The following is a 72089-nucleotide window of genomic DNA, read 5'->3' as shown; positions in this document are numbered from 1 at the left end:
GGAGGTGCCTTTGTAATCTGTCATCGTTCTGAGGCCCTGCCACATAGCTCTAGAGTCAGCCTGTTCATATTGGAGTTCAATTTTATCCCTTTGCTTCTATCACTGCCCTCCTCACGTTGCATCTCGCCACCTTGTGGTCATTGATGTTGCCTGCCACAAGCCCGGCATTGTAGGCTGAGGTGCGCGCTTTCAGAGCCTCACGGACGGATTTGTCTACCCAAGGCTTTTGGTTTGGGTAAACTCTAATTGTGGTAGTAGGGATTGTTTCTTCCACCAAAGTACAAACAAAGTCCAGCACTGTCTCCGTGTAGTCATTAATGTTATCTGTGTTATCGCGGAACACCCCCCAGTCTGTACATTCAAGTGCAGCCTGTAGCGTTTCCTCTGATCCCACAGACCATTTCTGCACCTCTCGCGATACTACCGGCGCACGCTTGAGACTTTGTTTATATTTTGGAAGAAGGAAGATGGGCGGCGTTATGATCAGATTTGCCGAATCCGCTGGCAGCCTGAGATTTGTAACCACATATAAATTGCGAGTAACAATGGTCTAAAATATTACCGCCTCTGGTGTTACAAGTCACATGCTGGTAGAAGTCCGGCAATACTCTTCTCAGGTTGGCGCTATTGAAATCACCCACAACTAGGGATGTCCGATATTATCGGCCTACCAATATTATCGGCCGATATTGGCATAAAAATTTGATATCGGAAAATATCTGTATCGTTTTTTCTTTTTTACATTTATTTAACCTTAAGCAAGTAAGAACTAATTATTATTTTGTTTATTGTCAAAGTATGCATAATGTTGTGTTAATTACACGACAAGAGATATGTAATGTTAATTACCTGAAATTATTCAGTTTTTTGGGGGGGGAAACCCTACATATATCGGTATCGGTTGATATCGGTTGATATCGCTATCGGAAATTAAGAGTTGGACAATATCGGTATATCGGTATCGGTAAAAAAGCCAATATCGAGCATCCCTACCCACAACCACAATAGCAGCATCAACGTTAGCTGCTTGGAGCTTATTTACCTCGTCGTGGAGTTTGGACAGCGCGTCGCCTGTGTTTGCTTGTGGTGGGATGTACACTCCGATCAGGATGATCGACGTTAACTCTCTCGGGAGAAAGAAAGGCCGGCACTTGATGGATATATACTCCAGGTTTGGAGAGCAGTGGTTCGAAAGCTCCTTCACGTTGCCTGGATCACTCCAATTGTTGTGAAACATGAAGGCTATCCCACCTCCCCGCTGTTTTCCGGATTCTGCTGTTCGATCCTTGCGGTGGATGAAGAAGTGATCGGCCGGTTGAATGGCGTGGTCTGGGACGTCCGGCGTCAACCACGTTTCGATGAAGCAGAGAACGTTACAGTCTCTAACGTCTCTTTGGAATTGAATCCTTGCTCTGATGTCGTCCAGTTTATTGTCTATTGATTGTACATTGGCCAGCAATATGCTGGGCAGTGACATTCTGTGTCCCCTGGATCTCAGTCTATTTCGGACGCCGGCTCTCCTTCCTCGTCGCCTGGTTCCTTTGTTGCCGATGAGGTCTGGTCCCATTGTCCTCAAGATCTCAGCAGGCCATTGTTGTTGTTCGGCGAGCTGATCCAGAGAGTAATCCAGTTGGTAAATTTCCCATAATCCAATGTCTATGAGTGACTGACGGTCATACACATTAAATGGACCAACCGTTGGTACAAACAAAACTCTTAAAACTATAAATATTAACAAAAGTAAGCACAGTCTCGACGGAGCGCACAGAGAAGCAGCCGGTCTTAGCAGCGCCATCTTGATAATCAAAGGTAACATTATGTGAGCGTATACGTTCTAGGTCGGACATGGAAAGAGACAAATATCTTGACATCTGGCTTGATGAAAAATTTACATTTAAGTACCATAAAGACAATCTTGCCAGTAAATTACAGCTAAAAATGGGCTTCTTGTACAGGAACAGAACCAGCTTCTTGATGATTAGCAGAAAGAGGGTCGTTGAAGCTGTCTTGGATTATGGATGTGATTTATAGAAGTGCTGCTCCTTCCACCCTGAAGCCTCTAGACACGGTCTATATTTCTTCTCTCAGGTTTATTACTGGTGATACTGTAGATATGGTACTAACCACAGTATCCTGTATAATGAAGTAGGTTGGTCTTCTCTGGCAGAGAGGTGAAATTAACATTGGTATCTTTGCTATGAGCGGCTCAGGAGGTAGAGCGGTCGTCTGGTAATCGGAAGGTTCCCGGTTAGATTCCCGCTCCTCCCGGGCAGCGCGTCCAGGTCAAGGTTGGGCATGGAGGTCAAGGTTGGGCATGGAGGTCAAGGTTGGGCATGGAGGTCACGGTTGGGCATGGAGGTCACGGTTAGGCAACAGGAAAGAGGAGGTTGTTTCAGTTTAGTGAATGTCTAGTCGGAGAAAAGACCTGTGCTTAAGTTGTGTTTGTTTGTGTGTATATTTTGTGTTCAATAAACGACTGGTGTGGTCATTTAAAGCTTCCTTTGCCTCTGCTATTAATAATAATAATAATAAATTAAATAATAAACTTCATAAATGGACATAAAATAAACAAGAATAAAACCAATGCAGAGAGTAAGAAAAGAGTAAATGTAATGCAGGTAATAACAATACATCTGGATAATGAATTAACAGAATAGCATCACGCCTGTAGACTAGATTAGCTGCTTCTTCACACCCAATAGGGTTTGATGTTGACATTTCAGACTTCATGTGCTCTAATAGTCAACTCACAAGATCTCCGGCCGACCAAGTGGTAAATGCTAGTTGTAAACTCTAGCAAGTTGTGATGTATCAGTGACTTTTCACCTTTTGTGGCGCAAACATACTTTATTATGAACATGGAGCATCATGAGAGAATATGACGTTGACATTCTGGGATCTCTACAAGTTGATTAAACCACCTGCATCAAGGAGGAAAGGTTGAATCATCTGACTGAACCTTCTGTCTTGGATCTGATTATTCCTGACTTTCTGACCTAACCAGTGCACTCGCTATCACCTCGTATATACGACTTGGTTACATGATAAAGTCACCCCTTTACGAGTTGACAGGACCTGCAGAAGGTAAGCCTGGCCTCTCTCTGTTTCTCCTTCAGCTGGCCATGCCCACCTCCTATGATTTCATTTCATACCGTTATTTAAACTCGAAAGGCAATGGAGGTTTCCCTCATTTACAGTCACGTCGAGTGCACATACAGAGTTAAGCAAAACATAGAGTTAAGCAAAAATTAAATAAAAAAATCACACAGCATATAAAATTATAATAATAAGACAAGTAAGGAGAACAATCAATTAAAACATGTACAACTTGATTGACAAAGGTTGGAGATCAAGGTTTTAAACTCTGCAACAGAGGGGAGAATCTCAAACTTTAAGGACTAGTTCATTCCATGAGCTAGAGGGGCATCATAGTGAAATTCAGATTCACCCTGTTCAGAGCAAACTCGGAATGATGCTTCCTGACACAAACTGATGAGGAGGGGTTAGAGGTCACCAGCACAGAGGCAAACCCCATAGATCTCACAATGAAAACCCTGTATCCTTGTCCTACTATGAGAAAACAAAAGAAACAAAGAAAAACATACTATAATATCCTATATACTATAAACTATACTATACTATAAACGAGGGCTGACCTCGACTAAGGATTTGTATAATCGACTTTGATTGGCCGAAATGTGCAGATAGTTGACTTTTTTTTAATCATTCCATTTGGGCTGTGTGGGGGCTGCTTAATGACTGAAGGAGTCGACTGAAGGCTTCTTGTCCTCTGCGAAAGCATGCAATTGGTCCACTGATGGATACATCTTGATATTTGTCTAGTCTAGTGTGTTCATTAGATGGGTGAAATCCTCTTTCAGTGCCTCTGTGCCCATTTTCTTAGGCAGTTAGCCTCTCTGATATGCGCGCTATTAGCGTTAGCCACGCTTCTAGGCCTCTTTGCTTTTGGAAAGAATAATACAATAAAAAAATATATATATATTATTTTATAAATTTTTTGGCATTCGACTAAGAGGTTGGCAGTCAACTACTGCTCCTTTCGATCGATTAGTCGACTAATCGGGGTCAGCCCTACTATAAACTATACTATACTATGCTATCGTACTTTTCTTTCTAACGCAGTGGGCGGTCGGCTGGAAGCCTTCTCAGGAAGTACCAATCTCAGCTTCCTCTTGGGGGAGGAGCCTCCTTCTTCTGACAGGTACTCCTGTTGAAGCACCCCAGCAGTAGCAGACACGCCCCCTGATACAGACACGCCCCCTGCTACAGACATGCCCCCTGGAGTAGACACACCCCCTGTCATATACATGCCCCCTGGAGTGGACACACCCCCTGCCATAGACATGCCCCCAGGAGTAGACACACCCCCTGTCATAGACACGCCCCCTGGAGTGAACACACACCCTGCCATAGACACGCCCCCTGGAGTAGACACACCCCCTGCCATAGACATGCCCCCTGGAGTGGACACATCCCCTGCCATAGACATGCCCCCAGGAGTAGGCACGCCCCCTACTATAGACACGCCCCCTGGAGTGGACACACACCCTGCCATAGACACGCCCCCTGGAGTAGACACACCCCCTGCCATAGACATGCCCCCTGGAGTGGACACATCCCCTGCCATAGACATGCCCCCAGGAGTAGGCACGCCCCCTACTATAGACACCCCCCCTTGAATAGACATGCCCCCTTGTGTAGACACACCCCCTGGTATAGACACCTCTCCTGGTATAGACATGCCCTCTACACACCCTGATGTAGACACACCCCTTGATGTAGACACACCCCCTGCAAAAGACATATTGTCTATAGATCCTCCAGCTGTAGTCACACCCCCTGATGTATACACACCCCCTGATGTAGACCCAGTCTGTGCCAGACTATTATTGTTGGACAGATTCTCTCCGATCACAGAGCCTGGAGCCTGAGGGGCCTGTGAAGAGAGACTGTCTCCGCCTGGAGGGCCCAGAGCATGGGGAGCAAGAAAGGGGCCGCCCCCACCCTGGAGCACCGCCGGAGGTTGAGGTGCCGGCTGCTGCTGCCCTTCCCCACTTTGGAGGCTTGGTGTCTGGGTTGGATCAGAGGTGAGCCTGGGTCCCTGGCTGGTGGTGTCTGGAGGTGGTTGGGTCTGGGAGAGAGGCTGGATGGATGTAGCATTGATAGCTGAATTTACGGCTAAACCACCGGGCTGTGTACTATATGCAGGAGAGGGCTGTGTACTATATGCAGGAGAGGGCTGTGTACTATATGCAGGAGAGGGCTGTGTACTATATGCAGGAGAGGGCTGTGTACTATATGCAGGAGAGGGCTGTGTGAAACTTGTTGTGGTGCTCCCTAACAGAGAGGCTGGGTTGAGGTGTCCACCGTACGTCATGCTCGGTGCTATAGTGTTAGCCGTGTTGGGTCCACCGTACATCATGCTTGGTGCTATAGTGTTAGCCGTGTTGGGTCCACCGTACGTCATGTTCGCTGCTATAGTGTTAGCCATGTTGGGTCCACCGTACATCATGCTCGGTGCTATAGTGTTAGCCGTGTTGGGTCCACCGTACATCATGCTTGGTGCTATAGTGTTAGCCGTGTTGGGTCCACTGTACGTCATGCTAGTGTTAGCCGTGTTGCTGGGGAATAGGTTAGAGGTCATAGTGTTACCTATGTTAGGGGCAATGCTGCCAAGTAAACCCTGAAGGGAGAGGCTACTGCCAGTTAGGTGTGAAGCAGACGCCCCTAGCAAAGAGAGGTTGGTAGTGTGATTCCTGTCATTGCCTAAAAGGGAGAAGGGAATCTGGGAGGTCAGCTGGTTATTATGTGGAACCGAGCCGTTTCCGTGGTGATATGGAAAGTTAGGGACTTGAACATTGCGACCCGGCCCGTCGGTCGGGGCCTCCGCCTGCTGTCCGACTGTGGAGCCCCCAGCAGCACTGCCGACGTCTGATTGGTTGGTTGCCTGTTGTGAGGAGGAGCTCTGTCCCTGCTGTCCAACGGCAGAGTCCCCAGCGGAACCGCTGACGTCTGATTGGTCGGTTGCCTGTTGTGAGGAGGAGCTCTGTCCCTGCTGTCCTGGTCGTGTTTTGGAGGTCGTCCTTTTCTGTTTAGACGACGTTTGACCTTTCTTCCCTCCCTCTGCCCCCCCCTGCTCCCCCTGCTCCCCCTGCTCCTCCTGCTCCTCAGTGCCCCGTTTGTGTTTATGACCGGCGCTCCCTCTGCTTCTCCTCCCGTCCTTCCCTCTCAGAGGCTTTCCTCTCTTGGCACCGTGTCTGTCCCCGTCCGGGTGCACCTGGCTCCTCCTGAGCGGGTTCAGGTTCAGTTTCACCTTCAGCAGTCGGCTGGACTGAACTCTGGCTGTTTTCTGCTTCCTCTCTCCGTCGCCGCCGCCTCTCCCTCTCTCCTTCCCTCCCGCCGCTCTCTCGCCCAGCGTCCTGGGACTCTCTGGGTCGAAGGTGACGTTCCTCATCTCTCTCCTCACTCCGACGCTCTGCGCCGAGTCTGGCTGCTTGTGATTCTGGCTGTTCGCTCTGTGCTGAGAAGAGAAGCCGTGAGACAAACCAGAGTCTCTATACTTTCCCTGCCTGTCTGTCTGTCTTAATTCCTGCCTGTCTGTTTGTCCTGGTAGTGTATTCTCGTAGGGTCTATGGCAGCTTTCACAGGTAAATACCTGGGAAGCTAATTTGTCTTTACCGTTCATACCAGTTCTATAGGTGTCCAACTGTCTGTGTGTAAGGGAGTAATAGGAGGAGCTGCTTTCTGGTGGTGGCTTGTTGCCAGTGGCGATGGAGTCCCTGTTAAAAACACCCTGTTGATTCTGGTACCTCCTCCTCTCCTCTTCCTCCACCATCCTCCTCCTCTTCTCTCTCTCCTCCTCCGCCACCATCCCTCCATCCATTCTACTGTCTCGTCCGAGGGCATGCAGATCCACCCCTCTGTGTCTCTCAATGCAGTCAGGACACCTAAAATGGCTGTCACCCTCTCCTACTGTGGATTTAAAATGGCTGCTGTGGTTCTCCATTCTGGGGTCCAATATGTCTCCCTCCCTGTCCCATGGGTGGCTGCTATTGGTCAGCATAATCTTGTTATCCAATCCCTGTAGGTCCTTCCTCTCCCCGCCCCCATCCTGGTGACTGACAGTATGGTTGGCTACTGTGCCACCTGCCTCCTCCTCTCTTTTCTTGTCCTTCTTCTCCTTCCTGCAGGACACTTGATGGTAGATCAAGACCACCAGCAGAGTCAAGCTAACACCACCTAAAACACAGCAACACAGTAGGTTATGTAAGCTAACATCACCTAAAACACAACACAGTAGTTATTTTACAGCAAGTCATTTCTTCATACTCACATTGTTGACACTGTTGACTACTAGGAGCTGCCCAGTACAACCACAGTCTGACACTGTTGACCACTAGGAGCCCAGTATAACCACAGTCTGACACTGTTGACCACTAGGAGCCCAGTAGAACCACAGTCTGACACTGTTGACCACTAGGAGCCCAGTAGAACCACAGTCTGACACTGTTGACCACTAGGAGCTGCCCAGTACAACCACAGTCTGACACCGTTGACCACTAGGAGCTGCCCAGTACAACCACAGTCTGACACTGTTGACCACTAGGAGCCCAGTAGAACCACAGTCTGACACTGTTGACCACTAGGAGCTGCCCAGTACAACCACAGTCTGACACTGTTGACCACTAGGAGCTGCCCAGTACAACCACGGTTTCACACTGTTGACCACTAGGAGCTGCCCAGTACAACCACAGTCTGATGCTGTTGACCACTAGGAGCTGCCCAGTACAACCAGTCTGACACTGTTGGCCACTAGGAGCTGCCCAGTACAACCAGTCTGACACTGTTGACTACTAGGAGCTGCCCAGTACAATCACAGTCTGACATTGTTGGCCACTAGGAGCTGCCCAGTACAACTACAGTCTGACACTGTTGACCACTAGGAGCTGTCCAGTACAACCACAGTCTGACACTATTTGATCAGATAGTGATAAATACTATGTATTTATTTTATTCCACCATGTTTTATTCTGCTCTGTTTTATTGTGTTCCATTTAATTCCCCTCACCAGTAAAGCAGACAGCAGCGGCGATAGCCAGGTCTCGCGTGTAGCGTTGAGGCGTCACACTATGCCCCGCCTGTATCTGCAGTGTGATGTTCTGATTGGCTGGGACACAGTTGGCCTCAGTTAGCTCTAGAACAGTTGTCACAGCAGGGTTATCAGCACTCACACACACCATCCTCCGCCCATTATACAGAACCTACAACACAACAATATTATATTATATTATACAGAACCTACAACACAACAATATTATATTATATGATACAGAACCTACAACACAACAATATTATAATAGATTCTATTATACAGAACCTATAACACAACAATATTATATTACCACTAGGACTACATTAATAGAACAGCTAGTACTACATTAACGTCACCACTAGTACTACAGTACATGGCCTACTGTACCTTGTCAGGCTGCTCTAGGTAGTTGGACAGGAAGTCAGTGAGGTGGAGGAGCTGACAGGAGCAGTTCCAGGTGTTGAGCTGCAGGTTGAGGCTCGTTAACCAGCTCAGGTAGGAGAAGGTCTCAGCAGGAACAGAACTCAGACGGTTTCTAGAAAGATCCAGACTCCTCAAACCCACCAGACCACGCAAACTACAGCAAGACAATACACTGTCACAATACAACAATACAACTTACACCATACCACACAAACCACAGCAAGACAATACACTGTCACAATACAATAATACAACTTACACCATACCACACAAACCACAGCAAGACAATACACTGTCACAATACAATAATACAACTTACACCATACCACACAAACCACAGCAAGACAATACACTGTCACAATACAATAATACAACTTACACCAGACCACACAAACCACAGCAAGACAATACACTGTCACAATACAATAATACAACTTACACCATACCAATCAAACTACAACCACTCTCCTTCACTCCCACCAGTCTCTCCTCCCTCCCTCCCTCCCTCCCTCCCTCCCTCCCTCCCTCCCTCCCTCCCTCCCTCCCTCCCTCCCTCCCTCCCTCCCTCCCTCCCTGTCTCCTTCTCCTCTCCCCCCTCTATCTCTTACCAGTCTTCATCGAGGTGTTCCAGCAGGTTATCAGACAGGTCCAGTGTCTCCAGCTTTGACAGGTCATTCTGAGGAAAGGAGTCCGAGGCCAGCCTGCTTAACAGGTTGCCCCCCAGTTGCAGGATCCTCAGGGTCCTAGTGCCCTCCAGCCAGCCGGCGGTTATCTGGAGAGAGAGAGAGAGGGAGAGACAGACAGAGAGAGAGAGAGAGAGAGAGAGAGAGAGAGAGAGAGAGAGAGAGAGAGAGAGAGAGAGAGAGAGAGAGAGAGAGAGAGAGAGAGACAGACAGAGAAAGGGAGACACAGCGAGAGAGACAGAGATGGAGAGAGAGACAGAGAAAGGTAGACACAGAGAAAGAGAGCGGGAGACAGACAGAGAGGGAGAGACAGAGATGGAGAGACAGACAGAGAGAGAGACAGAGAGGGAGAGAGAGAGAGAGAGAGAGAGAGAGAGAGAGAGAGAGAGAGAGAGAGAGAGAGAGAGAGAGGAGAGACAGACAGAGAGAAAGAGAGAGGGAGAGCCAGAGAGATAGGGGGCACAGGGTGAGAGAGACAGAGATAGAGGAGAGAGAGAAATACAGAAAGAGAGAGAGAAAGTGAGAGAGAGAAAGTGAGAGAGAGAGACAGACAGACATGGGTTAATCGCAGATACGCATTGTATGCATGGTTCGCATGTGTGCCAAATGGTGACCTCGGAGCAGGTCCTAAATTATATTATTACATGGGAATTAATGTAACAATACACTGCTGCCAGTTGAAGCCTTGTATCTCCCAAAGCTAACCATCTAGCCATCATCTTCTTCTGATTGTTCCCCAGGAGAAGAAACCTCTAGTGGGCTAGGGGTTAGTCAGAGCTCCCCCTGACCCCACAGGCCTGAATCTATCATAACACTCCTCCTGGTGGTCCCCAGGTCCAGGCTGAAAACAAGGGGTGATCGAGCCTTCGAGGTGACAGCACCAAGGCTCTGGAACGCTCTCCCCCTGGACCTGCGAACTGCCCCCTCTGAAAACTCTTTTAAAAAACAACTAAAAACACATTTGTTCAGACAGGCCTTTGGTCATACAAAGGCACTTTTTCTTGTCCTCACTGTTCTATAGTTTTGTTTTAATTAGTGACTCATGATTTTATCCAAATTCTTTTATTCTACTTTTTCTATCTGGTTTCACTGTTTTTTAACTGCTGTTTGTTGTTGTTGTCATTTATTTCTGATTTTGTTTTATTGTGTTTTTATATTAAGCTGTAGTGTAAAGCACCCTGTGCATTCGTGCTGTGAAGGGTGCTATATAAATAAAGGTCATTCATTCATAACACAACTTGTCATGCCCACACCATTACAGAGCTCCAGAGGTACCCACCATGGTGAGCTGGTTATTTCCCAGGGAGAGGACCTGTAGTCGTGCTAGGTTAGTCAGAGCTCCCCCCTGCAGGGCCTGGCTGGTCAGCTGGTTGTGGTCAAGGAGTAGCGTATGGAGGACAGACAGGTTTCTGAAGGCATCACCCCCCAATGCTGACACGTGGTTATGGCTTAGACCTGGAGGATCATTTAGAGTACATTACACTTAGACCGTCCTAGAGGATCATTTAGAGTACATTACACTTAGACCGTCCTAGAGGATCATTTAGAGTACATTACACTTAGACCGTCCTAGAGGATCATTTAGAGTACATTACACTTAGACCGTCCTAGAGGATAATTTAGATTACATTACACTTAGACCGTCCTAGAGGATCATTTAGAGTACATTACACTTAGACCGTCATAGAGGATCATTTAGAGTACATTAAACTTAGACCTAGAGGATCATTTAGATTACATTACACTTAGACCTAGAGGATCATTTAGATTACATTACACTTAGACCTAGAGGATCATTTAGAGTACATTACACTTAGACCTAGAGGATCATTTAGAGTACATTACACTTAGACCATCCTAGAGGATCATTTAGAGTACATTACACTTAGACCGTCCTAGAGGATCATTTAGAGTACATTACACTTAGACCTAGAGGATCATTTCTACATTACACTTAGACCGTCCTAGAGGATCATTTAGACGAGAACCAGTGGTATGTCATGAATATTGCCACGGCTGTGATGTGCCCGCAGCCACGAGAGCGAAGCTCGAGTGACATACCACTGGTTCAAGTGTATTGTTGCTTTTATACAGCAAGTTGCACCGTTGGGAAAAATATAGGAAAAATATAGGATGAATACAGACAATTCTGGTATCGATTTCAGTGAACTTGGTGTAGAAAAATAGTTCCTAAAGATGTCTCGTTGCTATGGAATTTAAAATGGAGTAGGCTATCAACCAGCTTACGAATGACGTATTAGTCTAATTTAACGTACCCGTTAACTATAAATGAGTGGATAGATATAGAGGTCGGGCCTACATCTAACGGTATAAAAAAAAAAAAAGCATTATTAGACATGCCAATCCAACGAAAGATGAGCTGGATGCGTTGGATAATCCTTCAACACCACCAAGTCGACGGCCTGGGGGGCATTGAACTGGCCCAACTCCCGGAACTGTCCGAGGTGCTGACGACTTTTTCCGACTTTCGCTTGCATTAGACTCCTATGTCTATCCACTCATTTATAGTTAACGGGTACGTTAAATGGTATATTCATGGTGATTTAACCATGAGTGTATCATGAATATACTCACGGCTTAGAGCGCTCTCGGCCAATCGTACATTCAACTCTATTGTCATCACACAGAGTACAAGTACAGAGGAGAGCGAAATGTAGTTAGCGTCTATCCAGGAGTGCAAACGAGCGTACCTATGTTCCCTGGATCCTATGTTCTTCACACCTGAAAAAGGGTCCTATGTTCCCCACTCCTGAAAAAGGGTCCTATGTTCCCCACTCCTGAAAAAGGGTCCCATGTTCCCCACTCCTGAAAAAGGGTCCGATGTTCCCCACTCCTGAAAAAGGGTCCTATGTTCCCCACTCCTGAAAAAGGGTCCTATGTTCCCCTCTCCTGAAAAAGGGTCCTATGTTCCCCACTCCTGAAAAAGGGTCCTATGTTCCCCACTCCTGAAAAAGGGTCCTATGTTCCCCACTCCTGAAAAAGGGTCCTATGATCCCTGGGTTCTATGTTCCCCTCTCCTGAAAAAGGGTTCTATGTTCCCCACTCCTGAAAAAAGGTCCCATGTCCCCGTGTTCTATGTTCCCCACTCCTGAAAACAAGGTGCTATGTTCCTTGGTCCAGAAATATATGTATATGAAATATATTATATATATAATTCTGTATTATATATACTGTATATATACATTATTCTGTATCTTTCTCAAACGAAATTAAAGAAATACAGTACAGATATCTGTCAATAATCAATCCAAAATATAGGCTTTTATTCCAATCAGCTCATCTGTAATTAAACAGTAAGCGGAACAAGGGGAACATAGGACCCGGGTAAGTGTTCTGTACTGACCCAGCAGACTCTGTGTTCTGTACTGACCCAGCAGGCTCAGTGTTCTGTACTGACCCAGCAGGCTCAGTGTTCTGTACTACTGACCCAGCAGCCTCAGTGTTCTGTACTGACCCAGCAGCCTCAGTGTTCTGTACTGACCCAGCAGGCTCAGTGTTCTGTACTGACCCAGCAGGCTCAGTGTTCTGTACTGACCCAGCAAGCTGATGTTCTGAAGGTCCGACAGGGAGGAACCGTCCACCAACCTGATGGAACCTTCTGTCAGCAGTAAGGCCTGGGTGGAGCGGGGAGCATCTGGTACCACACACACACACACACACACACACACACACACACACACACACACACACACACACACACACACACACACACACACACACACACACACACACACACACACACACACAGACACACAGACACACACACACACAGACACACACAGCGTTTCAAAGTAAATACTTTGGGTCCATTTAAAACATTAACTTTACACTGTAGGGAAATAATCTACACATTAGAAACACTTTGGTAACAAGAGGATTAGTCTGTGTGTCTGTGTGTGTTTGTGTGTGTGTCGTGTGTGTGTGCATGTCTTTGTGTGCATGTGCATGTCTGTGTGTGTGTGTGCATGTCTGTGTGTGTGTGTGTGTGTGTGTGTGTGTGTGTGTGTGTGTGTGTGCGTGCGTGCGTGCGTGCGTGCGTGCGTGCGTGCGTGCGTGCGTGCGTGCGTGCGTGCGTGCGTGCGTGCGTGCGTGCGTGCGTGCGTGTGCTTTACCTATGATGCTATCCAGTCTGTGACAGATGACAGCCTCTTCAGAACACACCACACAGGAAGCAGGACAGGAGGGGAGGCGGGACAGACGCTGGGCTCCAGTGATTGACAGCAGTAACATCAGTAGAGTACCTGCAGAGTGAAGATGTTTCAATGTTGTTGTGCCAATCATGTTCCGGGGTAAACTCTATTCCGACCCTACGTCCAGTTTGATATAAACGTGACAAACAACATATAAAATTAATATTTGCCTTTCACGGTAACGTCAATCTGTCATCATATTGGCGGCATGTTGGTGTAGTGGTTAACACTGTCTCCTCACAGCACGGTGGTGTTGTGGTTAACACTGTCGCCTCACCGCACGGTGGTGTAGTGGTTAACACTGTCTCCTCACAGCACGGTGGTGTAGTGGTTAACACTGTCTCCTCACAGCACGGTGGTGTCGTGGTTAACACTGTCGCCTCACAGCACGGTGGTGTCGTGGTTAACACTGTCGCCACACAGCACAGTGGTATAGTGGTTAACACTGTCGCCTCACAGCACGGTGGTGTAGTGGTTAACACTGTCTCCTCACAGCACGGTGGTGTCGTGGTTAACACTGTCTCCTCACAGCACGGTGGTGTCGTGGTTAACACTGTCGCCTCACAGCCCAGTGGTGTAGTGGTTAACACTGTCGCCTCACAGCACGGTGGTGTCGTGGTTAACACTGTCTCCTCACAGCACGGTGGTATAGTGGTTAACACTGTCGCCTCACAGCACGGTGGTGTAGTGGTTATCAGATCACTCTATCTGCACTCAAGTTGGGTTCCAATCTCTGTCATAATTGCCATGTGGTTGTTGTTGAATTATTGGTTATTTTCATCACAAGGAATATGCTTGCATGTTTTCCAATCTGCTGTGAAATTAACGTGACATCTGTCAAGTGTCTTATCCTATCTTATCCCTATCCCAAGTGTTAGTCTTATCCAATTGTATCGCTATCCCGAATGTTAGGATATCTTATCCCTATCCCAAGTGTTAGTCGTATCCTATCTCATCCCTATCCCAAGTGTTAGTCTTATCTTATCCCTATGAGTAGGTAGACGCTAAAACATTTCCCCTGCTCTACTGGGCAAGTATTAATATAAATTATATAACAATCCTATACAAGATTCAATCAATCCATTTAAACATGACACTTGTCAACCAAAGTGCTTTACAGTGGGCCACATAGCTAAGAAAATACTCCTAAAGTATAAATAAACAGAAAATAAACAACCAACAGAACAGGAACAGAACAAAACGTCTAAACAAACAAGGCAACAGTCAGAGTGAGTCAGGGAACGCTAAGGAATACAAGTGAGTTTTGAGCTTAGATTTACAGGACTCGATGGAGGGGGCACATTTGATGGACGTGGGGATGCTGTTCCAGAGGTCAGGGGCTGCGACAGCAAAAGCACGCCCCCCCCCCCCCCCCCCTTAAACTTGAAGTTGGACTTACGGGTGGTTAGGAGACCCTTATCAGCAGATCTGAGGGCCCTGACATTGGTATAGGGGGTGAGGAGGTCTGCTAGGTAAAAGAGCTTTGTAGACTAATAAATAACTTTTAAATCTATCCTATAGTGTACTGGGAGCCAATGAAGGGAGGCAAGAACAGGGGTGATATGAGCTCTCTTCCGAGTACCTGTGAGCAATCTAAGATTGTTGAATCATTGGCATTTTTCATCTCAAAAACTAAATGTGAAACGAAAGAAAACGTTCTGTGTTTCAAAACACACACACACACACACACACTACACACAGACACTACACACAGACACACACACACACACTACACACACACACAAAGGCTTACTGGTCATGTTGCGTTAGCGTAAAGGAAGCGTGGTGGAGGGGGGGGGGTTCTCCCACATGATCTTCACTGGACGCATCTTCATCTTCATCATCATCACCAATATCACCTTGGCCTGTTCACATTCAACATCATCATCATCATCATCATCATCATCATCATCATCATCATTATTTCATCTTTAGTATAAAATGAATATCTTTTTTTTATTATTATTTTTTTACTCTGCATAAAAAGGGCACTTTTTTATGAGGCACAAAAGGGCAGGTGCTCGAGCACCCTTTGGGCTCTATGTGTGCACGTGCCTGCTGTAGACTACAGTATGGTACACTACATACAACTAAGACATCGTTTGTAGGCTACAGTATAGTACATACAGCTAAACACAGTTTGTAGACAGTATACTACATACAACTAAAACACAGTTTGTAGACCACTACAATATAGTATATACAACTAAAACACATCTGTAGACTATAGTACATACAGCTAAACAGTCTGTAGACTACAGTGTAGTACATACAACTAAAACACAGTTTGTAGACTACAGTATAGTGTATACAACTAAAACACAGTATGTAGACTACAGTATAGTACATACAGCTAAAGTAGAGTATTTAGACTACAGTGGGATAGCCTAAAAGGCATTCACTAAAGCAGGGACTCTGGGAGCCTCATTAAAACATAATCCCAGTACAGCTGGCATGTAGGGGGCCAGCAGAAACAGGTCCATGTGTCATTAGGCTAAAGCTACATGACCATTACATTACAACACACATTCTACAGCTCAACCCGACTGTACTCCCCACACAATTTACCTGCTGCACTGAACCCACAAGTCCACCCCGTAGATGAGATGATACACTCCAGTGTTAATCCATAACAAAGAATAAGAGGACCGTCTGACCAACCAAGGGGGGAATACCTCTGTTTTATATCCCTGTTGCTAGTCGTAACCTAGTCAACACACACCTGTGTGTGTGTGTGTGTGTGTGTCCAGGTTGGGTTACCCATGGGCCCGGGCTGGAGCATGCTCAGTTGATCCATCCGTCACCTGAGAGGCCCAGGAGTTGTTCTGTTGTGTTTCTCTACTGTAGATCAGTTTACATGAGTTTAGTTCAGTTTATAGCTAAATAAAAGCCCTTATCTCTGAAATTGTAATTCAATTTGAATTGAAATTTAATTCATGTCTTATTCCCTGTGGAAGCATACTCATGTACACCTGGTATAGCCTCACATCAGGCTTCACACAGGTGCCACACATAATTAATAAAAATACACAAGTATCCATAAGTAAATGGAAGATATAGGGACATCTATGTGTCTGTTATTAGGTTTGAGTAAATTGTGATGAACCAAAGGAGAATATAATTTCTTTTTTTCATCTTTGACAGTGAATAACACCATGCTAAAAATGACCAGACATGAGAAATGTCCACTGCGCTCATTCAGCACCTTCTTGATATCACGTGTACAAGAAATCTAAGCAAATGAATAAAGGGAAGATGATTAAACGGGAGATTTTGTAGAGACAGTACTGAATTCTGCCATCCGGACACATGCAATTTGAAATATGATTATAGAATATAGAATATCAGGCCTATAAATGACCTTAGTATGGCCAAGTCGCACATCTATGGCTTATTTGTTTTGACGTGTTGTTCTGTTTCTTTGTTTGTCTGTTCGTTGTTTATTTATTTTTTTGTTTATTTATACTTTAGGAGTACTTTCTTTTTCTTTTTTCCTACGCAACCCACTGTGAAGCACAACAAGTGTCAACAACAAGTGTCATGTTTAAATGTGCTATACAAATAAATGTGATTGATTAAATTTGATTGATCTATTACCTGTTGCTGTTACCTATCCACTTCGTGCCTAGTGGCACATAAGGCCTTCACAGAGCGTTTCCACTTCTCCCGGTCAGCTGCCATTGTTCTTGCTTCAGGCCATGAGCTCCACCCTGCCTCTTTTCTTTCTTTCTCTACTGTGCGTCTCCAGGTAGTCTTTGGTCTTCCTTTTCTTCTTTTCCCTTCTGGTGCCCAAGTCATTGATATGTTGCAGTCGTTGTTGTGGTCTTGCCTCAGTATGTGTCCTATCATCTTCCATCTTCGCCACTTCACTTCCTTGCTCAACGGCTTCATGTTGGCTCTTTCTAGTAGCTCTACGGTGCTGATGCGGTCTTGCCACTGGATTCTGAGGATTCTTCTGAGGCATCTGTTATGGAACACATCGACTGATTTGTTGTCTCCCTTGTTCATCTTCCATGTTTCACATCCATACAGTAGGACTGGCACAACCAGTGTTTTGTACAATCTCAGCTTTGTTCTTCTTGAGATGCTGTTGGAGTGCCAGATCTTTTTGAGTTTGATGAATGCACCTCTTGCTTTGGAGAGTCTGTTCTTTAGGTCTTTCATACCTCCTCCCTCTTTACAGATGGTGGCTCCCAAGTATGTGAATTGATCTACATCCTCAATATCTTGGTCGTTGATGTTGATTTTGTCATGGTTTCTTGCATTAATTCTCATGTTTTTTGTCTTTCCGGTGTTAATCTTCAGTCCCACTCGTCTGGCTTTTCTCTCCATTCTTGTCGTTTTTTCCTGGATTTGGTGTTTGGTAGAGGAGAGTAATTGTTATGGTTTGTAACCGACCCCAATCGCACAACACAAGACAGGTATGAGAGTAAGCCAAAACAGGGCATTTATTTCTTACATAACAAAAAGCGGCACAGTCCCTTTAAGGGAGAACACAAAAACACTAGAGTAAAGGAAATATGGAAAATGCGGCACTGTGCCTTTAAGAGGCGAACAGGCTAAGGGACTAAGGCTAAGGGCCAGGGCTAAGGACCAGGGCTAAGTGTCAGGGCCAGGACCAGGGGCACTGGAGAGGGGGACAGGGACAGAGGCCCGGAGAGGCAGGCTGGAGACGGGGACAGAGAACAGGGTTAAGGATTTGGACAGGGCGAGGGCCAGAGCTGCTTACAGGGAAAAGGACAGGGTTCCGACGGCGGAGGCCTGGCACGGGGACAGGGGCCCGACGGCGGAGGCCTGGCACGGAGATCCTCTTTGTCCCTACTCGGATGCTGCAGACGGGCAGCGCAGAACAAAGGGGGTCCCAGGGGACCGGGATGGGAACACGCCGTCCTCCCGTGGAATACTAGGGAGCGACGACAAGCCTGGGTCCAAGGGGAACGGGATGGGCACAAGCCATCCTCCCGTGGAATACTAGGGAGCGACGACGAGCCTGAGTCCAAGGGGAACGGGATGGGCACACGCCGTCCTCCCGTGGAATACTAGGGAGCGACGACGAGCCTCACCCCAGGAACAAGGATCACGAAGAGACGCCTTCCTCCCGTGGAATCGGGAGCGATGACGAGCCGGCTTGACGTCTGGAGTGGGAACACTGGAAAACCTCCCGTAGAGAATTAGAGAGCGAAGACGGTGTCCCACTCCAGGCAAACGGCGACAGGTGGTGATGGCTGGCACGTCGTCTCACGCCGGAGACGTGGCAGGTGATGGTAACGTACAGGATGGTAACGTACAGAACTCCATGAACACAGACACAGATACAGAGTCCAGAACACAGAACGACCCGACAAGGACTGGAGGGGAGTCTGCAACCTATGTACTCTCCCGAGGTGATTGCAAACTCCCAACAGGTGCGTGAAGGTAGAGGATCAAGGATGTCCAAGGGTGGGGGCTGGTGAAGAGTAGAGGAGAGTAAATCATCGCAAGGGTGGGGGCTGTTGAGGAGAGTAGACAGGGAAAACACAGGAAAAAGGTCCAGGGAACAGGCGAATCCTCACAGTAATGCTACATCATCTGCAAAATCCAGATCGTCGAGTTTTGATGTCAACTTCCATCTGATTCCATTCTCGCCTTGTCCAACTGTTCTTCTCATTATCCAATCCATGATCATTAAGAATAAAAAACCTGACATGTTGCATCCTTGTTTGACACCACTGTTGATGTTAAACCACTCGCATATTTCTCCTTGGTCTTCTACTGCACACTGGAAGTCTTCATAGAATATTTTCACTATCTGGACAATCTTCTCTGGGATTCCATATTTCTTCATAATTAGCCATAGGCTTTCATGGTGGACTGAGTTGAAAGCCTTTTCAAAATCCACAAAGTCCAGGTGGAGTGTTGCTTGCCACTCGTTTACTTGCTCAATGATGTTCCGCAGTATGAAGACTTGTTCTGTTGTTCCTCTTCCTCTTCTGTAACCGGCTTGTTCTTTTCTTATCCGTGAGTCGATTCCAATTCTGATTCGTCAATGATGATCCTGCCAAGTATCTTCCCTACGACTGGAAGTAGGGTGATGCCTCTTGAGTTCTTGCATTCTTTGAGGTTTCCTTTCTTTGCTAGTTTGATGATGAGCCCCCTCTTCCAGTTCTTCGGGATCTTCTCCTGCCTCCATATTTTTTCCAACAATTGATGTACCTTCTTTGCTGAAAACTCGATGTCTGCTTTTAATAACTCGGCTGTGATGTTGTCGATTCCTGGTGCTTTCCCATTCTGAAGTCCTTTAATCACTTCCTTTACTTCACTTAGTGTTGGTTCATGTACAGGAATCTCTTCAATCATGTTAGTGAGTTCACATTCTTCCTCATCAGTTATTGGGTTTTCTGGTGGTTCCCTATTCAGTACTTCCTTGAAGTGTTCTGTCCACCTTGGCTGCACTGCATCTTTTCCGATGATGAGGTTGCCATTCTTGTCCAGTACTGCTATGCTCTGTCTATGTCTCTCGTTGCACAGTGCCTTCGTAAGACCGTACAGTGTCTTCATTTGATGTTTCCTTGCAGCTTCTTCTGCTTCACTTGCAATGTTCTCCATCCATTTCTTTTTGTCTGTCTTTATACTTCTCTTTGTTTCTCTATCCTTCTCTGTGTACTTTGCTTTTAGCTGTTTCTTGATTCTTTCCGAGTGTTTGCCAAGGATCCTCTTGTTTATTGTTTCCCGCTGGTCTACAAGGTTCCATGATTTTTCACTGATCCATGGCTTCTTATTCTTCCGTGGTCTACCCAGGATTGCTTCAGCGACTTCTGTGTAGGCTTTCTCCAGAACTTGAGAGTCACGCTCCACCTCTTCGTTGTCTTCTATTCCTCGCCCTTCGTCTTCCAGCACCTGAAACCTGTTTCTCAGGTTGATGGTAAAAGTCTTCAGGATGGCTTCATCTTTCATCTTTGTTGTGTTGTACTTGACTCTGGTGCTTTTCTTTTCCTTCTGCTTCGTCATCAGTCTTAGCTTGACCGTTGTGCACACAAGGTAGTGGTCGCTTCCAATGTCTGCAGATCTGCATACTCTTGTGTCTTTCACTGAGTTCCTGAATCGTTTGTTAATTAGCACATGGTCTATCTGGTTCCTGGTCTTCCCGTTCGGAGATACCCACGTGGCCTTGTGTATATTCTTATGTGGGAATAGTGTTCCAGTAATGACTAGTTCGTTCATGTCAGACATTTCACACAGTCTTTCTCCGTTGTCGTTACGCTTTCCGATCCCGTGCTTGCCCATCACTCTTTCGTAGCCCTGGTTTTCATCTCCCACTTTGGCGTTCATATCCCCGGTGATGATCAGCATGTCGTGTATGTTCCTGCTGTCTAGGACGTCTTGCAGTCTCCTGTAGAACTCATTTTTTACTTGATCCTCTGCATCTTCTGTGGGTGCATACATGTGGACAACTGTGAGCTTGATGTATTGGGAATGGTACCTAGCTTGAATGATCCTTTCACTGACTGATGTCCAATCTATCAGTGCTCTTGCTGCTTTTTTAGACATCACTATGCCCACCTCTTGTCTGTGGTTGTCATCATCTCTTCCTGAGTAAATTATGGATTCTCCGGTTGCAAGCTCCACTTTTCCTTGCCCCGTCCAGTGTGTTTCGCTGATTCCTATGATGTCGATTCCTCTGGTTGTTATCTCTCTTGCTACTATGGCAATATTGCCACTCCTGTACAGTGTTCAAACGTTCCAATTCCCAATTTTCATGGTTTCCTTCGGATGCACTAGTGGCCTATTCGGCCCAAAGTGTGTCATGGTGTCTCTCCTGTTGCAAGAAGGACTGGCTATGGATCGTGAATGAATGAATGAATGAAAACTTTATTTAACAGATTGCAGAGTGGGTACAATACAGTACGGCTCAATACACACAATTGTTAAGGGGATGCAGACCAGAGAAAGACGTTTGTCTTGTTTACATCAGGGTCCCCCATTTTCAATTCATAGTGACATTTATGACATACACAACATATTTGACATCATGACATTTATGGCATACAGGTATATTACTGTTACATTTGTGACATATACGATATGCAAATATACAGTACTGTTACCCATAGATCCTGACAGAGAGTATATACATATGATGGGGAGGAAACTGTACATTAGGAGGGGGTGGGGGGGGGTGGGAGAGAAATATACATACCACGTATAACCACCGTTTTATTATAATTTTACCCCCCACAAAACTATAAACAACAGGCTACAGTATGTAGTACCCCTGAGGTACCACAACATTACCATCAAAACTCCATTACCCATCAGGCTCAAGGGAGACTCGCGGAAATAAGTTGACCGGAGGTGGCATCATCATCATAGCATTGACTGTCAACATGTAAGATGGCCACTCATCACAGGCAAAATGCTGCTGGGCGGAGAAAAGTCCAGGTAAATTGTTATTACTGCAATTTTACTGAATGACATCTAATGTCATAAGATGATCTTCAGCATACTAATGTGCACCACGGACACTTGGTGGGCATTAAAAAGCGGTTGCAAGAAGCAGCGTGGCCGTAATGAATCACGACACAAGCTTGCTAACCTGACGTTAGCTAGCAAGTGTTAGCTAGTTAGCTTCCTCGGCTAACGTTAGCAGCAAAAACGAGAGATTACGCGCCTTGTGAATTCTCACACTGTGTCACACGTGAAACCTGTCCTCGTATCATGGTTTATGTGTTTGTTTATCAGTCACAGTAATCCTCGTAGGATTTTTATCATAAATTGAACGGCAGGCTTTTGCAGCGCATTGGATTCCATGACACTGTTAGTGGGCCCGGTCTAATGGCTGGGGTGACGGTAGTTCCACGCTGGTACCAAGTATGCAATGATGACAAGAAAGTCATCGCATTACAAATGTGTTGTTTCTCGGTACAATTCGTATGGTTCTTGTGTGATAAGCGAAGTAATCTTGTTTAAGGTTATCTAACTTAATCCTATCTTCACAACTGGAACATCTATCATAACTAACGGGAGTGACTCTTGGGATAGGGGACTACTACACTTAGCAAATGTACATTTACGTCAAATGTATATACTCTTTTCTGGACTCTTTTTGTATCACAAACGGTACTGTATTTGCAAATCTGGTATGTCATAAATGTATAGATGTAGCAGTACTGTATCTGTATGTCATATATGTCCCGATGAATTGAAAATGGGGCACCCTGATGTAAACAAGACGAAAGTATTTCTCTGGTATGCATCCCATTAACAATTGTGTGTATTGAGCTGTACTGTACTGTACCCATTCTGCATTCTGTTAATAAAGTTTTCAATCAATCAAGCTAGCTGCTACTACTATGAAGTGTGCCACTGCTGCCTAAACGAACGAGCATATGTCAAACAATTATGGCTCTGTTGTTGTTGCAGCCTGAGCGCAATGCAAATGTTCCCCTCCATGTTTCAGGTGTCATACGTCATTAGAGATGAGGTTGAGAAATACAATCGGAATGGGGTGAACGCGCTCCAACTTGACCCTGCGCTGAACAGGCTCTTCACCGCTGGACGGGACTCCATCATCAGGATATGGAGTGTCAACCAGCACAAAGTACATCTCGTATATGAACGTTATTATACCTAATGTTACCTGACTACCTCATGCAAAACAATCATTTTTCATAATTTGGATGGTGCACCTTTAGCTCTTTCAATAGAATTCAATGCATTGTGTTCTAATTCTCATTATCTCTCATTGCAGCAGGACCCATACATTGCCTCGATGGAGCACCATACAGATTGGGTTAATGACATTGTTCTCTGTTGCAATGGGAAAACACGTGAGTTTGATCACTGGTTACTGTGTTTTTAGCTGCGATCAGCAGCTCTATAGGTCACTGTCGGTTGTTCGATTGGTCCACAAAAATGTCCTCACCCTCTAGCAGCCACAGGTTTCACCCTAGGAGGCTGACATTGGTCATGGAGGTCAAGTGTGTGTGTTCGTGCAAAAGGGTGTGTGGCAATGGGAGTGGCCTATTGGGAAAAGGTTGCCACTATTGGGAATTTGTGCTTGTTTATACTGATATAATTAGCTACTCTGATTATTCCGACCATGTCATGCAACCCTAATCTACTTGATGATGTGAAGTATTGATGCCCTCTCTCCGTCAGTTAGTTGTCTAGTTGAGCCGACTTAAGATTTTTTTGTTGATCTTAAACTTTTTCTTTTCTAATGCTGAATAAGTTATTTGAAAATTATAAGAACAACTCTGGCATTACAGTACTATTCATAAATATGCTTATGTTTTTAATAAGTCACTAATTTGTGATAAGTGCCCTTGGTCTATATTGATATTTGTTCTAATAATGTTTGCTTATTGTGTCTCTGATCCGGTCGATATGAAAAACAAACGTTAACACCACATGAGACGTTTACACCACAGCATTCTATTTAAGATCAGCTGTCATTCAGTCGTTAGTCACACTGACTCATCCAGGGTGGTCCGCTGGACAGGCAAGCTTGACATCCAATGCGTAAATCTGTTACCGTATGCCACCATCTGTCACCTGCCCAACAAGGTGCCTTTTTCTTTGCATCGTCGGTGGAGATATTTTGCACCATAACAAGCTTCATTGTGCTTGGTTAACTCCGCAACTAGACCCTCCATACGTTGAAAACATTTTGATCTGCATTTTGGTTTAATTTCTCTCTCTTTCAGCCTGAGTGATTATGAGCTGCTCATATTTGATTGCAGGCTGAATGGAGTGGATGATAATGAATAATGATTCCTTATTTTATTAGGATATTACCTATTTGTCTCACCTGTATTCTACCTCAGCCTGTTTTGAGCATCAAAAACATGTTCCAAGAAGAACGGACCATTGATTATCAAATCCGTTTTTAACATTTGAAATGCACACACACATCGTATCGGTATCTTGACCCATTCGTTCCATCATGACATCTGTCAACTGAAAGTAATACACTGGCCAGGTGACTCTTTGCAATTAATGGTGCTGTAAGTGGTATTTCTTGTTAAATAGCTCAAAATTCTGACCGCCATCACTGATGTCGAGTGTTTGGTCAGTAACATGAGTCTCTCCACTCTGCAATAAACTACTGGTATCCCTTTTTTCTGTTATCCCTTCCCACTGTATCCAATCAGGAGAGAGAAACCTAGATTTTTTTTTTTTTTTTTTACTTATTTCAAGAAATCTTGCCAAGTCAGATTTGCTTACTGCACTGGTGGATTATTTGACTTGTTTCAAGCACATTTGCTTAAAACTAGTTCTTATTTCTTATTTCTGTTGGACCGTTTTTGCAGTGTGGAGTTCTCTCTCCTGATTGAATAAAGTGAGAACAGGATACCAGAATATGTATTTTCTGTTTACTGCAGAGTGGAGGGACTGAGACTTGTTAACTTAACATGTAGACCACTTATTTTAACAACAAATACCACTTACAGCTCCTTTTTTAAAGGCAAGTGTGTTTTTAAAGGGGATGGAGGAAGGAAGACTAATCCATTGGAAACTAGGGCTGTCAAAATTGGCCAAAAATTATATTTGAATATTCCTTCTAAAAAAAGGATGATATTCGATTATATTCGAATATCTATTGTTGGGCATATTTATATATATAAAAAAATAATAATACAATTCTCTGGTAACACAATTTTGTTTTATTGTTTGTTATTTCCGTTATTGTTACTATGTCCTGTGAAGTCCTGTTTATTGTTATTACTGTTATATAAAAAAAAATTAGAAAAAAAAAACTTTACAATATTTTTTTTTATTTTCTTTTAACAATTAGATTATAAATTCAAATATAGAATATTCGTTGACAGCCCTATTGGAAACGCTATTGCCCAAAAACATCCCCAAGAAACCAGCCCTGGACGAGCCCTAGCAAGCCCTAATCCTAACTTCATTGATTCTCTTCTCAGTGATATCTGCATCATCGGATACGACCGTGAAAGTGTGGAACGCTCATAAAGGCTTCTGCATGTCAACGTTACGGACACACAAGGACTACGTGAAAGCACTGGCCTACGCCAAGGACAAGGAGCTGGTGGCGTCTGCAGGACTGGACCGGCAGATCTTCCTCTGGGATGTGAACACACTAACGGCACTCACCGCGTCCAACAACACTGTCACCAGTGAGTATGCAGTTAACGTGTGCAAAGTGTTTGGGACGGTGTCACGTTGCTTGTTTCCCCCCCCTCTGTACCGATCACGTTTCTGTATTTCAAATCAAACGATGGCCATGAGGTAAATGTTCCGAAAGTCTGCTTTTAAAATAAATGGTAAAAAGATTATCTGAAGATATTCTTAAGATATAATGATGAGAATAATGACATTTAATGTGTCATGTCTCTTAATTTCAAGCTGACAAATGTAGTACAGTATGTTTTCCATAGCACAGTTATGTGGATTTGAAGCTGTGTACGGTACTTGTTAACAAGTCTTTCAGATAAGGATGCTGTCCGAGTTCTGTGCTGCGAAAATCTGATTTGATGTCACGACGGAGAGGGCAAAATAAGCGGGGGATTTAGGAGAAATGTCGAATGATAGATAATCTTTTTTTTTTAATTTTTTTTATTATTGCAAAACAAAACTTATTAAAAGTCAGTACTCAACACACAATGTATAATGAAACTTTCAGTAAAGGTGGTTAAAATATATGCAAGTACAGAAACAGGATAAAACAAAAATAGTCAATAATAACATTTTAACCGTATACCGTGTATATCCAGCGAAGTTGAATGATAGATAATCTATATTGTATTGTTTAAAATACCTGGGATTGTCCATTTGGTTGGAAATGTGTTTGTACAAATCAGGAAATGTCTTGATTCTTCACAGTGCATAGTGTCCCAAGTTCAACCTATAGTTGAAGTAAGTCGTTGCGCGGCACAAGCCACTGGAAATGATGGGTTTCAGGACGCTGCACCGGTGCTAAGGCTGCTCACTTATCGATAACTGTGTGAAATTGATAAGTGGCATCACTTATCGATTTTTTTGCATGTGTAAATTTATAGTATTAATACTTTATACTAGGTCTTGTGGCATGTTTTATTTAAAACATCCCCATTTCATGTAAATTCAGTTGAATTGCAACTGCACTGTACATTCAATATGCAGTGCACTCCTCCATCACATCCAGAGACCACCGACTATAAAATGAGAAGGATCACTGGTAGTTTTGAATGGGGAAATCTGTAACACTAAAGATGGCGACGACAAAGAATTGCTGCAAAATAAACATAAATTAGTTGTTTAAATAATCATATTTTTCTTTAAAAAAATTATATTTACTAATAAAAATATCGATATTTATCGATAATTTTTACCCAATTTATCGATTCTTCCAAATGGCATATCGTGTCAGCCTTAACCGGTGCCCTTTACCACTTCCCGTCTGAAAGGCACTTTACTGGGAAAACACTAGGTATGGTAAATGGATAGCGCTTTTATCCAAAATCGCTTTACAACTTAAGGCCTCTACATGCTACAGCAACTTCAAAGCAACTGCAACACAACATTGGCGCGATTTCAACGCGGTTGTTTTAGAGGGTCTTGTAGACTGTGTTGCGAGGACGTTGCGTACATGTCCCCCAAATCTAACCTAAACAGCCGTTGCGTTGATATTGCGTAGCAGTGATTGGTTGGTAGTGAATGGGGGCGGGGCTGTCATAGAATAATATTGGTCCCGCAGCGAGGAATACCATCCGCCATTGTTGTAGCCAGCAAGCTATGCTATCAATATTAGCTAAATAATTAGCGTCATAGCTGGCCTTTTTCTGAAAACCCAAGCACATATTGTTCCATAGCATATGCCTTCAGTTGATCATGACAAATCCTCTCTTACCTTGACGATTAAAAAGCCTCCATAATTTAGTAAATAAAGCTGTAGCCAGCCAGCTAGCATTGATGCTATACAAAATGCTATCCACATTAGCTACATAGCTAACCAACTAAATACAATGGTATCCTGAGGTAACGTTAAATACAACGTTTGCTAGTCGAAATGACTGGACACACACAGGGACAAGTTAAACATCAATCAATTAATTTATTCCAACAGGTAGTTTGAGCTGCATGAGCCGAGGTCTTTCTCTCCTCTCCATTGGAAACGAATGACGTTATGGTAACGTTAGCTCGAAAAGCACAGAAACGGGCGACAGAAGTTAAGCTGCTAGCAACAGACACTATAACACTTCCGGTCGGGGGATTTCAAAATAAAAGAGCGACGTCTAAAAGCACCGGAAATACGTTTATTTTGTACATTATCTTACGTTAACACGAACCTAAACTAACTTTAGTTAAACTAACTTTGTGCGTCGATGTTGCAGAAGCATAAAGGCAGAGTGTCTACAACACCGTTGCTTTGTCGATGTTGTGGTGCAGTTGCTTTGAAGTTGCTGTAGCATGTAGAGGCCTTTATGCCTCACATTCACCCATTCACTCACACATTCACACACCGACAGTGGAGGCAGCCATGCAAGGCGCTGACCTCACCTGTTCATCTGGTGCAGTCAGGGGTTAAGTGTCTTGCTCAAGGACACTTCGACACGCTGCCGGTAGGAGCTAAACCGGCAACCTTCTGATTACAAGATGACTCATAAGATTTGAGTTTCCTCTGGATTGATTGTTTACCTCGCTCTGTTTTGTCTGCAACAGCCTCGTCACTCAGCGGAAACAAAGACTCCATCTACAGCCTGGCTATGAACCAGATGGGTACAGTCATTGTGTCGGGATCCACAGAAAAGGTCTGGGTTTCTTTCAGTTGAAATGCCTATTATTAACAGATGATTATGACGGCGGTGGCCAGTGAGCTGTGGCACTGCACTGTATGGGAGAGGCGTTACGCACCAGGCGAATATGGGACGGGTGTTACGCACCATGTTAATATGGGACGGGCGTTACGCACCAGGCGAATATGGGACGGGTGTTACGCACCATGTTAATATGGGACGGGCGTTATGCACCAGGCGAATATGGGACGGGTGTTACGCACCATGTTAATATGGGACGGGTGTTACGCACCATGTTAATATGGGACGGGCGTTACGCACCATGCAAATATGGCACGGGCGTTACGCACCAGGCCAATACTGAGACCTTTCATTGTTATGCGTTCCAATGAGTGACAACATCTCCTGATGATGCACCCTAAAGCATCCTTTTTTTTTTTTATCCACTTTTTCTCTCATTTTCTATATTTTCTCCCATCCCAATTTCGTATCGTCCAATTCAACCCTCCCCTGTCACGGACGCTGTTTCTTGCCTCCCACAAGCCGGCTGCAATGTGGACTAAGTCATACATAGCACAAGTCCCCTCCGGTACTTGAGGTAACAGCAGTCGCATCTTTTCACCTGCGCAGCTCGATCTCTCAGTGGCGAGGAGTAACGCGTGGGAGGCTCACGCTGCCCCCGACACTTCCTGATTCTACTGCGCAGGCGCACCAACCGACCTGTAGGAGTCGCTGTCCACAACGCCCGATCCCCACCCATCAGTTTCCCACCCCCTAATACGGCCAATGTGTATTAGTACGGACGACCAGCTAAACTGAAAGCAAATGTGGAGCGCTGGGCTCGAACTGACGAGCCCAGCGTCTCCAGCATTTCGTGGCGAGCGCCTTGCCCACTACACCACGTAGCCGCCCGCACCATAAAGCATCCTAAAGCATTTGCTTCATTTACATTTTGTTGATAAATTATACCAATCACTGCAATAGAATGAACTCTTAACCTAGAAACACCCTGCTAAATTTCTTCATCCTACGCTGGCAAAAGTGGCAACAAAACAACTATTATTATTTCTTAAGTTTTTAATAAAGCTGTTGTGTAATGGCAATAATACATGCAAAGTCGTGCTATGACATGCTTTTGGCACCGCTATACTCATCTACGCTACTCAGCCTGCGGCCCTGAGCCTGCAACGGCAGCACAGCAGTGCCATGGAATAGCACTCTCGCTTGTGTATTATTACACTTAATACTCTCTATTGAGGCCCTAAGTGGTTCTAATCTGGCTCTTTGTTTTACTGATCCTTCCTTTAGGTTCTGAGAGTGTGGGACCCTCGAACCTGTGCCAAACTGATGAAGCTGAAGGGCCACACGGATAACGTCAAGTCATTGTTGTTGAACAGAGATGGCACTCAGGTGAGTCACGATGCACGTCCCAACGTCATAGCGCGGGACGGAAAGCTAACGGTGGACAGGTGAGACAGAAGCAGTGTTAATTTAGTCAATAAAAATGATGACTAAATATGGTCGTCAACGAAGCTAAGCGTAACGTTAGCTTTTCTTTGCTCACGCCAATTTATGAGGCTGTAATGAGTGGCGAGACTAAACGAAGACTAAAATGCTCAGACCTGTAGTTGACTAAAACTGACTAAACAAAAAATAAATGAAGGTGACTAAATATTATAAACGAAAAAGAGCATTTGACAGACTAAAATAAAAAATAGCTGACGAAATTAACACTGCACAGAAGTAAAACAGTTTTTGTCGTGCAGCAGATTGCACAAATCCATTCATCGTCGGGGGGGGGGGGGGTCTGATGCCAGGTCGGTCCAATGCAATCAGTGCTGAGAGCTAATTAAAGCAATAAATGCAGTCTGAGCCACTTAAGTTATCAATAAAAAAGCCAACAATACATTCCTCTTAACACTTTGAGTGCCAACGATGAGATTTCTCGTCCTAACTCGCCATGCGTTGAGTGCCAATGACGAGTTTTCTCGTTATTTGATCGTTATTTCTTTTATTAGTGATATCCATTCATTTTTCATCAATCCAGCCTGACGTTATCATTGGGAATGGCTCTGAGCTCAAAAAGGGCAAATACCGCCGCCTATCGTCTCCCGGATGGTAATGCACATCATTGGATTGGATTGGGTGGCCATGTGCATCAGAAAAAAAGTCCGGTCCAGGGTTTTCCCATCTCTGGCAAGCAGTGTCGTGTTACCAGATTGACTGAGGACCCTCAGAGCAGCGTCGATTATGTGTTTCGGACTATAACGTTGGATCAATAAACGGAATGGTGATCAGGAATTGGATTAATCTTTTTGCAGAACATCTGATTGTAAGGACTCGATTTTACCAGTATTGGGTTAATCGGATGTTTTTTTCATAGCGATCACAACGTGTGTATGTGCGTGTATGACGTTAGCACTGACCAGGTCATGGATAATAGATTTTTCAGCCCGCTTCTCTAGCGTACATATATACTATCGATAATATAGCGTTTATTTGAAAACTATTCATAAATCAGCCGAAAAATGACAACGTGTTTTGTGTATTCCACTAAAGGGCTATTATCACAGAATTTCTCTGAAATTACTAGAACTCTCCGAAACTATACTCGTATTCAAAACGGTATAAAACGGAAATGTACCAATGAGAAAACAATCCGTTTTGTACATGTTTACTGCAAGCAAGTCATTGATAAGCGAGGGGTGTTTTAGACCCATAGCCATAATTTAAGATATAGTTTAAGTAGGGATGCCCCGATCACGTTTTTTGCCACCGATACCGATCACCGATCGTCTTGAGCCATATCGGCCGATACCGATCCGATATCGATCGTTTTTGTTATAAAAAAAATATATAATATATATATTTTTAATAAAAAATATATATTATATAATCATACTTGTAGTTGTATTATCTGCGAGACATCGCCACCACGCAACAAGTCAAAATGCTCGCTATCTGCAAACAGCTCCACTGTCTGTGTGTACTCGAGTAGCCTCCAGCTATGGCCAGGATTCTCCGGCGCTGCAGCTGGACCCTATTGGTATAAATCACATTCAGCATGCCCTCAGCTCGAATACGCATCGAATCAATGTTATAAGACATTGATATCAGGAGCTATCTGTAGCTACTGCTAGCTGGCTAGATAACGTTAAGACAACGCCTCAGTGAACTATTTAGTTTAGAGCTAACGTGAGCTAACGTGAACTACCGAGTCAACGGAGGTAACTTATCATGCACTCGACTATTGCTGGAGCATTTGTTGATATCAGCAGCTATCAGTAGCTAGCCAGCTAGATAACGTTAGACAATGCCTCATGTAGTCACTGGGTCATTTAGTTTAAACGGTAACGTTAGCTCGGTAGGTAGCCAACGTTAGCTCACGTCGCATGCACCAGACTATAGCAGACTGCGAGGCATAGGAGCCTCTTGTTTACACGAGTGCGGGAGGGGCTGGGGAGGAATAAAATACTGCGTCCCATTTTCCAATGTTATTCATGAATTAACAAGGTGTACAGAGGAGAATATTGCTCATACTGATTATAATCCTGCAATAACTCTGACTTATCAACACTTGTTTATTTCCCCTGGCTGTGTGCACATCCAGCAATATTGGAAAACAAGAAACTCATCCATTCAAAAGAATCAGCGATTTGGTTGTCATTTCGCAACAGTTGTTTCTCACGGCTAAACTCCTCATCTTCACTCCCACAGTGTCTGTCGGGAAGCTCCGACGGGACCATTCGCCTGTGGTCCCTGGGTCAGCAGAGGTGCATCGCCACCTACCGGGTCCATGACGAGGGGGTGTGGGCCCTGCAGGTGAACGAGGCCTTCACTCACATCTACTCTGGAGGCCGGGACAAGAAGATCTACTGCACCGACCTGCGCAACCCAGACATCCGGGTGCTGATCTGCGAGGAGAAGGCCCCGGTGCTCAAAGTAAGGAGCTTGGTTTTGTTGTATTGGTTCTTTTATTAAAAGTGCTGTAGATAACATCTTTATGTAGAGTAATATTCTTTTTACAAATTTTAATAATACATCCACGCTGCACTGTCACTGTGACTGGTCTGCCCATCCGTGGCTTTCAAGTCTTATTCCAGTGCTACATAGGGATGGGTACAGAATCCGGTACTTTTAAGGGTATCGACCGAATCACGTCGGTACTACAGAGTACCGATTCATGTGAGATCCACCGGTGCCACATTTAAAAAAAAAAATTATAATAATAATTGTGGGCGGCTGGGTGGCGCAGCGGACACTGTGCTCGTCACCAACGCAAGAGACACCGGGTTCGAATCCGGCTGTCGGCGTTGCCTCCGGCTTGGGCCGGCCATCATACTAACTCAATTGGCAGAGTTAGCGGGTGGTAATCTGGACGTTGTGGACAGCGACTCCTACAGGTCGGTTGGGGGACGCCTGCACAGCAGAGACAGGAAATGGCGGGGGTAGTGTGAGCCTCTCGCACGTTACACCTCGCCAATGAGAGTCCGCGCTGGCAGGTGAAAAGATGTGACGGGCTGCCTCCTCGTGTATCGGAGGGGACACGTGATGCAAAGCTACTATCCTCCCTACAACCGGCCAGTGAGGGGCATATGTGAGCAACGTTCAAGACAGGGGAGGAAAAAATTGGCACAGCGAAATTGGGATGGGAGAAAAATAGAAAAAAGAGGAAAAAAAGTGGATACAAAAAAAGTATAATTTAAGTCCGATGACGTCAACGTTTCGTTTACCGCAAAACAAAACCTATGAAGTGTGCCTCACGTCAACTTTCACGCACACAATACAGCTTACCCAGGATTTGACTTGATTCAACAACAAAGCAGTCGGGGCAATGGCAAGCCGAAAAGGGTCGCAAGTGTGGTTACACGTTACAAAGCTAGATGCAGACAATGCTCTGCTGCAATATTATATATATTAACAAATTGTTCTAAATAAATAATAATGATAATAAATAATTTGAAGTTTGGACACATTTTTGCAACTGAGGTAGGTAGATAAAAATGTTTGAGACTAAAGTACAGAAAAAACGTACCGTTGGGTACGGGTATGGGTTCAAATGTGAATGGTATCCAACCCTACTGCACTGTCACTGTGACTGGTCTGCCCATCCGTGGCTTTCAAGTCTTATTCCAGTGCTACAACAACCTCCGTCAGCAGAAGGGCTGAGCTATATCAATGGCTCCTCCCTTTCGAAGGCTGAGAACAAATGGCAAAATTATATTTTGTGATACATTTTTTTTAAATAAATAAATAAAAGAAATTGACAGGTGAAAAGGTGTACAAAAAAATAAATGATTAAATAATACATCCAGAGTTTTTTTTAGGAAGATGCAGAATAAAAGTATTTCTTTCCCCCCAAAAAGAAGAATTATTTGTCATACAGAAATACAGAATACTTTGCATGAAATGTTTCTTTCTGTTTCGCTCCTGAGAGTGTGCTAGATAATAATAAGATAGTATAAATAAGTATAATAAGTAAAAAATTGAAAGTCAAGAAGTCGAGTAAACACAAGTGTAATAGTGAAGAACATTATTGATTAATGGATTTGTCATTTAAAAAATAGTGGGTCCAAAATGAATGTTGTTGTTTACATGTTGCAGGCGTGTATCCCCCTCCCTGCTTCCCATTTCCCCCACGTGGAATGCACCTGATTGGATAAATGACATGCTGGTGCTCTAGTGCGACACCTAGTGGCTGAATGTTATCTATAGCACCTTTTTTAGATCCCATTGAAATTCAGTATTTATTTTGAATGTAGGTCCTAAGGAAATGTCTCTCAAATGTTTCACATAAAACATTTAAAAAGACTGCACAACATCAAAGCACTCAAGAAACGGCGAATGAACACTAATTAATCATAAATTAATAAAAAAAATTAAATGCAACTCATCCCTTGATCCTCCAATCACGACTGTCTCTTTCCGCGGACGAACAAGGGCAGAGTTTTGAGATGGGGTCAATTCCTAAATGTACACTCCCTAACCCGTAGATGTTTTCCCCCTCTCTTGCTCAGATGGAACTGGACAGATCTGCTGACCCACCTCCAGCGATCTGGGTCTCCACCACCAAGTCATCCGTTAACAAATGGGTAAGCATGCATGGCCTCTGAGATCACTGGGAAGCTGGCCCTGGTGGAACACGATGGGGACCTACTTGTGTGAAAGTGTAGGTGACTCACAGTGATAGTTGTAGGCATTGCACCAGGGCTGGGCGATGGGGACAACATACCAAATCACTGTTTTCTGTCTGTTTGGCGATATAACATTTGATAAGTGCAAATGATACTGTGATGTAATATCTTTTTGATGTGTTTTTTTTTTTTTTTTTTTTTTTACATTTGTCAACATCTGACTTTGTTTCAAAATGGTCTATTGTCATGTCATCCAGTTTTCATCCTAAATTCCTTATTGTTGCAATATAACATTCATTTTCAGAACGCTAACATTATGTTACTGAAAGTATTATAAAAAATGCACATCTTTGTCTGTATTATTTTCTTAGAATATGCTTCAGCCCTACATTACACTAATTAAAGAGATGAGGAGGTTACTTTTACTCAAGAACTAATTTTCTTTATACCTGTTTTAATGTAGTCTCTAAAGGGAATGCACAACTTCAGAGCATCAGGCGACTACGACAACGACTGCACTACTCCTCTCACCCCGCTGTGCACGCAACCTGAACAAGTAATCAAGGGTAAATTCACGTTTGTTTATCTAAAATACTACAGTATCTTTACAAATAACTTTGTTTGGGATGTTGAGTACAATGGGATATTTTCTTTGTTTTTGTAGGAGGTGCTAGCATTATTCAGTGTCACATTCTGAATGACAAGAGACACATACTCACCAAAGATACCAACAACAATGTGGCTTTCTGGGATGTTCTCAAGGTAACTTCTAGGCTACACTGAACTCTCGGTTAAATTCAATTACAATTTATTGTCATCATCCAGCACATGTACAGTACAATGAAAATAAGTTTGGCATCCAACCAGAGTGCAAATGTAACAATAAAGTGCAATAGTAATATATGATGTACAGATGATTTAAACTGGGTATAAAATATATAAATACTATTTAGTTAGTACTATTAGTACTACTGAGTAATAGTTATAATCAGATGTATGTACAGAGTTGTAGTATTTATATGTACAATGATACAGGTATAAATACACTATGGTAGTAAGTCATACTGGCCAGCAGCGTAAGAGTAGGTAAGGGATATGTACAGATATAGTATCTACAAATATGTAAAAAGGATTATGCAGGTATGTACAGATGTGGATATATATATATATATTAGGGGTGGAACGGTACGCATTCTAACCGTACACCGTTCGGTACGACCTCCCCGGTTCGGGGCATGTGTGTATTGTTCGGTTATAACGTTAGCCGCAAGCTAGGGCTTCTCCTTCCAACGCAGTGTTACTGTTGACTATTTACTTCCTTGTGTGACGTCACTTCAAATACGGCATCCAAGACACTCAAAAAGCAAAAGCGAGTCGAGTCGATTAGGTACCATGCAGTGAAAAGCGGCATAAGAGAATACTTCATAATGTTTCATGCAATTAAAAAGTTTATATATATTTAGTACACATGAATTTTTTATTTTAAATAACAGTGACTTTTCCTTTTTGATAAGAAAGTCTAGTGCTGGTTGAGCATATGCATACTTTATGTTGATGGGCTTTGTCTATAATGTGGCCACAAAAATGGAAAGGTTTAATTATTTTGTTTGTACTAAGTTAATACTTTGACAAATGTTGCCTATATTTTTCAGTCAGTTTGGTCTTTGTGTGCCAAACATTATTAACACTTTGAGTGCCAGCAGGGGGCGCACGATTTAGCGCTTGAGTGCCAGTGCTCTATTCAATGAGAGGGCGAGCACATTTGCGAACGCATAAACTATATCTTAAATTATGGCTATGTGTCTAATACGCCCGTCGCTTATCAATGACTTGCTTGCAGTCAACATTGTCGAAGCGGATTGTTTTTTCATCTGTACATTTCCGTTTTATACCATTTTGAAAAACGCTAGTTTTTGGAAATTTCCAGAAAAAAAGATTCTGCAGGAATCGCCCTTTACTGGAATACACTAAACTTAAATTGTTTGGCCTATTTATGAATATTTTTCAAATAAACGCTAGATTAACGATAGTATATGTGTACTTATGCACGCTAGAGAAGTGGGCTGAAAAATCGATTATCTTATTTCCTGATCAGCACACACACATACACATATAGGGCCCACGTTGATATATCTGTGAAAAAAGCTTTGATTACCCCAAGACTGGTAAAATAGATTCCTTACCTCAGATCAGATGTTCTCCAAAAAGATTATTCCAATTCCTGATCGTCATTCCAAATATCGATCGTGTTTATTGATCCAACGCTGGGTGCTCGAAACACATATTCCACGCTGTTTTGAGGGACCACAAAGACTGCAATCGGCTCGGATTACATGCCTGACAAGCAGGGGTGTAAAAAGTACCCAGAAATTATGCTTAAGTGAAAGTATGGGTACCGTCTCAAAATCTGACTCAAGTAAAAGTCAAAGTATCTGGCTAAAAACACACTTGAGTAAAAGTAAAAATGCCTACTTTTAAATGTACTTAAGTACTAAAAAGTTAAAGTAAAAAAAAAATTGAAGGTAAACTAACATGGACGGCATTCACATCACAGCATGAATAATATCACAATATTAAAAACAGAATGGTGTATCCTGAATAATATCACAATATTAACCACAGCATACTGGATTATCCTGAATAATATCACAATATTAAAGACAGAATACTGGAGTACCCTGAATAATATCACAATATTAAAGACAGAATACTGGAGTACCCTGAATAATATCACAATATTAACCACAGCATAATGCGGATCTGACTGTCTATTCTTCTGATAGCAGGTGTTTAATCAAAGATCCCTGTTTTCTAGTGTTGCACAAGGACCAATCAGCATGGGTATGGGCGGGTTCATTTTCCATTGATGGGGATTTGATTGGCTGTTTACCTGCGGTCGCAGGATTAATAACGTTAACGTTAGTTCGGCCAGATAAACAATATAAATTAAAATATACAAATTAAAATGGTTGGACCTGTGAGATTTGTACTTTGTACTTTGTAGGTCTGCATTTTAAATGTAAGGAGTAAAAAGTATGTTTTTTTTCTCTGAAGTGTAATGGAGTAAAAGTACAAAGTATACAAACCTAATAATACTCGAGTAAAGTACAAATCCCCCAAAACAGTACTTAAGTATTGTAACAAAGTACAATTACTCAAGTACTTTACACCCCTGCTGACAAGTAAAATGTGGATTCCGGATTTTCTTTTCTCCATGTGTTTTCATTCAGTCCAATCCAATGGGTGCATTATCATCCGGGAGACGATAGGGGGCGGTATTTTCCCTGTTCGAGTCCCAGTGGTAACGTGAGGCTAGATTGATGAAAAATGAATGGAAATCCGTGAATAAAACAAAAAAGAACGATTAATAGCGCGATTTCTCGTCATTGGCACTGAACGGTTGGCATGAAATAACGAGAATTCTCGCCGTTGGCACTCAAAAGTGTTAAAGGTAAACTTGGTAAACTTTTTTTTTTACCAAATGAATGAGAAGCATGTTTAAATCAGCAATGCCTCTCTCCTAGCTCTAACCGTCGCTGTCAAAATAATGTGCCTGATGTCAAACTGCCTCATTCTTTCAGTTTTTGCATGACTACGTCCTTGAGAATAACTGAAAAGTTGGATTATTTTTAGGCTATATATCTTATGCTGATGTATGGTATTTTGAGTGTTGCATTTAAAAAAAAAAAAAACGTATACCGAACTGAACCGAAAACCGTGACACCAAAACCGTGATACGAACCGAACTGTCGATTTTGTGAACCGCTCCACCCCTAATATACACATGCAGTATTACATGTTATCATCATACAGTGTTATATGGGTTATATGCAGGTGTATATAGAAGGATTATATGCAGATGTATTCAGACGGATATGGATATATGTTATATAAATACATGCTGTTATATTACTCGTAGACTGAAACAATTAAGGGTTTTGTTTTGGAATGTTTTAGCTTTGTGGTTTTTGAAACTTTATAACGACTACATGTTGACGAGGTGTGAACCAGAGAGCGTTGACAAAGCAGGCATGAATTGAGTCATCAATATGGTCTTTTCCTCACTGCTTACAGAGTTGAAGATTTAACACACGTTTCCTGAAATGTAGTTAAGTGATAGTTGAATAAACGAAACCCACCGGATTCATTTATTCTCTGAGGTGTGTTTTTAGAAAAGTTTCCATGCAGCAAGCCTACATGACGTGATGGGAGAGGATAACGTTTTGACGGTCCACTGTACACAGTGTTTTCAGAGTTAACACTGTTTATCTTTTCTCATATTTTTATATTCAGATACAATTTTATTGCCTATATTTATGTCTTTCTACTATGACCCTGCCCATACCTCCCCTCCCCTATACTGCTATGACGCACACCTGCAACTAACCGTTTAATTCGTTCAAGTCGAAGTGTGTACAAGGTCCTTAGTAACACCTTCTGTCTGAACTGGTATTCATTATTAATTAATTGTATCTTCTGCATTCAGGCCTGCAAAGGTGAAGACCTGGGGAAAGTGGAGTTTGACGAGGAGATCAAAAAGCGCTTCAAGATGGTCTATGTGCCAAACTGGTTCTCTGTTGATCTGAAAACTGGGGTAGGCTACAAACCTGGCTAATGGGACCTTTACACCTGAGCTGGCAATCGTACTTATTTCAGTGTATCTGCGGGGTATTGACAAGTCTTGAAGAATACCTTAAAAGGTATTAAAGTATTTTCATTTGCACAAGTATTACATTTTTAGGGGGGGGGGGGGGGGGGGGGGGCAGCCGGCTGTTGGGATTAAATAATATTAAATATGAAATGTTTTTTGTATCCAAGTCATTGTTTTTGCGGGGCTACTGGGAACTTGGTGCGTCTGGCGAGAGCATGTATGGATCATGCAAGAATTTTAATTAACGTGCAAGTGCAGCCGACGGTTCAGTCTGTTTTTCTTTTCTTTTTTTGCTAGTATGGTCGTGAAATTGGTATAGAATTTAGCTCTTAAGTGATATTACATTTTACTTACATTTTATTTGTTGACACCTGCAGATACCCTGTTACTTTCAACTATGGTGTGTGTTCAAAGTTCAAACTAGAAACGGTATGAAATTTATTGTGCGTTTCTAATTCTCTTTTCCGTTCTGCCGTCGTGGACAGATGCTGACCATCACACTGGACGAGAGCGACTGCTTTGCTGCCTGGGTGTCTGCAAAGGACGCTGGGTTTTCAAGCTCCGATGGATCAGACCCAAAGTGTACGATACCAGACCTCGTCACAAGAGTTGCATGATAAACATGTCTGTGATGATGACACTGTGCGTGTGACGTAACACAATGCTGAACGGTCTCTTTGGTCTGCAGTGAACCTGGGTGGGCTGCTGCTCCAGGCCCTGCTGGAGTTCTGGCCCAGGACCCACATCAACCCTATGGACGAGGAGGAGAACGAGGTCAACCATGGTAAGGAGATGTTTCACTATCTTTTTTTTCCTATTTATTACTCTATTCCCACACCAACCTTTTTATGGATATCAATCTGATCTCCTGAGTATCGACACTGACTTCCCCCGATACAATTCCGATCCAGTTAGCGATATTTCAGTTATAATACCAGTTTTGCTTGGATATGAAAGAGATTATCAGAACTAATGCTGTGTAAATTGTACAAGGAACCCTCTAACCTAAATAATTGTATAAATATGAATGATTAATTATAATTAAGAATAGATCACAAAGCAGTTGCATATCCCCCCCCCCCCCCCCCCACAAAGAAAATAGGAAAAAATAGTGATGCACCGATGTGAAAATTGTGGCAGATACCGATAACCGATATTAACATTGCTGTTCTGGCCGATACCGATGTCGATATCTCTGTATAGAAAACACTTTTTTATGATAATCAAATAAAGAGCTATTTTCCAAAACGCATTTATTTTTATTTAATTTTTTTAACTTATTTTCAGAAATGACTGATATTTTGAAACTATTTAAAGCCAAAAAATATATATATATATTTTTTTATTATTTATTACCATACTGATGTGTAAAAAAACTGCCATATCGGCGGCCGATATATCTCATCACTAGGAAAAAAAGACAACTACTCTTTCGTGCCTCCTACCTGTTAAACGTATGTTCATTTGATTTAACATGACCAACATACAGCAGTAAGCACTATATATATATATACAGGTGCAGCTCAATAAATTAGAATATCGTGGAAAAGGTATTTTATTTCAGTAATTCAATTAAAAAAGTGAAACTATTATAGATTCATTACACACAAAGTGAAATATTTCAAGCCTTTATTTGTTTTAATTTAGATGATTATGGCTGATTATGGCATGAAAGCCCAAAATTCTGTATCTCAAAGTTTTAATATTATAAGACATAAATATTTTTTATATAGAAATGTCAGCCTTCTGAAAAGTATGTTCATGTATGTTCACTCAGTACTTGGTTGGGGCTCCTTTTGCACAAATTACTGCATCAATACAGCGAAATATATAGACTTTTCCACGATATTCAAATTTATTGAGCTGCACCTGTGTGTGTGTGTGTGTGTATATATATATATAGAATTTCATGAATCGATATTGGATTATTCAAATGAAGATCGTTGGGAAAATCTTTTATATATATTTTTGTTTTTACCCCAGCTCTACTCATGTCTTGTGTCTCTGTGCCGTCACAGTGAGTGTGAGGTATCACTCTATGTCCTCTGATGAATGTTGTCTTGTGTCCGCAGTCAACGGGGAGCAGGAGAACAGGGTCCAGAAAGGCAATGGCTATTTCCAGGTGCCTCCACACACTCCAGTCATCTTCGGGGAAGCAGGAGGGAGAACCCTATTTAGGTACGACCTCTCCGTCACCGCTGTCTCTTGTGTTAATACCTCCAAGGAGTCCTCGTACCCCTGTCACCGCTGTCTCTTGTGTTAATACCTCCAAGGAGTCCTCGTACCCCTGTCACCGCTGTCTCTTGTGTTAATACCTCCAAGGAGTCCTCATACCCCTGTCACCGCTGTCTCTTGTGTTAATACCTCCAAGGAGTCCTCGTACCCCTGTCACCGCTGTCTCTTGTGTTAATACCTCCAAGGAGTCCTCGTACCCCTGTCACCGCTGTCTCTTGTGTTAATACCTCCAAGGAGTCCTCATACCCCTGTCACCGCTGTCTCTTGTGTTAATACCTCCAAGGAGTCCTCATACCCCTGTCACCGCTGTCTCTTGTGTTAATACCTCCAAGGAGTCCTCGTACCCCTGTCACCGCTGTCTCTTGTGTTAATACCTCCAAGGAGTCCTCATACCCCTGTCACCGCTGTCTCTTGTGTGAATACCTCCAAGGGGTCCTCGTACCCCCGTCACCGCTGTCTCTTGTGTTAATACCTCCAAGGAGTCCTCGTACCCCCGTCACCGCTGTCTCTTGTGTTAATACCTCCAAGGAGTCCTCGTACCCCCGTCACCGCTGTCTCTTGTGTTAATACCTCCAAGGAGTCCTCATACCCCCGTCACCACTGTCTCTTGTGTTAATACCTCCAAGGAGTCCTCATACCCCTGTCACCGCTGTCTCTTGTGTTAATACCTCCAAGGAGTCCTCATACCCCTGTCACCGCTGTCTCTTGTGTTAATACCTCCAAGGAGTCCTCGTACCCCTGTCACCGCTGTCTCTTGTGTTAATACCTCCAAGGAGTCCTCGTACCCCTGTCACCGCTGTCTCTTGTGTTAATACCTCCAAGGAGTCCTCATACCCCTGTCACCGCTGTCTCTTGTGTTAATACCTCCAAGGAGTCCTCGTACCCCCGTCACCGCTGTCTCTTGTGTTAATACCTCCAAGGAGTCCTCGTACCCCCGTCACCGCTGTCTCTTGTGTTAATACCTCCAAGGAGTCCTCGTACCCCCGTCACCGCTGTCTCTTGTGTTAATACCTCCAAGGGGTCCTCGTACCCCCGTCACCGCTGTCTCTTGTGTTAATACCGCCAAGGAGTCCTCGTACCCCTGTCACCGCTGTCTCTTGTGTTAATACCTCCAAGGAGTCCTCGTACCCCCGTCACCGCTGTCTCTTGTGTTAATACCGCCAAGGAGTCCTCGTACCCCTGTCACCGCTGTCTCTTGTGTTAATACCTCCAAGGGGTCCTCGTACCCCCGTCACCACTGTCTCTTGTGTTAATACCTCCAAGGAGTCCTCGTACCCCTGTCACCGCTGTCTCTTGTGTTAATACCTCCAAGGAGTCCTCGTACCCCTGTCACCGCTGTCTCTTGTGTTAATACCTCCAAGGAGTCCTCGTACCCCTGTCACCGCTGTCTCTTGTGTTAATACCTCCAAGGAGTCCTCGTACCCCCGTCACCGCTGTCTCTTGTGTTAATACCTCCAAGGAGTCCTTGTACCCCCGTCACCGCTGTCTCTTGTGTTAATACCTCCAAGGAGTCCTTGTACCCCTGTCACCGCTGTCTCTTGTGTTAATACCTCCAAGGAGTCCTTGTACCCCTGTCACCGCTGTCTCTTGTGTTAATACCTCCGCCAAGGAGTCCTCGTACCCCCGTCACCGCTGTCTCTTGTGTTAATACCTCTGCCAAGGAGTCCTCGTACCCCTGTCACCGCTGTCTCTTGTGTTAATACCTCCGCCAAGGAGTCCTCGTACCCCCGTCACCGCTGTCTCTTGTGTTAATACCTCTGCCAAGGAGTCCTCGTACCCCTGTCACCGCTGTCTCTTGTGTTAATACCTCCGCCAAGGAGTCCTCGTACCCCTGTCACCGCTGTCTCTTGTGTTAATACCTCCAAGGAGTCAAAGTACCCCCGCCCCCGCTGTCTTTAATACCTCCAAGGAGTCCTCGTACCCCTGTCACCGTTGTCTCTTGTGTTAATACCTCCAAGGGGTCCTCGTACCCCCGTCCCCGCTGTCTCTTGTGTTAATACCTCCACCAAGGAGTTTTTTTTTTGTGCACTACCTATCTTTGTGAAAGTGGCTTCTCAGCTCTGGTCCAGCTGAAGACAAAGCAGAGGAACAGATTGGACATCGAGCATGACCTCAGAGTTGCTTTGTCTACCATCACCCCAGACTTTGAGACTCTTGTCAGGAGCAAACAACATCCCCAGTTATCCCATTAGTTCCCTGGGATGTTAAGCTAAGAAGTCTGCTATATATTTTTTTTAGTTATTTAAACACTTTCACTTTAATTTGTATTATTTAATTTATTTATCTTGTTATGAGTGATTGTTGTATTGTTCAAATACATTTTGATTGAAAGTTGCTTAAGATCCAAATTCAAATGTTTCATGAGTAATTATTTTAATTTGCTATGGGATCATCATGTTATGTTAAGTTAACTGTTAAGGCAGAGGGACTGGACAACAGGGTGACATTCACAGGTGTGCAGCATGTGAGGTAAAACATGCATTGGAGAAGGAGCCATGCCCACAGGAAGCAGAGATTGAGGGTGTGACAAAAATAATCGTTAGATTAGTCGACTAATCGAATGACAAAAATAATCGTTAGATTAGTCGACTAATCGAAAAAATAATCGACAGATTAGTCGATTACCAAAATAATCGTTAGTTGCAGCCCTACTCGTACCCCCGTTGTCTGTTTTTGCGAACGAGACGCATTGAAAGGTTACGGCCGGATTGCCGTAGAACTCTCTGACCGCTCATGGCACAGAGCGGAAGATGCCTATTGATTTTGGTGACCTGTGACCTTTACTCTAGTGCTGCCGTCATGCCAAACTGAAAGGTGGTGCCGGATTGCCATAAGATTCACTGTGAACATTCATGAATAGCGGAGGAAGAAGCAAAATGATTGGAAGACCCTGTGACCTTTACTCTAGTGCCAGCAGGCCTTTATCTCCTGTCGCAGGTCAAACAGCAGTATGTGGTTCAGCCACAGGGGGGGCATGTCAAACAGCCGTACACTTGTCTTGTGGCATCTAGGGATGAACATCTTACATTAAATGTGATTTAAAAAAATAAATAAAAAATTACTGAATTTGACAAATATGATTGTTCTACTATAGTGAGGAGGCCTGTGACTAATTTGGCCTCATGGTGGCACTATTCTCAACAGCTTCTCCGATCATGAAGACATTTGAGACATGAAGGCCATGTGTTGTCCTTTTGTGACATCCTGCTGATGGTATCAATATGTATGATTTTAGATAATTGAGCAAAGTCTCCGGGTCCACTTCATCTAGCAATAAATGCATGGTAAACGGGAAGTGATGCGTTTGATGACCGCTTTGTCTGCTTTGCACCACTACACCTTTCACTACTTAACCGTCTGTAGTGTGGTAGTGAACGGGTTAATCTTCTGTAGTGTGGTAGTGAAAGGGTTAACTCTGTCGTGTGGCAGTGAAAGGGTTAACCTTCTGTATTGTCACAGTGATTGGGTTAACCATTTGGTAGTGAAAGGGTTAAGTAGTATCACCATTGTTGATGCATGAAAAATGTAGTTACAGTTTACAGCCTGGGTCTGTTGAGACTAGGGCTGTCTTAAATACTTCGAAGCTTCGTTCGATGGGCATGGGATTCGAATATGAAAGAAAAGAAGAAAAAAAAACTCTGCCTCTCTGTTAACTACAACAAGCAATGCTGTTTGTTATTTAAGATGATGTCGGACTCGGCACTGACGTGCTGCTTTATAAAGCCTCAAATGACGGCTTACAATATTTCATGAAAGCAAAGTGTTTTGTTTGTCTAAGATTTTAAAAGGTTTAAACTTTACAGCACTGACAAAGTTGAATAAAGTGCTGTACAAGTCCCACAACATTAAAAAAATATATATAATTTTTTATTTTTTTATCTCAAAGCTTCCAATTAAAATCGAATCTCGGCCCGAAGCTTCGAATTCCAAAAAAAATTTGAAGGTCAGCCCTAGTTGAGACGAGCAATATAGGCAACTCATTAGTCATCCACCCGGTAAAATGTTGAGTGTGACAGTCACGGCAAAGTGGGGAGATCGTTTTTCTTTTATTTATTTATTTACACCTTTTATTTATAGGAGCTTTCTATTATTTGAACAAACATACATATACAGTAAAATTTGGGGAGATTGGACTGCGGTCTCGACTCCCGGAGTCAGCATTGCCTTGGCTTGGGCTGATCGCTATACTATCTCGTTTGGCTGGGTTAGGGGGAGGGAAGCCATGGGTGGGAAACTGGCGTTGTGGACAGCGACGCCTACAGGTCAGGTCTGGGCGCTTGCTCAGCGGAGGCAGGACTTGAGGAAGGCAGTGTGACCTCCCACACATTACACTTCACCAATGAGAGCCCTCGCTGCCAGGTGAGAAGAGAGCCACTGGCTGTCGCCGCACGTGTCGGAGGAAGCGTGCGGATACTTCAGGGTTCCCTTGTACCGACCAGTAGGAGAACATGCGCACAACAACCAGGTAGGGGAGGGGGGGGGGGGAATTGGCACAACAACTAAAAATGGGACGAGGAGAAAACAGAGAAAAATCGGAGAAAGAGAGATACAAAGAAATAAAAAAATTGGGGAGATTGTTGAGCCTTGGCGGAGGTCTGCGATCTCTAGGTGGATTCTTCTAGTTGATTCACGTGACACCAGGCCACGATGATGCCACTTGACTGCATTGGTGTGTGTGATTGTTTGGAAAAGCTAGTAGCTGAATGATTGAATGCATAGATCTCAGGCAATCCTCATGGCTTCTAATGCCTATTTGATCTGCTCCAGGCTGCTGTGTAGGGATTCAGGTGGCGAGACTGAGTCCATGTTGCTGAATGAGACGGTTCCACAGTGGGTCATCGACATAACTGTAGATGTAAGTATTTCTGGACTTAAAGGACTTCCAGGTTGTTTACTAGGGATGGGTACAAAATCCGGTACTTTTAACATTTTAAGTGCCAACGATGAGAATTCTCGTTATTTCATGCCAACCGCTCAGTGCCAACAACGAGAAATCTCGTTATTAATAGTTTTTTTTTTATTAGCGATTTCCATAGACTTTTCATCAATCTAGCCTCACCTTACCACTGGGACTCTCTGAGCTTGAACAGGGAAAATACCACCCCCTATAGTCTCCCGGATGATAATGCACCCATTGGATTGGACTGAATGAAAACGCATGGGGAAAAGAAAATCCGGAATCCACATTTTACTTCTCAGGCATGTAATCCGAGCTGATTGCAGTCTTTGTGGTCCCTCAGAACAGCGTGGAATATGTGTTTCGAGCACCCAGCGTTGGATCAATAAACACGATCGATATTTGGAATGGCGATCAGGAATTGGAATAATCTTTTTGGAGAACATCTGATCTGAGGTAAGGAATCTATTTTACCAGTCTTGGGGTAATCGGAGCTTTTTTCACAGATATATCAACGTGGGCCCTATATGTGTATGTATGTGTGTGCTGATCAGGAAATAAGAATCGATTTTTCAGCCCACTTCTCTAGCGTGCATAAGTACACATATACTATCGTTAATCTAGTGTTTATTTGAAAAATATTTATAAATAGGCCAAACAATTTAAGTTTAGTGTATTCCAGTAAAGGGCGATTCCTGCAGAATCTTTTTTTCTGGAAATTTCCAAAAACTAGCGTTTTTCAAAATGGTATAAAACGAAAATGTACAGATGAAAAAACAATCCATTTTGACAATGTTGACTGCAAGCAAGTCATTGATAAGCGACGGGCGTATTAGACATAGCCATAATTTAAGATATAGTTTATGCATTCGCAAATGTGCTCGCCCTCTCATTGAATAGAGTGCTGGTACTCGAGCGCTAAATCGTGCGCCCCCCTGCTGGCACTCAAAGTGTTAAGGGTATCGACCGAATCACGATGGTACTACTGTACCGAGTACCGATTCACGTGAGATCCACCGGTGCCACATTTTGCAAAAAAAATAATTGCCTTTTTGTTTTAAGTCCGATGACGTCAACGTTTCGTTTACCACAAAACGAAATCTATGAAGTGTGCTGCACATTCACGCGCACAATACACGCTTACCTAGGATTTTACTTGATTCAACGACAAAGCAGTCGGGGCAATGGCAAGCTGAAAACGGTCGCAAGTGTGGTTACACTTTACAAAGCTAGATGCAATATTATATATTATATATGTTAGAGCTGGGCCGTTAACGGCGTTAACGTGCTGCGTTAACGCTATACTAGTATCGCGCGATAATTATAATTAACGCATCAATCTAAATCTTTTTTTTTTTTTTTACTTTTTTTTTTTTACCTTTATTTACCCAGGGTAGGTTCGCTGAGCACAGATGCTCTTTTTCAGGAACGCCCTGCTTCACATTCACACAGTTCCATTCACACCTGGGAGCTGCCCAGTTGACAGAGTTGATTCAAGCCATGTCACATAGTTCAAGTTTGAAATGATTCTTTCTGTTTTGCTCCTGAGAGTGTGCTAGATACTGTACTGTACTGGTAATATTATTTATTTGTGTTAATTTCTGAATAAAACAACTTATTAAACACAAGTACATCTTATTGAACATTATTTTGATATTTCATTACCAATTATCATAGCAAAACAGCTTTTTCAAACAGTCTGTAATGCATTTTGGAAACGGGAGATGGGCTCATGGTGTAATGGGCCACCTGGCCTGAGAAACATAAGGAGGAAAGAAAAAGTAAGGACTTACTTCTGGTCATTATTTGGGTAGAACACACATATTTTGAATGCCTTCGGCAGGTTTTTCTTTTTTTTGAGCCATTTTAATCTAGATTAAATCCAGGATTGCAGATAGATTAATCTAGATTAAAAAAAAATAATCTATGCCCACCTCTAATATATATTAACAAATTGTTCTAAATAAATAATAATGCTAATAAATCATTTGAACTTTGGATTTTTTTTTTACAACTGAGGTAGATGGATTAAATTTTTTTAGACTAAAGTACAGAAAAAAGGTACTGTTGGGTACCGGTATCGATTCAAATGTGAACGGTACCCAACCCTATTGTTTACTAGTGTAACCGGTGTCGTATTGCTCTGCGTTGTGTTTCGATTCGACCCCTGTTAAGGGATCGCCCTGAGTGGGAGTTGAACCCCGGTCTCCCGCGCCGCGGGCGACACCGCTGACGCTGACCACTATACCAAGAGGTGAATTCACTTCTTGGTAATGTGTCTGGATGCCTCTGGGGAGTGAGTTTACTTGCAGTACCGCTTAACGTCCACAGCCACTTCACTACACTGTCCATCGTGACTGTGGATAGACACGCGGTACCTCTGTTAGACTAGTACAGGTTATCATTTCACTGCATTCTCTCACCAGGCTCCAATCCAATGGGGCACATAAAAAAAAAATCAGGAACCTCACAGTATAATCTGATGCGTGTGTCATATGTTCTACTGAGGAAATGCAAACCGTACATTGCAACAAGGCCGATGCACGGTGCAACCGTTTCCTCAGAACATTTGAAGACTTGTCTGATAATACTATGAGCTTCCTGTGTTGGAAATGGATGTGTATCATGGTGTTTGAAGGCTAAAATACTGGCCCCATCGGATTAGAGCCTAATGAGAGGATACGTTTCTCAATACTAAAGCAATTAGTGAAATGATGGCCTGTACTAGTCAAAATGATATGTTTAAATACTTGTTGGACTTGAGTTAATTTTATTTCATATAATGATGATTTGAATTATTGTGATTATCCTTCCCCTTCTTTTTCAGAAAAATATGCCCAAATTCAACAAAATCCCATTCTACCTCCAGCCCCATTCTTCCTCTGGTGCAAAAACCCTGAAAAAGTGAGTTGTTTTCTTCCTTCTCATGAGCGACTCAAGCTTGCATTGCTTCTGATCACGCAAAAGCTGTACTCTATACATTCATGATAGAAATGTAAACCCTTGAGAAATCATAATAGTGTATATCTTTAGTATTGAATACAAGTAATTGTCTCCCAAGAAGGAAATAGGATTCCTGGAACTCTCTTTAAGGTATAAATGACCTTGGTGCTTCTACCCTCCCACCACATTAGTAAGACGAAGCATCATCTCAGCTTAATCTTGGTCTGTGTTGTTTCAAAGGATTTGGGGATTTTTGGTTTTACGATTTTTGACGAGACGACACAAGCTGAAAGTATTGCCAAGTGATTATTTTAGAGCAGGGTATCTGCAGGGTATTAAAACATATTCAGTTCTTAATTCTCCATTTAAGGCCTTTAAAGGGTATTAGAAAGTCTTAAATTTCATTTGCACAGGTATTACTTTTGAGGGGGCAGCCCAGTTGTCGGGAGATTAAATAATATTAGTTATATGAAATGTTTTTGTATTCAAGTCGTTATTTTGTTACTGCTACCGGCAGCTTGGTGCGTCTGGCGAGAGCTTGTATGAAACACGCAAGAATTAAAATTGATGTGCAAGTGCAGCCGCCAGTTCAGTGTTGCTATGTGTTTCTTTTTTGTATGGTTGTGAAATTGGTATTACATTTAGTTAAGTGGTATTAAAAAGCTCTTTTATTTAACTTGTTGAAACCTGCAGATACCCTGTAGAGGTTTTGTTTCTTTCCGCCCCTGAAACTACATTGTGGAGCTTGAAGCCATAAACCATGTTGCCACAATAGAATGATGTAGTCCTTTAATTTTCCTAGTCTTAGGGTGCTTTCACACCAGAGCTGTTTGGTCCGGACTATCGGACCATAAGGCTGTCCCCGAACCCTGTTTTTAGGGTTTGAACGGTCGCCAGGGTTTATCGAACGAACGTTCGAACGTTCGTTTTTTTTTAAATTCTTTATAAAAAAAATTGAATACATTTAAATTTTTTTTTTTAATAATATATATATTTTTATTGTATTATTATAGATCCTACGGAGGGCGGCATTGCATAGTCTATTGGTGAAAAACATGTTGTTTACAGTGGTGGCTGTTCATGTAAACATGTAATTAAACAAAGTTACTACTTATGATAAACAATAGCCCTTGCACACCGCAGTCACGTAAGGGGCTAGATAAACAAAGGCATTCGTTTTGTGGCATTAACGTTATATAGTTAGTGTTACACGTTCAATAACATCAGCATATTATTTACCCAAATATAGCAAGTAGCAAGCACTCGTCCTCAGAGTCGGGCTATTCCCATCATGTCACTGCCATTGGCTCCGCGCCGCGCTCTCACCGGCCGTCTTACCCCACGGATGCGCGCCCGTCCTGGGCATCGGTCAACCATGGTGCTCCCACCATGCGCCCCAGCCGTCCCCTTGGGCTTCCGTTGCTCATAAGAGCCCTGAGTTGTACCCATTCTGCAGTCTGTTAATAACGTTTTCAATCAGACACATGTATAGAAAGGCTTTGTTTTATTATAACATTTGTTGCAGTAAAATCATTATGACTCATTTGGTCATCCTCATCTACGTTCTCGGCGGGGAGCTAATGTATTAGCTACGGTAAGTATGTTGTGCGTCTCGCAAGCAGATCAATGGCGGCATTGCCGGAAGTAAAAAAACTAATAAACGCTTGCCGATTGGTAACAGCAGAGGCGGGTGCAAGTGGTGTGACGTAAAGTCAATCAAAATTGTTCTATTGCATTGGTTGAGAACTCTGGTTAAGACAATAGTATCCAGCTACAGGCCGGCAGCAGCCCGGCAGACCATACTGGTTGAGCCGAGCGCCACCTCTTCACATCGCTTCAACCCTGTGCGCCTCCTTTATTTTTTTTTCACCGAACGTTCAAACCCATTAATTAATGTCCGAATGTCAGCGTAACGTTCGAACGTTCGGGCTCAGCCTTGTTGGACCAGAGTTTGTTTTCTCAGATAGTCCGCTTTTTTTGGGGTGGTGTGAATGCTCAGTCGAACTCTGGTGCGGACCAAACATGCAAACTCTGGTCCGCCTGAAAACGTAGGTCTCGGTTCGCTTCATCGGACCAAACGCGGACCAAATATAGGAAGTGACCTGATAAACTGTGCATCTTGGGTAGAAGGAAAAAAACAAACACTGCTGTGAGCATTCACTGCAAAACAAGCACGCGTGGAACATGTCTCGTGGACAGACGTGGGTGACTGACGAGTTGAAAACCCTGATAGACATATGGGCAGAAGACCAAATGAAACAGCTACTTGTGGGCACCCATAAAAACAATGCGGTGTACAAGTTGTTTAGCGAGAGGATGGTGGTAATGGGCTTCAATAGAACAATGGATCAATGCCACGTCAAAATAAAAAAAACGGAGTCAACAATATATTAATAAATAAGCAGAGAATTTAATTGGATGTCCATAACATTTGTGTTTTTAATTAGCATAGCCTAAATAAATATGAATTCAAGAAGTTAAATACTGAATTAACGACACATATTTATTAACAGGCTGAAAGTTAAAACGAATAACAGGCTGAAAAAACAATTGGACTATTTAATATAGGCTAAACACAGTGCGTAAAATATAGGCTAAGCGATGCGTAAAAGGCAACTTTGGCTATAGCCTTCTAAAACTATTGAATAGGCTGCAAGCCAATGTTCCGAGACATATTACATTTAATTTGTTAGGCTATTTGAATACACAGTTAGCCCTAAATGGAGGATTCAAATAGCCTAACAATTACAAATATATAAATGTCTCGGAACATTGGCTTGCAGTTGCATTATTGCAAACTAAAGAAATGTGAAAGTTAAAACGAATAACAGGCTGAAAAAAACAATTTGCCTATTTAAAGTCTGTGACTTGCTTCGAGTTCGGGGGACGAGAAAGACAAGTTCCCTTGGTATGATGACCTGGACGTTATACTTGGCACAAGACCCACATCCAGCCCCGAAACATGTCGTTGAGTCTTTAGAAGATGAGACCCATCAGACAGCAATCACGGCATCACCAGCACCGCCTGAAAATTGTGACGCCTCCGCTGATCTGGAGTCAGACAGGGCTCGCAGTCACGCACACACACACGTACGTTAGGGCTCGCAGTCACATTTCCACTCTATTGTGTCCAATAGACGAGCGCCCTTTTCGACCGTGTGACATTGTTCAGAAAGTTTGGTGCGCTTGACAAATTGCAATGTGAATGCAGACGAACCAAATGAAGAATGCAACAATGTTGCAACTTCACCCCCCGAACCACACCGAGTCCACCAAAACTATAATGTGAAAGGGCCCTTATTTATCAAACACGTCTAAGCTGCCCGTCTACAACTATTACATTGTGTTCGCAGGGACCGTCTGTCAGCCAGCGACATGCTACAGGTGAGGAAGGTGATGGAGCACGTCTACGAGAAGATCATCAACCTGGACAACGAGTCGCAGACCACCAGCTCCTCAGCCAATGACAAGCCGGGGGAGCAGGAGAAGGAGGAGGACATGGCCATGCTAGCTGAGGAGAAGATAGAACTCATGTGTCAGGACCAGGTGGGAACCTCAATTATTTTCTTGCCAAATTTCCAACCTCCTCAATGGTATTCAATTTCTTTCCCATTGCATTGACCCCATTCTGTCTTTCTGGTTTACCCTGCATTGCAATGCAGAGCAGTTAGCAGTTAATTTAGCTCCTAAAATGAGATAAAACCTTTTATTGTCTCTGCAGGGAAATTGTGGCAAATGTCAATGAATAAGGCAAGATATGTTAGGAAAAGGTCAATAAGAACACGAAAAAGATCACAACATATTGTATTGGCCCATATATGACTATTCTTTCTGAAAATGACACCTGGGAAAAAAGTGCCATTTTATATTCACGGACTAGAGATTGAGAGGTGTTGTAGGAAAATAAGGTCAGTTTTTGAGCGATATGTATCCACTTTCCCGGTAGCTAGTATGAGATTTTTACTATATGAATTCCTTGCAATCTCTAGTTTCAAATGATACCACTGGTTCAGATTTCAGAGGGTTAAAAGCAGGCCAAGTTGGATAATGTTCTGTCATTATTTTAATGTAGGCCTATAATTCCCATAAAAGTTACTCATAAATCGTTTAAGGCATGGAAGATAATTTTGTTCGTATATAAATGAGATGAAGAGGGAAAAGATGTGCAGCGTGATCTACTGAGCACTGTGTGAAGTCTGAGTATGCTAGCTATGGCATAGGCCAAATAGATGGACTGCATGCTGGCAAGTGGTGTAATGTTAACGCTTGTTGGTGTCTATATATCACTGTGTGGGAGTGCAGGAAGGATGAGACGGCAGACGGTGGTCGAGTTCATCCCTTTACTTCCCAACATACATTTACAATACATAGTGCATAGACGTGCGACGTAGAAGTGACAGCTGACATGTAAACGAATAACCACACCCCCCCCCCCCGTTTCCCAGAATCCCGAGTCTTAAAGGAGCCCTCACTCCGCTCCTAAAGTCCAGTGAATGTCTACCATTGTGATGAGTGAGTCACCACAACTGCATATTACATCATAAGCGCCACAGCTAATTAGCAACATTAGCATTAGCTAATGGCAGAAATGCACTATACCTATGCATGTTTCACCTAAGTGAACGTGATGTGCATCTTGCTTTATTTTTCCCTCAACCAAAGTTGGCATTTTATTCATGTGGTCTGCTATTATACAGAATATGCAGTTTTCACGATTTGCTGTTCAGCAGACAACGTCTGTCTGTGAGGGACATTCATTATTGTAGGCCGGCCCTCTGGGTCCAGAGAAAATACCAATATCAACTTGTTTTGTTCGATTTGTTATGATATAATTTGTATAATTACTTTCTTTACAAAAACAAGATTTGATCATCAAAAAAAATGCAGGAAAAAAAATATATTATTCACACAGGCTACGGTAGACTATAGGCTGCACTTAAAAAATTTGCACAAAGACAACATGTTGCTCTCAAAATATCAAAAGAAAGTTGGACGAGGAAATTGTAATTTCAAGTACGGATGGATGGAGAGATGCAGTATGTGTTCATCTTACCATCATTCACCAATGCCCATCAAGTGTGTGTTGTTTGCAAAACAAGCTGTTGCCGTTGACAATGAAAATGATCTCCAGGCGCCATGAATGAAGCCAGGTAACATTACTCAGTAGAGAGTAGACCTTTGCAAATGTTGAGCATTAGCTGCCAGCTATTTCCAGAATGACTGTTGATTTATTAGTGTTCTGTGCACAACAGGCTCACCAGGCCCATCGCTTCAGCACCAGCCACTGCCCTGTCTGTTGCGCTGTGTCTGCAGTCTGCACCACACAATGCTTTCTTGTGAATAATTAAAACCGGGACTATTATATTTGGAACAATTTATATTTAGGATATTTTGCACCACAAGTCCAAGATTCTGTGATCTTACAAAATATTAATAAATGGGTAATAAATAAAAATAAAAAAGTATTACAATTTTATATATTGCTTTTTTATTATTTTATTTGGGGGGGGGGGGGAGAAATATTGCTCTGGGCCATATTTATATCTCTACCAGTACAATTCCAGAATTTGAGTACATTCCAGAAATTGTCCTGTTGCCAAACCCTGCTGTATGCGTGCTTACGAAACCAAGCCGCATTTCTCGGAGACGCTCTCTGATTGGCACTGACTGACACTCTCTGATTGGCCACTGACGCGTTTGCCCAATCCGTGACGAGCTGCGTCTTTGCCCATTTCCAGGCCAAACAGCCTGCAAACTACCTGGCGTTCTATCGCCATGCTCTAAGACAAACTCTAACCATAACCAACTTCAAAGAGTGCCTAAGCTTAACCGTCGAAAGAACTTGCCGCCACGCTCTTAAGACAAACTCTAACCTTAACCAACTTCGAAGAGTGCCTAAGCTTAACCAGTGTAGAAACAGGCGTCGGCCAATCAGAGAGCGTCTCCGAGAAATGCGGCTTGGTTTCGTAATCACGCCTGCTGTATAGAGAGCGATAGATAGCGTTAGCGCTAACACTAGCATAAGCTAATGGCAAAAGTAGACTTTGTGTTAAGAAGACTCTTTGCACTGTGCAGTAGACCAGGAGGACTGAATGACGTCAAGACACGAGGAGTCGGACGTAATTGATGATACCATAAAATCTCAAGCTCCGCCCCTCTTCTCTCCATCCTCTATCACAACCGTTGCTTTCCTCGGACAAACAACGTTTTGATTGGAGGATCAAGGAGAGAGGGCGGGGTTTGAGTTAGGTCAATTGTGTATCCATACGCACATCATCTTCCTTTGTTTTCTGTAGGAATCTTAATTTATGTTGACACCTTTTTTATTTGAGTGTTTTGACCAACACATTGCATCTTTAACGTTTGTCTCAAATCGTCATGGATTCGACTAACCAATCTTCTCTCTTGACACGTCTCAGGTTCTAGATCCCAACATGGACCTGCGAACAGTTAAACATTTTATCTGGAAGAGCGGAGGGGACTTGACGCTTCATTATAGACAGAAGTCGACGTGAAAGTAAAGACTGATTTAACAAAGCAAACAAAGAACTTTTCGTCATTTGCCAATCAGTCACCACCCACCTCCGACATATAGTACCCCTCAACTCCATTTTGTGGTCAAGAGAGAGTCGCGGTATCCATGAGGACCCAGTGAGAATTTGGGGCCACTTGAGAGGATGTGGCTTAAAACGATGTATCATAGGGAACTCTCGACCGGAGCGGCCAGGACACTTGGGAGATTAACGCTCTTATAGTTTCTCTGCATACTGTGCTTTGTTACCATTTTGAAGGATTTAATCAAACGTTTTCTTTCTCTTAGCACTCAGATTATTTTTTATCATCTTTGACTGCTTTGTTTCTCCCCATCTTCTTCCCGATTGGCATTTTCTTTCGAAGCGACTGATATACAGTATGTGTTCTTGTCTCAAGAGTGTGTGTGTGTGTTATGCACATGGATGTAATAGACTGCTGTTTGTTCTAGTACATTCCACAAATTGTCCTTGTTCTACAAACACCTGTTCTATACGATATCACCGCATAGGAGTTACACATGGGTTTCTGGGTAGTTTTCGCAGTTTTCTCGGAAGCGATCAACGTCATCCGTTCCGTTTTTTTTTGCCGTCATCTAATCTTAACTTGAACTGACCTTGGCTTAGAGATTTAAATATTACAGAGCTTGAAACTCCCTCGACAGAAACACTTGTCTGGGTGTCGGGAGCTTTTTTTTTCTTTATAGCTGTGCCGTTTATCAATGAACAGAACGTTTTCTTTTTTGTAAATATATGTACAACATTTTTGATTTAGGTGACAATTTCTGTTTTTCAGCATTTATATTTTGTTGTACAGTTTGAAAATCAAAACTAACTAAAAATCATTCTTTCTTTTCCAAATCCCCCAAAATAGCACATTCGTTGATCATACAGATAATTGACCTGGATGTTGAAATGGCATTTTGTCGCTCACCCACAACCCTGAATTCACAGTTTGACTCTTAAGAATGTGTCATTGTCTAAATCATCTTAGCGATCCGGAAAGTATATATAAGGTATATATCTAAAACAGTAACACATGCTTCTTTGCTCTGTGCTTGGTTCATGACCAATGACTATATTGCCATAATGAGGGTGGTTGCTACTGTATAATTCATTTTAGATTAAATAGTAACTCATTAAATATAACTTGAAGGGGAACTTTTAAATCCTATGGACTATATGAATTGGTCTTCACCACTGTGGTAAATTTACCTAAGTGAAATAAATAAATATAAATAGCGATGTCCATTTCTCACGGAGCATAACGGCAAATAATCTTTTCATTGTAAAGTTTATGGAGTATCTTCCCGTGAAGAATGTGCTTAGACACCATATAGTGACACATTGAGTGAGCTCTTAATTGGTAAACAAATGTTAACAACGGGACCCTATAATTAGGCCATCACATTACCTGCAATATGTATACCCTTGTAATAACTTGTGAATGATGTATATTTTAGGCATTCAACAAAGAAATAAATTTGAATGGTTTAACAATGACCGATTTATTGTAATTATAAATGGTGGTTCTTCTGAATTGTACCTTGTATTCAGTTAGAAAAATGGAAATAAGAAAAACATGGGAGTTTTTATTTTATTTTTAACTTTTGTTCCAGTGATATGTGATTCCTTTTTAGCATCAAAAGAGAAAATCCCCCCGTTTCACATTCGGATCCTTTCAGATGTTTGCACTCATTCCTAATAAAACAACCATTCATTGATAAAATATCTGCAAAAATACTTTTTCATTTTTCCTTTACCTACTCTGAAACTGACAAATGTCCCCATATAGAAAAACTGTAAAATATTCAACAGTAGTGTCACTATAAGAAAGTGCCTACAAATTAAATGACTAGTCATCTACACTAACGATGGTTTTGTACTATTGCATAGATCACAAAAATGACAAAGCAGAGGTAACAACATGGAATGACATGGGGACAGGACATAATTGTTTGGATACACATGGTAACGGCATTCACAACACCCTTTTAACACCTTGAGATACACAAACCCCATCAAAACAGCTTTAAGAAAGTACAGATTGACCATAGATAATGAAGAACATTCCATTTTTCAGACTGACCTTTTTGAGTTGAGCAAAATAAATTACAAATTAATTTGTACTTACCTTGTAAATAAAATGGCATTAGTCAATTGCTTACTTGGACTACAAATAAAAGGTGCTTGTTATCACAAAACTATAAAAAGCTGTTTAGTCAGGATATCAAAATTGGCATACTATCAACCCCTAAAAACTAAACCACTGGAATTGACATTGTACCATGAGACGCACGCTTGTTCTTGTGTATTGAATGACTACTTAAACTGATTTGAATGGTCAACAAGTCTGGTAATAAATTTTTTTTAAAGAATGTTGCAGCTTAAGTGCTTTGTAGTAGTAAATGTATATTTTGCATAATGCTAAATATTTAGTGTGATGACAGAAGCAGGGTGCGATTTGTGGGGAAGAAAACGTTGATTTTAAAAAAATGTAGGCCATAAAAACGTCTATAGTTATATCTATATAAAAGTCACGCATCCCATGAAACCATGCAACAGAAAGTCGTTTTCTAAATCGAGGGATTGGCTCTCAAGCACTTACAAAGAGATTAAACGCTTTACTTTTCAAAACTGATGCTTTCCCGAAACAACTGATGCTCCCTTTTCATCTTGTAGGTTGTGACCGAATGCAGGACAGCATTCCGATTTTGCGTAACAGTAAAGTAATACTGAATAAGAATAAAGTTTACATACGGTAGTATATAAAGCATTTTATCTAAATATAAGCATTTATATTAATTAACTAATTGAAGCACAGTAGGCTAAATAGGCCAAATGGCTAAGCAGCAGAAACACTGCAGAACAGAACATAGAAACTATGTCTTGATAGTTGTTACTGGGCGCTTACCTCCCAAAACATAATTTTGGTAAACCTGAGACAAAGGTTTTCAGCACCATGGAGAGCGATGTGCGCCATATGGGCCTTTTAATGACTTTATATTTCTTGCTGGACCGTCCTGCTTACAGCCTTCTGATGAAGAGGATGTTTATAAAAATGACTTGAATCTCGCTCTTCGCGAGATCCACGCTGCAAGGTTTCTCTGGTCTGTTCACGCACCCGTCATGAGGGAGAGCAGCCTCTCCAGCTATAGGGCAGAGGTCAGTGAAACAAGCCAAGCACAACAACAACAACACAGCTAGCAGCAGTTGAGACGCTGGCAAACAGTGCTGCTAGCGATTTAGAGAAATCCATGCATTTAATTCAATGCAAGAATGAACGATAAGTCTTATTATAGACTTGCCAGAAGGCAGGACAGATCATATCCCCACCGGTGATAAAAATGAGGTAAGTGAACGTGATAAGCAGGCAGAGGTATAGAAATCCCCCCCCTCCGGGCAAATCGCACCCTGAACAGATGTATATATCTTTGGAAGTGTTCATTGGTCATTCCAGTGGTGAATAAAATAATTCTAAAAACAATGTCTACCCAACCTATACATTACATTACCCACCCCCTCCCAAAGAAAGTTTTACACATTACAAGCCCCTGTGGCTCACCATATAGCAGTACCTGGAATTGCTCTTAAACAATATAAAATGGCTAGGATATTACTACATTGATACTACATCGTGTTCGTACTCACAGCCTGAAGCTTTAGCTATTTGCCGTAGTGTGACTGGTCTGGTAACGGAGCCGTGCAGTTATGCAAGACTTGCACGGACAGAGACGGTTAGCTTTTCCCTTGGTCTGTCGGTGACCTAGTCTGACGTTAGTGTTTCCCCCCAGAGCGCGGTCATGGCTAGAACTCATCCGTATTTCGTTGAACTCATCGTCATTTTTTACTAAATGGTTGTTTGACGTCATGCCCAACTTTAACCCTGAATAGAGATTCTTTTTTGTGTCAAACATAGAATCAAGTTCAATGAAATGTGGACGCCTGGTCTAGTCATTACCCTCAAGCACCCACCAACTGATTGTCAACCCCCCCTCCCCCCACACACACACACACACACATGACCTAATACTAGCTTACTCAATTATAAGATCTGTAGTTGCCTCGCCTGGCTCCTCATCCTCATCCTCATCATCATCATCATCATGGCTAACGTGATGAGCAGGTTCCACCGGCTCAGAATCCACAGACTGCTCCACTGAGCTCATGACATCAGGCTCCACTCCGTCCAAGATGCCGTCCCCGGGAGCGTCGTCCACCGGCGGCGCGTCAACAGCCTGTGGTGGGAGGAGGTCCATGGGAGGCAAGGGGGCAGAGTCTGGGCCCGGGACGGGAGGCTCCACGAGCTCTGGGAGAGGCTCTGGGGACTCGAACGGAGGGGAGACCACATCCGGTTCGCCGGAATCAACGGGAGAGTCGGTAGCCTCCGCAGGCAGGTCGGTAGCCTCTGCAGGCAGGTCGGTAGCCTCTGTGGGCAGGTCGGTAGACTCTGTGGGCAGGTCGGTAGACTCTGTGGGCAGGTCGGTAGACTCTGCGAGCAGGTCGGTAGACTCCGCGGGCAGGTCTGTAGACTCCGCGTGCAGGTCTGTAGACTCCGCGGGCAGGTCTGTAGACTCCGCGGGCAGGTCTGTAGCCTCTGTGGGCAGGTCGGTAGCCTCTGTGGGCAGGTCTGTAGACTCTGTGGGCAGGTCGGTAGCCTCTGTGGGCAGGTCAGTAGCCTCCACAGGCAGGTCTGTAGACTCTGCGAGCAGGTCGGTAGCCTCCGCAGGCAGGTCTGTGGGCAGCTCTGTAGCCTCTGTGGGCAGGTCTGTAGACTCTGTGGGCAGGTCTGTAGACTCTGCGGGCGGAATGGGTGACTCGGCGGGCGTGTCGGAAGGAGTGGCGGCGGACGCGAGGGCGGAGGCCAGGTCCTCGGAGCTCAGCTCCTGCGGCTCACTGTCTGATGACGGCGAAGGAAGCTCGCTGTCCTCCTGCTCCTCTGTACAACGGGAGGGAAACGGGATCTGCGTCAAGACTAAAGTGCATGTGCTGATAATAACCTCAGACACTGTGACTGGAAGTAGAGGCGATTCTACTTCTGTCAAATATAAGTTTAGCACATGAACGTCCCAAGAGATGCAAGATAACTTTTAATGTCCCTGAGGGGGAACTATCCCTGGTATGAATTGCTTGCGTGGTAACTCACCAACCACAGAGATTTCCTCGTCCTTCTCCTCGTGCACGGCCAGGGCGGTGTTGGTCATGTCGATCGATGACATAGACAGGTCCAGCCTGTCGACCATGTCTGAAGGGTCAGCGATGGCCATCTCAGATTCAGAGAAGCCTTGAGAAACACAAAAGGAGAAGCTTTACTCCAGTGTTTAACAATATTACATTATGTAAACAACATTTTTTTTTACATCCTCAAATGGAATGTAAACCCTCATCTAGTTGTCACGTAATCTTTTAGACCTTGTATCAATGGCTTGGATAAGACATTTCAGACTAGGGCTGACCTTTTTTTCGAAGCTTCGGGGCCGAGATTCGATTTTGAATTCGAAGCTTCGAGATAAAAAAAATAATAAATAATTTTATTTATTTAAAAAAAATAAAGAATTTTATGTTGTGGGACTTGTACAGCACTTTGTTCAACTTTGTCAGTGCTGTAAAGTTTAAACCTTTTTAAATCTTAGACAAACGAAACACTTTGCTTTCATGAAATATTGTAAGCCGTCATTTGAGGCTTTATAAAAGCAGCACAATGAACACATCTGTCAGTGCCGAGTCCGACCTCATCTTAAATAACAATTGCATTGCTTGTTGTAATTAACAAAGAGAGGCAGAGTTGATTTTGCACACAAACAAACAAAATATATTTATTTTTTAATATATTCGAATTTTATTTTCATATTCGAATCCCATGCCCATCGAACGAAGCTTCGAAGTATTTAAGACAGCCCTATTTCAGACTCAAAAATGTATTTCTTCAATGCAATAAATGACCATGCAAACAACTGGGTGACAATGGGTGCTTTCATGCCCCTGTCTGTTTGTTTGAGGTGTTGATTGATTGATTGATTGGACACTTTATTTACAGATTGCAGAACGGCTCAATACACACAATTGTTAAGCGGATGCAGACCAGAGAAAGACTTTCATTTTCAATTCATCGTAACATTTATGACATACACGACATACAGATAAACAGTACTGTTACATCCAGACATTTATGACATACAAGATATACAAATATACAGTACTGTTTAAGAGACAAGAGTTTCTAAAAGAGAGCATATACATTTGAGGGGAAGAAACTGTACATTGGAGGGGGTTTGGGGTTTACTTGGGCCAGTTTCGAATTGCAGCCTCCCGTAGGTGCTCTTTGAGAGTGATTTTGAAGGTGGGTAGGGATTCACATTTTTTTTACGGCTGTGGGTAGGGCGTTCCACATTGATGTGGCATAATTGCTAAGCGTGTTTAGTCCCTTGTTTGAGCCGAATCTGGGTTGAACATGATTTGTGGAACTCCCTCTGGTGTTGTGGTCGTGGTATTCACTGACCTTTGGGAAGTACCTCGACATGTACATGGGTACCTTAGTGGTGTAGTGTATCTTGTAGACCAGGCCCATTGCAAGTTGCTGTACTTTGTCGTCTAAGCCATCCTAGGTTGTCAAAATGGGCAGGGGTGAGGTGGGTTTTAGGAGTAAGGTCAAGCAGTAGTCTGACCAGTTTGTTTGTGATGTTTGTAATCTTGTTTTTAGTGCCTTTGAGGTGCTTTGGTACCATGAGGTGCAAGCATAGTCGTATAACCCTTGAATGAGTGCTCCTGCTAGAGTCTTCAGGGTATTCTTGTTTACCAGAGAGGCGAGATCCGGTACAAGAATCTTGTTCGTTGGTTGACTTTTCTGATTACATTGGTTGCCATTTTGTCACAGGAAAGATTTGCCTCTCGGATGGAACCCAGGTATGTAATTTCATCTTTCCTTGTGACAATATTGTCACCCACTGTAACAGAGAAGCAGTTTGTCTTGCTGAGTTTGTTATTTGATCCGAAGAGAATGGACTCTGTTTTACCCAGGTGTAATGATAGTTTGTTATCAGCGAGCCAGGTGCAGATTCAGCCGAGTTCAGAGCTGAGGGCTTTTTCAACCTGCAACTTGTCCCTGTCAGAGACCAGCAGGGCTGAGTTGTCCGCAAACAGGAACAAGTTGCAGTCACAAGCTGATGACATGTAATTTGCATAAATTAGGAACAGTATCGGTCCTAGTATGCCTAGTATGTTCCAAGTGAACCCTGAAGTAGTTGTTTGAGGTGTGAAAGCAATTGGACCAAAAGCAAGAAAAGACACTAAATATTGTGCGTTTATTGTAGCGGGTTGAGCAGTTTGTCGACATTTTCCCATATATTTCCAAATGTGTGAGTTTCCATCATCATAATGGTTATTATTTGGTAAGTTCAAAATTGCCAAATAATGTTATGATAAATACCTTGCATGCATAATTCAGGTGACAGTAGCCTACAGTGGTGGATAATTAATCGCCGACAGTGAATTGGAAAAACTTAGCCTATAGTATTTTATAACGGTGTAAGCCAAAGTGGGAATCACAATATTATTTTTATTCACATAATGGTTAAGATTCAAAATGATAAAATAAATATAAATGTATTATTTAAAAATATACAAATAAAAAGATAAACGTATTCCAATAATACCTGGGTGTGACCACATGACTTTGTTTAGAATGTTTGGTTTGTTTATCAATTGTTAAAATGTGAAACATAACCAAACCAATAGAAACTGCAACAAAAGTAACTATTTTGTTTTGGACCATTTCAAACGAACTTGGGTGTGAAAGCGCCGTGTGCAACTCACCAGGGTCCATGACCCTCTGGATGGGTGGAGGTAGTAGGGTGTCCTCCTCTGCTAGGTTGATCTGCTCCAGGTCTACGAGATCGTCACTCTGGCCTGAAGCAGCCATCAGGGACGCCTGGGAACACATAGCAGTCGAGAGATTCATCTCAAGTGTAACATCGTCAGAAAACCAAGACCTGCGGTGTTTCTGCAAAACACAATAATCTTTGACTCCATTTGCCTTGTAAAGATGGAATTCACAATAGTCAACTGAAAATAAAACTTTGAACTTGCGTACCTCAGTGAATCCATTTGTAGGCATCTCTGCGAAGCCGCTCTCTTGAGGAGGCATCTCCGGGGAGCTGCTCTCATGAGGAGGCGTCTCTGAGGAGGCGCCCTCTTGAGGATGGGAGCTGGACTCCATAGCCATTGCTATATCGGCGCGCGCTGGGATTCGATGCAGGTAGCCATAGCCGATGCCACAACCCAAACTAAATGAAAAACATTATGCTTCAGGTTGAAATGCCACTCCATTTCAGAATTCACACATGCTCAAAGACAGACCAGGATTCCCTGATGTATAGCTTGCACAGCAGCTGCTCCACTGACAGAACAGGCATCCGACTTTGAGGATTTATGTAGTGCCAACAAAGAAATGTGAAAGAAAGAAATTAATAAATGAACATCCCTGCCTAAGTAAAGTGAAATTCCCAATGCACTTCCTGGATATTATATTATGAATTGCCTTATATTATGAATCGACTTATATTATAACTTATATTATTAATTGACTTATATTGTGATTTGGCTCAACTGAACAGTGTATGGCGATATATTTGTCTATATACTTTTAACAGTAAAATGTAATGGTCATGTTGGCCGACTGCTCTTTCCTGATTAATGAGTTAAACTTAGATTAGATTAGATTGTACTTTATTGTCATTATATTTGCATACAACGAGATTTGGGACTCAAACTTAAGGTGCAATAATAAAATCACAAGTAATAAAAGAGAAACATAAAATACTATACAGATTACAGAAACATTAAATACTATACAATAAGACAATGTTACAGTCCTGTACAATATACAAAATAGCAACAATATACAGAATAACAATACAGAAATAACAATCACAGTGTCAGAGGGTAGTGGGTGGGTATTGCACTGTGGATATTGCACATCAGGATGTTGCACAGTGTGGGAGGAGGGGGAAAGGTGAATTATTAGTGCATGTTAGAGTTCAGGCCAGGGTGGTGATGGCTCTGGGGAAGAAACTGTCTCTGAGCCTGTTTGTTCTGGCTCTGATGCACCTGTAACGCCTGCCCGATGGCAACAGGTCGAACAGGTGGAAGCCAGGGTGTGAGCTGTCCTTTGTAATGTGTTTTGCTCTGTTGAGGCAGCGGGAGTTGTGTAAGTCCTTCAGGGAGGGGAGGGGGCAGCCGATGATTCTCTGTGCCGAGTTTATGACCCTCTGAATCGCCTTTCTGTCTGCTTCAGTGCAGCTTTTTTTTCTTCAAACCTTTGAAATCTTCTGTTTGCAACCCTTAACACAACGTCTCTTAGTAATTTTGTTCCAGCATAGACTTCAGCCAATTGCAAATATCCCTATCAAGTGGAACCCGGAAGTGCCATTCCCAACAGCTCTCCATGCTCAATTATTTTCATTATGCCACATCATATATTTCACTGTCACGTGTTGCCACTTACCTGCCCTCTCCTCCCCATGCTCCGTTCGGCGTCACCACCACCTCTCGGCAGCTGTCCGTCTCTGTGTTATACACCAGCAGCTTGAGTGGCTTCCCTTCGTGGTTCTCAATCAGAGAGAAGAAGTCTTCTGACTGCAAATGCCATAGAACCACATAAATACTTACTGGTCAGCATTGCTCCTGTTTCACAAGATGCCTACATACATACTGTAGCGGAGCGCCTAATAAACAGGGTGTCAGCCAGGGTCTCAGTCTGACAATTTAAAGAGTATCTTGTTTTTGTTTTTTTTACTCGATCACTACCTGGATACATGAATCGACATTTCACTTGTCATGAACCCATGGGCCATATTAATTAAACACACAAAACCAGAATGCGCACATAGCCCACAATGACACAGCAATAAACAGACACAAGGCAGCACAGGTACGTGTAGAATGGCACTGCATTGAAGAAAATAATCAGAAAAAGCTTCTATAAATCAAAATCCCATGTGCCAAACCAATGACTCTTGACAAACTAACCCAAGCAATTTCCCCAACAACAAAAACAAACTATATATCACTACCCAAGCTATTTCCCCCCCCAACAACAAAAACAAATTATATGAAAATGGCTCTTACGTCTTGCAACACCTGATCCGCTCCCACGATGAAGTCACTGTGCGCCCGAAGCCCGGCCAGCAAGGCCGGCGAGCTGACGTCCACATCCTGAGGGGTGAAGGAAACATGACCTCTATGATGGGAAACTTCCAAGAGATTAAGGCTGAGCAAATCATTCAACACTGTCAGGCTATCGTCTTATCAATGGATACCGTGGTGCACAATTACGTTGTCTAAACAATGATAACAAGCATGTAATAGCTCAGGACTTCTCAGGTCTTAAATATTTCAGGCAGGATAGTAAATGCAACAACATCTATTGGAATCATTTAAAAAGTGGTGTTGGATACGTGAGCAGATATTGTGATTATACATATCGATATTGAAAAGCATTGCTCATGTTGACTGTTTCGACTCTACAAGAGATGAATGGAAGGCCGGTTCTCAGCCTCTCAGAAGCTCTCGGGTGCGCCTGCTCACCAGGACGTGCCAGACGTTCTCGTTGGCTCCTTGGTAACTGCAGAAGCGCACGCTGGCCCCCAGCAGGCCCTGTCCTCCCCACATGTTGTTCGGCAACACCTCCAGCTCCCGCACTGTCATGGTCTTGGTGCTGTACACCTCCATCTTCACCGCCCGCTCCACATTGGCCTTCAACAGCTCCTTCAGCTGGTCGTTTTCCTGGTTCTAATAGGCAGGAATGAGATGAATAAGCAGGAAGATAAAAATGTGCACGATGGGGACGAACTGTGTCGTAGTCGTCAGCTTTCACTGGGACATCATCCCGTTTACTTTCCTCACCGAGACGACTAATTGACTAACAAAAGTTACATCTTCCCCTGAGGAGGTTCCACCTGTGAATAATCCGCTTGAGGCCTTATTCGTGTCATCCATAGGTCAGTGGAAGCTAAAGTATCTTGCGATTGGCCATTTTAGAAAAACTGCACATTATCCCACCCCAAACCTAAATATCCAGTAAAATGACGATTTAATCATAAATTGCTTATTTTCACGAGTAATGTTTTGTTTTTGTCCAGATTTAGATCTAATCATTTGATTAGTTATAAGTGTTTTAGTTCAACCTCCCTGACCATAGGCTACTCTCAGTAGGCTGAGGGGGCGTGGCCTTCTGTCCACTAGACAATGCTTGATTGTTAGGGAGCACAGGGAGTGTCCCTCCACCACTCAGTGTATATTATGTCATATTTCAGAGGAAGCAGATTGTATATCTGACATGGCTTGATTCTGTTGATATCCAGAATCACAACAACAACAACAGTTAACATTTAACATAATTGTCTTCTGTTAAAAAATGCAACGAGATTGAAAAGCATGCTCAGTCAGATTCATTGTGCCGAATCTTAGGAGGAAAAATAATAAAATAAAAACGATTCTTGGTCAACAGCTTCACCTGAAGGTCTGGGCAGGAGATACTGAGACATATTCCCTGTCATTGTGCTCATGACCACATAGCTCTGGACATCTGTATCAGTCATGCAGAATAGATCTATCTATGCTTATTATTATGTATTTTTGTTTGTCTTCTTCATTGATTGTCCTTTCTATAATGCTGCAGTGTTGGATTTGTGTCCACGTGTGTGTGTGTGTGTGTGTGTGTGTGTGTGTGTGTGTGTGTGTGTGTGTGTGTGTGTGTGTGTGTGTGTGTGTGTGTGTGTATAATCACTGTATAATCAATAACACTTACAAGTCTGCGATTGTCAAGAGACAGGATGAAGTCGAAAAAGGGTTCGAGCCCAGCCTTCTCGGCGGGTGAATTCTCCTGCACCTGCCAAGACACACACACAACATTCAGACTTGTGGTCCACAAAGATACCCAGTGTGGCCCTGGCCCAGTTAACCGAGATAAACGAAATGTTCACACACAGTAAGAAGCATTTTGTACAAAAGTATTCTGTACTTCTGTATGACAACTATTAAAGAAACTTGAAACTTGAAACGTCCTTATCAGCCTCCTCTCCTACAGCCTGAAGGAAGGCTGCAAACCCGAAGTTGACTAGCTACATATTTGGTTTTGATTGATTGATTGGAAACTTTATTAACAGATTGCAGAATGGGTACAATACAGTACGGCTCAATACACACAATTGTTAAGGGGATGCAGACCAGAGAAAGACTTTCGTCTTGTTTACATCAGGGTCCCCCATTTAATGGTAACGTAAGGCTTATTCACCATAGAGGCCAAACGGTGTACATCGTGTACTTTCTTGAGTCTTGAATCGATTATCTAAACAACGCGTTTTCTTTTTAGACAATGTAAACAGATACATCTGGTGTAGTACAATAGAACATGTTGGTTATAGATGCTTCAGTTGCATAATTGTGGAGGTTTACAAAGAAAATTGCGTTAGAGCCCAGTGCACACACGCCCATTTCATGCACAACAATACAATTCAAGTTGCTCACTGTATCCAAGTCGAATACACACGTAATAACAGTATTATAGGCAGTGCCACCTCATCATATTTGGGCAGGGGCCATTCTGCAGCATTCTAGGCTCCTTTACATTGCGTCGCACGGTACACGCCTTTTACATAATAAGTACAACCATAAACTAATTTGTACATTACCCCGTGCACGTGGTATCCTTCCGTCCCTCCTTCGGATACACCCGAACTCTGAGATAAGCCCATGATGTTGGTTGAAAATCTAAAATATTATTATCATCAAATAAGCTGTAAAAAGATTTATTGACACCCCGTGGCCATCTTGTCCAACTCTCTGGAACGTCAGGCCGGAGCAGTCGAGCGCCGCTGCGGACGAGCGGGGGGGCGGTGCTCGAGCGATGCCATCGGTTACCTCTCTTTGTGCTTATTAATGTTTACTCGAGCTGCACTGTAGTTATTGCCGTGGTTTATTATAGCCCCATGCTCACTATGCAATCTGGATAGAGAAGAGACATGTATGTCCCTATGCCATAAATGTCATGATACATTTACATTTACATTTAGTCATTTAGCTGACGCTTTTATCCAAAGCGACTTACAAGTTCTGTACGACAAGCCATCAGGAAGGGCACAACTCTATCAGCTGAGTAACAATGTTCATCAAAGTGTTGAGTGCTACAGTGTAGGTTAGTTTATTAGGACAAGTGCATGACAATATGGTTAGTTAGGGTTAGATTTTTTTTCTTTTTTTCTTTTTTTAATTCAGATAATGGTTGAAGAAGTGCGTCTTTAGTCGACGGCGAAAGATTGGACGTGTTTCGGCTCTCCTAACTGGGGTGGGTAGTTCATTCCACCATTGTGGGGCAAGGACTGAGAATAGGCGACTTCTCTTTGATGACCCTCCCGGAGCTTGGATAGGAGTAGGTCTGAGGCGGTCAGAAAGAAGATGCAGAGCGTAGGGGTCTTGAGGGTGTGTAGTTAGAGACCATTGACCGGAGGTAGGCGGGAGCAGTTCCCTTTGCAGCACGGATTGATTGATTGATTGATTGAAAAGTTTATTAACAGATTGCAGAATGGGTACAGTACAGTACAGCTCAATACATACAATTGTTAAGGGGATGCAGACCAGAGAAAGACTTTCGTCTTGTTTACATCAGGGTCCCCCATTTTCAATTCATCATAACATATATGACATACATGACATACAGATAGACAGTACTGCTACATCTATACATTTATGACATATCAGATTTGCAAATACAGTACTGTTTGTGATACAAAAGTGTCCAGAAAAGGAGTGTATATACATTTGGCGTAGAAACTGTACATTGGAGGAGGTTGGATGGGTGGGGTTGGGTGGGTTGGGTGAGGGCTGTACATTGGAGGTGGGGGGGGGGGGGGTTGAGTAGGGGACACACACATTTTACACTGTACATTGGAATACTGACAAAGCCTTACTTGGTCATTTACTGTACAACTAGGTTAGGACATTTGTAGGGGCCTGTTTCGAATTGCAGTCTCGCGTAGGTGTTTTTTGACAGTGTTTTTGAAAGTGGGTAGTGATTCACATTCCTTTACAGCTTTAGGTAGGGCGTTCCACATTGATGTGGCATAATTGCGAAACGTGTTTAGTCCCTTGTTTGAGCCGAATCTGGGTTTTACATGATTTGTGGAGCTCCCTCTGGTGTTGTGATCGTGGTATTCACTGACCTTTGGGAAGTATTTTGACATGTACATTGATTGATTGAATTGATTGAAAAGTTTATTAACAGATTGCAGAATGGGTACAGTACAGCTCAATACATACAATTGTTAAGGGGATGCAGACCAGATAAAGACTTTCGTCATGTTTACATCAGGGTCCCCCATTTTCAATTCATCATAACATATATGACTTACACAACATACAGATAGACAGTACTGCTACATCTATACATTTATGACATACCAGATTTGCAAATACAGTACTGTTTGTGATACAAAAAGTGTCCAGAAAAAGAGTGTATATACATTTGACGTAGAAACTGTACATTGGAGGAGGTTGGGTAGGTGGGGTGGGGTTGGGTGGGTGGGTGGGTGGGGGGCTGTACATTGGAGGTGGGGGGGGGGGTTGGGTACCTTGGTCGTGTAGTGTATCTTGTAGACCAGGCCCATTGCAAGTTGCTGTACTCTGTCGTCTAATCTAAGCCATCCTAGGTTGTCAAAGTGGGCAGGGGTGAGGTGGGTTCTAGGAGTCAGGTCAAGCAGTAGTCTGACCAGTTTGTTTTGAGATGATTGTAATTTTGTTTTTAGCGCCTTTGAGGTATTTTGTATTTGTATTTATTGGTTTAAAATACAGAGACAGTGCATATTAAGGAACATTTGACTGTAAATATGCCAGTTTAGCCAAGTTGGCTAATTTTCAACTGTAGTCTCTGGGGCAGGTGACATGAGCACAACAATAATAATAATAATAATAATAATAATAATAATAATAATAATAATAATAATAATAATAATAATAATAATAATAATAATAATAATAATAATAATAATAATAATAATAATAAGAGGTGCTTTGGTACCATGAGGTGCAAGCATAGTCGTAGTACCCTTGAATGAGTGCTCCTGCCAGAGTCTTCAGGGTATTCTTGTTTACCAGAGAGGAGATCCGGTACAAGAATCGAGTTCGTTGATTGACTTTTTTTATTACATTGGATGCCATTTTGTCACAGGAGACATTAGCCTCTAGGATGGAACCCAGGTAGGTAATTTCATCTTTCCTTGTGACAATATTGTCACCCACTTTAACTGAGAAGCCGTCAGTCTTGCTGAGTTTGTTATTTGAACCGAAGAGAATGGACTCTGTTTTGCCCATGTGTAATGATAGTTTGTTATCAGCGAGCCATATACAGATTTTGCCTAGTTCCGAGCTGAGGGTTTTTTCAACCTGTAACTTGTTCTTGTCAGAGACCAGCAGGGCTGAGTCGTCCGCAAACAGGAACAAGTTGCAGTCACAAGCTGACGACGTATGTTGTGTATGTCATAAATGTCACTATGAATTGAAAATGGGGGACCCTGATGTAAACAAGACAAACGTCTTTCTCTGGTCTGCATCCCCTTAACAATTGTATGTATTGAGCTGTACTGTACTGTACCCATTCTGCAATCTGTTAATAAAGTTTTCAATCAATCAATCAAAACCCATTCTGCAATCTGTTAAATAAAGTTATCATTCATTCATTCATTCAGACCTATGTGTTAACGGTTTACATTTCCAGAGATGGCATATTACATAATTAGGCTACCTATATACATGTAATTATTTTCTAATTATTATCAAATTCAAGTTTTGTTTTATTTGTCATATATAATATACATTACAGTTAAATGCTTGGTTCTGTATGAGCCTCCATGAGATTGTGCTTCATACAGTAAAAAGAATAAAGGCCAAACACTATACAAAATATACAATATACAAACTAAAGTACAATCTAAAGTACAAATGCAAACAAAGTACAAATGCAAGCTTTTTTTAAATGCAAGGATGAGGTAGGGATGTTTTATTGTCTATATCTTATTATCAGATTTAGGTTTAGATCAGATTATCAGATTTTATTGTCAAGTCCATATCCTTTTTACAGTATAGAGGAGTTTGTTTATTGGCTCCAGTCCTCTGCCTATAGCAGCAGCAGCAGAATCAGCACAAAGTAGTACAAAAGAAGCAATAAAAACTGTATACGAGTGTGTGTGTGTGTGTGTGTGTGTGTGTGTGTGTGTGTGTGTGTGTGTGTGTGTGTGTGTGTGTGTGTGTGAGTGTGAGTGAATGAATGAATGAATGAAAACTTTATTTAACAGATTGCAGAATGGGTACAATACAGTACAGCTCAATACACACCATTGTTAAGGGGATGCAGACCAGAGAAAGACGTTTGTCAGTGTTGTAGTACTTGAGTCCAGGACTTGGACTCGAGCATTGACTGCATTCGGTCTCGGAAGGTGCAGACTCAGACTTGTTAATTGATAATTTTTTTTTTTTTTTTATAAATTGTTTTGTCATACAA

The 72089-nt window shown here is 42.9% G+C and overlaps 2 protein-coding genes across 3 annotated transcripts; one reads left to right on the top strand and one right to left on the bottom strand.

The window, feature by feature from the left end:
• The first annotated feature begins 21787 nt into the window (after positions 1-21787).
• LOC311238776 (WD repeat-containing protein 48) lies at positions 21788-56519 on the top strand. 2 transcript variants are annotated; one of them, XM_084326964.1, is made up of 18 exons: positions 21788-21848; positions 22867-23007; positions 23161-23236; positions 25340-25552; positions 28077-28165; positions 29459-29560; positions 31868-32092; positions 34168-34242; positions 34748-34850; positions 34949-35046; positions 38771-38878; positions 39421-39517; positions 39624-39719; positions 41008-41113; positions 45938-46025; positions 48895-48971; positions 52364-52556; positions 55430-56519. In XM_084326964.1, the coding sequence occupies exons 1-18, from the start codon at positions 21801-21803 to the stop codon at positions 55523-55525; spliced, it is 2031 nt and encodes a 676-aa protein (XP_084183090.1). In that variant the 5' UTR covers positions 21788-21800; the 3' UTR covers positions 55526-56519. The 2 variants fall into 2 exon arrangements, with proteins under 2 accessions (XP_084183090.1, XP_084183089.1); XM_084326963.1 differs by having other exon boundaries at positions 23158-23236.
• Positions 56520-56672: 153 nt separating this feature from the next.
• LOC311238777 (Golgi reassembly-stacking protein 1-like) lies at positions 56673-68381 on the bottom strand. Its single transcript, XM_084326965.1, has 9 exons — positions 68230-68381; positions 67347-67427; positions 66125-66328; positions 65666-65752; positions 65043-65173; positions 63630-63822; positions 63353-63467; positions 60687-60824; positions 56673-60479 (listed from the first exon to the last, which is right to left on the bottom strand). Exons 1-9 carry the CDS (start codon positions 68290-68292, stop codon positions 59578-59580), a joined length of 1914 nt encoding a protein of 637 aa, XP_084183091.1. The 5' UTR covers positions 68293-68381; the 3' UTR covers positions 56673-59577.
• Positions 68382-72089: the final 3708 nt, after the last annotated feature.

This window comes from Notolepis coatsorum (assembly GCF_963971535.1).
Source record: "Notolepis coatsorum genome assembly, chromosome: 13".
NCBI lineage: Eukaryota > Metazoa > Chordata > Actinopteri > Aulopiformes > Paralepididae > Notolepis > Notolepis coatsorum.
The sequence above is the reverse complement of the archived record's forward strand: the minus strand, read 5'-3'. Positions and strand labels throughout refer to the sequence as shown.

What these genes read in the sequence shown, in the direction of transcription:
- LOC311238776 (XM_084326963.1), top strand. Translation starts at nt 21,801, where the DNA reads ATGGCCACTCATCACAGGCAAAATGCTGCTGGGCGGAGAAAAGTCCAG. An exon ending in GTCCAACAACACTGTCACCA is followed by an intron (nt 25,553 to 28,076) that starts GTGAGTATGCAG and finishes TGTCTGCAACAG; the next exon opens with CCTCGTCACTCAGCGGAAAC. An exon ending in TCATCGACATAACTGTAGAT is followed by an intron (nt 46,026 to 48,894) that starts GTAAGTATTTCT and finishes CTTCTTTTTCAG; the next exon opens with AAAAATATGCCCAAATTCAA.
- LOC311238777 (XM_084326965.1), bottom strand. Translation starts at nt 68,292, where the DNA reads ATGGGCTTATCTCAGAGTTCGGGTGTATCCGAAGGAGGGACGGAAGGA. An exon ending in CTCTTGACAATCGCAGACTT is followed by an intron (nt 66,329 to 67,346) that starts GTAAGTGTTATT and finishes CCTGCCTATTAG; the next exon opens with AACCAGGAAAACGACCAGCT. An exon ending in CGGATCAGGTGTTGCAAGAC is followed by an intron (nt 65,174 to 65,665) that starts GTAAGAGCCATT and finishes TGGCATTTGCAG; the next exon opens with TCAGAAGACTTCTTCTCTCT.